Here is a 71,281-nt window from a genome sequence, read left to right as displayed (position 1 = left end):
CGCTCAAACAAGCGTCGGCGGGACTGCTTGCTCCCTCCTCCCCGCGGACGGCTGTGCTGCCGTGCAGGCCTCACCGCCCCACCGTACTCCCATCGCTAGCCTAGCCATCCCTCTACTCACCCACACCTGCTGTTATTCTCCGGCGAAGGCAGACGAACCAGTAAACCCTCGTACAGTCGTACTCCCCTCCGCGTGGGAAACAGCTGCCGAGTGTTCCCTGCCTCTGTGTCGTTTCCTTCCTAGGACTCGCGTCGTCCACCGCCCTGGTGCTCTCGGCGCGGCCTGGTCAACGTGGTCAACGGCCGACATGCATCTAAAGTGGACTGTACGTGGAGAGGCCGACAGCTAGATCCATGGTTGCACGCAAGGAAATGCCTCCTTATTACGCGCAACATAATGATTCCTCCACCTGACATCAGGGACCCACCGAAAGGGCCTCTATATTTCGGGAAAAAAACGTTACCGCCACTAACAGCTCGGACCCACCAGCTATATCTTCGCACGCAAGGAAGTGCCTCCTTATTACGCACAAAAAAATGAATACTCCCCCTGTTAGCTGGGACCTAGTATAGTGGCAGGCTGACTTGTGGGCCTACTAATTTGACGGGGACGGAGGGCTTTGTCAACTTAGTCAATATGCACGATCCTAGCTCCAGTGACCATACGATGTCCATCCAACGGCCGTAGTGCTTCTTCAACCTCTGGTCTTCTTGCTCCAGCCGCCCAAACCAGCGCCGGTCGTGCCTTGTGCTCCTGCCTCTCGTGGCCGGCTGTGATGCGGCGGAGGCCTCACCGCCCCCTACTACTCCCACCGCGGGCTAGGCCATCCCTCTACTCACCCACACCCCCTGTTATTCTGCAGCGACGGGAGCCTCACACCGCAGCGAACCAGTGAACCCTCGTACTCCTCTACGCGTGGGCATCCACTGTCGCGTCTACCCCGGCTCCACGTCGTCCCCTTCCTAGGCCTCGCCATCGTCCATCGCCCTGGTGCTCTCGGCGCGGCGTGGTCAACGTGGTCAAGGAACGGCTTCCATCGGACATGGACTGTACGTGGAGAGGCTGACAGCTGGGTCCACGGCCGCAGCAAGGAAGTGCCTCCTTATTACGTGCAAAATAATTATTCCTCCACCTGACAGCGGGGACCCACCGGATGGGCCACCGTATTTCGCGAAAAAACATTTGCCCCTGACTGCTGGGACCCACCAGCTACATCTTTGCACGCAAGGAAGTGCGTCCGGGCAAAAAACGATTCGCCCCCTGACTGCTGGGACCCACCAGCTATATCTTCGCAGGCAAGGAAGTGCCTGACAGTCGGGACCCACCTGGTCGAAGTGTACGTAGCGTTGTCATTCTGGTCGCGAACGTGTACATACATATATACTGGTGGATGTAGAGGCGTGCATGTGTCGTAGTAGAGGCGTGTATGTGTCATAGTAGAGGCGCGCAAGTAGCATGTACACGTACGTACAGCGGCCAGGGTGCAAGAAAGAAAATACGGCCACGTATGTGTACATACGGGCAGGGTCTCGAACGCCTACTCGCGCATACGTACGGCCAGGGCTCGTGCACATGGCTGGGTCAGAGCGGAGAAACAGCGTCGTTGTCGTGTTCATGGGGAGGCAACGGAATGCGTCGTGTTCATGGGGAGGCAACGGAATGCGTCGTGTTCATCGGGAGGCAACGGAACGCATGGGAGCCAACCGACTGGGTCGGAGCGGAATGCGTGGTCGTGTTCATCGGGAGGGCTTGGACGGAACAGGAGATGGAAACGAGGCCTGGCGTACCGCACAACGGAGAAAACGGACCTCCTACGTTCGGAACGGGGTCCTGTTGATCGGGAGGGGTCTGGCGTATCGCAAAATGGAGGAAATGGACCTCCTACGGTCGAAACAGGGGTCATGTTGATCGGGAGGGGTGTGGCGTACCGCAAAACGGACGAAACAGACCTCCGACGGTCGAAACGGGGGTCCTATTGATCGGGAGGGGTGTGGCGTACCACAAAACGGAGGAAACGGACTTGTGTTGGAGCGCTACGGTCGAAACGGGGTCCTGTTCATCGAGAGGGGTGTGGCATACCGCAAAACGGGACTCCACGGGATACTGTTCATCTCCATCGTCGACCTCCTCCAGCCTCCACAGGCTACCGTCGACCTCCTCCAGCCTCCACAGACTCCTGTTCATCCAGCCTCCACCGCGCGCTACTCCACCAGCTACTGTTCAACCACCCCTCCACGGGCACCCCTCCACTGTCTACTGTTCATCCAGCCCTCCACACCACGGGGTCCTTTCAACCACCCCTCCACGGGCACCCCTCCACCATCTACTGTTCATCCAGCCCTCCACCACACCATGGGGTCCTGTTCATCCAGAGGCAACGCCACCGCTCACTGTTCATCCATACCCCCCGCAACGCTCACTGTTCATCCTAGAGGCAGCATCGATCGGCTTCAGTTAGCAGCAGTAGCGAAGGAATCGCTCGATCAGGTTCAATTAAAAGCCATCAATCGATCGCTCGGGTTCAGTAACGCGTAGCCTGCAGTGCAATCGCTCGGGTTCAGTTAGAGCCCAACGCCTCGCTTGGGTTCAGTTAGAGCCAACGCCTCGCACACACGCGCATACGTGTACGAGAGAAATGCGCATCGCTCGGTCCCCGACCTTCCACCGTAACCGGGAACTCCCCGAAATTTTCCTCGCCCTCGCTTCTACCACGGTTTTTTCTGTCATGGACGGCCCAAAGAATGTCATGCAGCTTCGTCTCCGGCCCGCCCAGGACGAAAAGCCCATTTTCTGTCATGATTTTTTGTCACAGAAGTAGGAGCCCACCACATCTATGATGATACCGGGTTTTGTCACAATTATAGTCATAGAAGTGTCATATGTATGACAGGAAAAAAATTCGTTCGGCCCAAAATGTCATGGATGTGTCTTTTTTTTGTAGTGTTGGATCATTTTTCCCTATGGGGAGGTGAGTCGACCACTTCTTCATCACTCGGGTCATCACTCTCCTCGTCCTCCTCTTCATCAGAGTGCCACTCACCGCTCTCGCCTCCCCCTCCGGATCCTGCTCCTGCTCCCCGTTGGGCATCGAGTACATCTCAATAAGGGCCTGAAAGACAACAAGCGAAGCAGAAATCAGTCAGTTGACAACAAGCAGTTACATGACAAATCAAGAGAACACTCGGCAGTTCAGAGTTGGACCTTGTCTGGTTGGCGCGAGTTGTCGAATGGAGGGACTCTCCTAGACCCCCTGGGGTTATCGTTGTTGCCAGTGATACCTCTCATCCACTTCTCCACCGTGTCCTCGTCGACCTCTTCTGGGTGGATCCGAGTGGAATCATCAATGCCCGAATACATCCACATCGGATGGTCTCGAGCTTGAAGCGGCTGAATACGTCATTTAAGGAAGACCTCCAGCAGATCCATGCCAGTCACGCCGTCACAGACGAGTTGGACCACCCGCTCGACCAACACCTTCACCTGTGCCTTCTCCTTCGGGATCATTTTCAAGGCGGAGGGCTTTTCGACCCGAGCCATAGAGAAGGGTGGAAGTCCGGTCGATTGACCTGGAGTCGGCTGGTCTTTGCAATAGAACCAGGTCGACTGCCATCCTCGGACTGACTCGGGAAGGATCATGGCTGGGAAAGTTCTTTTACCTCTCATTAGAATCCCAAGACCCCCGCACATCTGGATCACGTGCGTCCTCTCATCACTCGGGTTGGCCTTCTTGACCGACTGGGAACGACACGTGAAAATATGCTTGAAAAGGCCCCAGTGTGGCCTACAACCTAAGAAGTTCTCGCACATGGACACGTAGGCAGTGAGGTACACGATGGTGTTGGGAGAAAAGTGGTGGAGTTGTGCTCCAAAGAAGTTCAAGAAGCCTCGGAAAAAAGGATGGGGAGGCAAACAAAATCCGCGGTCAACATGGGTGGCGAGGAGAACGCACTCACCCTCCCATGGATGCAGCTCGGTCTCACCCTCCGAGAGCAGCACCGATTCGTGGGGAATCAGCCCCCCCTCGACCAGATCGTCGATGACGTACTGACGAATCGTCGACCGAATCCAGTCGCCCTGGATCCAGCCGCACGGCAGGCCGAACCTCGATGAAGATCCGCCCTGGCTGGACTTCTTCCCCTTTGCCTTCGTCGTCGCCTTCTTCACGCGCTCCAAAGCCACCATCTTCTCCTTCCCCATTGCAGCGGGCGAAGCTTGAATAGAGTAGCGGCGCTGGGAGCGGAGGTGGATGTGGCGGAGAAAGCGGGGGAGAAAGAAGAAGAATGGGAACGCACTGCACAAAAAACCCCAATCCGGCACCTTATATGAGGTCGTTTCCGAGTGGCTGGACTGTGGGTCCGGACAATCCTATCAAATCCCTCAACAGTCGCGCGCGAGATACGTGGCGAAAAATGTGGCGCAGTGATCGAGGCAGCCCTGCCTAATCCCGTCCGATTACTGCGGCCTCCTCCGCCCCGCGCGCTTCCCCAAAATTCGAATCCCACAATATCCGCGAGCAGCAGAGCAACCTATCAGACGGAAGATTTTCCCATATCATTACTCGAAGCATCATAGTAAAAGTTCACTCGACAGAACCAAGAATGGATCAAGGCGACTGAAAAAGAAGTTTAAGTCATCATGATTGCTCATTTGGTCCCAATAAGACGCTCCCGAAGCGCGAAAATTGAATCGGAGGTGTTCTCAACTCCTTCTCCACTCAAACCCTGAACCATTCGGGGGCTAATATGAAGCTATGTACCTAGGGTAGGGTCATAGGCCTGACCTAGACACCCTCCCCTAGGACACCATCTTAAAACCAGAAGCATTCAAGGGATAGCATCATCCACTCGGCTACAAGGCATTCCACTCGGAAGATTCAAAGTCACTCGACCACAACAATTTTCACTCGACAGACAAAAGACCTAAAGTCACTCTGCACGACAACGGTCGGATGTTTACTTCATAGACTTAATAGGCATTTATGTCACTTAATTGCTAGTGTTACCAATAATGCCCCCCTCTTGATGTACCTTAAACCCCTTGTAACATGGGTTGGCTGGGGTCCTGGCGCACTCTATATAAGCCACCCCCTCCACTGGCACAAGGGTTCGCACCCCATGTAAACACGCATTCAAATCCAATTGACCGCCTTTGGGCACCGAGACGTAGGGATGCTACTTCCTCCGCGAAGGGCCTGAACTCGTAAAACTCGTGTGTACAACTTCGCCATAGCTAGGATCTTGCCTCCTCATACCTACCCCCCCCCCCATTCTACTGTCAGTCTTAGACCCACGACACCAACCTACTGTTGGGAGCCAATTATTCAGAGTAGCAAGTGTAAAGGAGAAAAGTTACATTAAATAATTTGTTATCCCTCTCATGGTAAGACAAAAAATAGCAAGAGAAAGCCCGCATTAGCACCAGACTCTAGAAGGGTGGCGAGCATGGACACCATCGCACTCTAGCTCGACCTCAGCAAGAAAGATCATGCAACAGCCCTAGACTTCAGCGCCTCGATCGACACCACGGCAGCTCTGCAGTGTCCCGCATGGCGTCAAGCTGAACTTTTGAATGTCAGTTGGAAGTGCAGACTTCTCTATGTCGGTATTGCAAAAAGATCTACACAAGTTGAGGTATGAAAAGCAAGAAGTTTGCAAAAAAGAAACAAAAAGAAAGAGATGCATCAGCCGAGCATATCAGGCTAAAGCTACGCGATTGCAAGAAAAGAAGACGCGACGGCGAGGCTTCTCGGCAGATCGAGGGACGGCAAACTTGTAGCATCTCCCCACACATGGATTTGGACTGCAGTGAAACGTTGTTGTTTCCTTTTCTGAACCTGAAGATGTAGTAGAAGAGCAACAGAAACAACGTGATATCTCTATCGACCTTGTGGTGTGGAGGAGGGGTGCAGGGAGACGCTGGCAGCAGTGAGGCATCACCTTGGTAGGCTTCGACGGCCGGCGCGGGCAACCTAGTAAATCAATCTAGAACTCCAGAGTTAGACGACTTGAAACAAGCTGACAAACTGTACATGTTTCTAACCCAATAGAACTCTGAACCTTCTGAAGAAAAATCATGGTTTGAACAAGACTGTATGATAACATTCAGCCCTAGAACATTTACTCAAAAGCAAACACAAATTTAAATGCTCTCCTGTGGCTTCTAACCCAATAGAACTCTCAACCTTTTGAAGAAATGCAATGGGTAGGGCGCGGGTGACAACACGGATGGGTAAAGGGTGCGACCTGCAACTCGAGGAGACCATGTCCTGTAGCTGGTTAGCACATCACCTGCTAGTGTTTTTGAACGGCGTCTCCATGGTACAGCTGAACTTCAGACATAAAAATCAGGAGCTCCTTCTGCAGATTTGGGAGCACTATTTGCTGTCGATCGGAATCAATTAGATAGAGAATTAGCACCTAGTGAGATACAAACATCAGCAAGTTGGGCATGGACACAAAGCAGAGGCATCACATAGAACAATAACACAGGCGAGAGAGTAGTTACAGTGGCACCGGAAGGATAGGAAGCAACATAGGCGAGAGAGTAGTTGCACTACCAGCTAGCTACAGAATATTTTCATGGAAAAACCAGTACACGCCCCATTACAAGAGAACAAGGAGATGTAGAACACTACAAGAATTTCACGGAAGAATAAAAAACCAGAGGACCACATCACACGTACTTGAAACTGATGGAACTAGTATTCTTGTTCGTGGAGGCATTTCAGTAAAGACAAGATATGCACCCATATAGATAATTGGACAAAGTTACTTAGCTAGTCATGGTCATTGTCGACCACGACAATACTCAACTTTCTCAATGTACACATAAACGTCAAATTGAAAATAATAGGATTGCTGGAGTGAGTTGAAAAAACAATACTAAATTTACTCAATGTATACTAAACAAAACACATACATATTCATCTGGGTGATGCACATGACAAAATTGAATTGCTAGAGCAAATTGAACTGCCCGTAAGGTGGAGGAGGAGGCACAGAGGTAGGTCTCACCTCTGCTGTCAAGCGAGCGGACAAGGAGGGACTGCACGCACGGACGAGGTGGACTGCGCGATGGATCCCAGCTGGAGTGATGCGTGGTTGCGGTGATGGCAGGGTAGGCAGCAATGTTGGGAGGCGGGAGGTGTTGCGTCGAGTACACGCGGCCGACAGCGTGCTTGGGCTCGCCGGGACGTGGATGCGGGATGCCGGATCCCACCCAGCGGCGTAGGATCTTGGGGGTGGTGGAGGCACGGATCCTGTTGGGGGTCGGCGGCGGCGCATCCGCGGGAGGAGATCGCCGGTGGGGCAATGATAGGAGGACGGCGTGCGGCCACTGGAGAAGACCGGGGGTAGGGCCACGGGAGGAGGAAGGCACGTGGCCGCAGCAAAAGGGCGGATGCAGGGCCACGGGATCAGGCCGGCGGCGGTTCCATGGAAGGTAGGCGGCGGCGGTTTCACGGGAGGAGGCCGGTGGACGGCGGCGGCGCTGCAGGACGAGGACGGTGGAATCGTGGGAGGTTAGAGAAGGTCGTGGCCGGGTTATTAGGTCGTTCGGCAACGTGCCAATGGGTTGGTCTAGTGTTGGTCTTGACCTCAGAAACATCTCATCGGGCCTATATAGGGCTGGAGTTATCATATATATATATATATATATATATATATATATATATACATAAACACTATTCTGATCACGGAATCAGAATAATATTCTGATCACAACATGAACTTCCCGAGAAACGCGTTTGACCTTCCCCGAGTACTAGGTTGAACTTCAGCTAAAAGGTGTCCAAATGGGGCTTGCGATATACCGTTGGAAAGCTATGGACATCGGTATCATGACCCAAGTTAAATTTTTGGCAAAATGTAAGCGGTTTAAGAGCAGTTTTGAAAACCGTTTTTTCTTCATACAAAAAACATGAATCGTATTTTCGATCACATTTTTAAACCGTTTATCGGAATGAGGCAAATAATATGGCGTTAGAAAGCTGCTGAAAAACTGCTCCTTCCGCATGTTGAAATTTTTCTCGAATTCCCTATGGTTAAAGAGTAATTCGGAAAATCATATAATTTCGCAAATGGAACACCCGAGTTTGTATTTTCGATGCCATTTCTAAATGGCTAATCCAATTGAGGCAAACAATATGGCGTTGGAAAGCTTATGAAAATGCGCTACTTTTTCATGTTAAAAGTTTCTTCTAATTTTGAACGGTTTAAAAGTAATTTAGAAAACGGTACAAGTTCCACCGAGTTCGTATTTTTGAGCTAATTTTTTAATCGTACGTCCAAATGCAGCAAATGATATGGCGTTGGAAAGCTTGAAGAAATGCGAAACTTTTTTGTATATATTATTTCTCCTAATTCATTACGATTTTATGTCAGATTTGAAAATGGCTAAAAACATATTTTTGCCGTAATTTCTACAAACTTTATCGGAATGGGGCAAATAATATACCGCTGAAAAGCTACGGAAAATTCGAAACTTTTTCATGTTGATGGTTTTCTGTGATTCCTTGCTGTTTTCAAATAATTTCGAAAATGGCGAGATCGTTCGTTCTGCCTTTATCGCGAAACAGATTCTTCGAAAATGCACCGCGTGAAGAACTTGAACTTCTCGGCATGTCTACTTGAACTTCACTCTGTTTTCACGTGCTTTTTTTGCCCGTAGCTCTCCATCCACTCCTCGTAGCTCTCCATCCACTCACCGGAATTGAGCAAGTGATATACCGATGGAAAGCTATTGTAAACACACAACTTTCCCGTGTTGATCGTTTTTTCATACTCGCGAAAATTTTAAAAGTTTTTCATCTCAAATTCATTCACTATAGCAGTCGAACTTCGTGCTATTTTCACATTGAACTTCTGTGACGTATTTTCGTTTTTAATTTTCCCATCCATTTCGTCAGTATTACACAAATGATATTCTCTTTGTAACAAACCTCTCTCGCATTATATTTTTTAACTTTCTCCGACCGGAGACTTGAACTTATAACAACAAAAATTTTAGCCTTTGCTTTTTTATTCTTTTTTAATACAAAATGCACACCGTGTAGTATATGAACTTCTGGCAGTTATCAACCAGAACTTCTCTCGGTTACGTGAAAATATTTTGAGTTTTTTTATGAATTTTTAATCTGATTTTCATAATTTTTTTATGAAATTTTGAAGCGCTCTATTTTTAATAGTTGAACTTCTTGTTATTTTATTTTTCAACTTCTTGTTTCCATTCTTTAATAACGAGGAAAATATGAGTTTTCTATAATCATCGAACTTCTCCATCTTTTTAATATGGACTTCCTGGTTTATTTCTTAATCTTTTTTATGCGCTCTATTTTTAAAAAAATTGAACTTCTTGTTATTTTATTTTTGAACTTCTTGTTTCCATTGTTTAATAACGAGGAAAATCTGAGTTTTCTATAATCATCGAACTTCTCCATCTTTTTAATATGGACTTCCTGGTTTTATTTCTTAATCTTTTTTATGCGCTCTATTCCTAAAAGTTGAACTTCTTGTTATTTTATTTTTGAACTTCTTATTTCCATTCTTTAATAACGAGGAAAACCATCGAACTTCTCCATCTATTTAATATGGACTTCCTAGTTTTATTTCTTAATCTTTTATGATATGTTGAAGCGATCTAGTTTTAAAAGTTGAACTTCTTGTTATTTTCTTTTTGAACTTCTTGTTTTCATTCTTTAATAACGAAGAAAATCTGAGTTTTCTATAATCATCGAACTTCTCCATCTTTTTAATATGGACTTCCTGGTTTTTTTTTCTTAGTCTTTTTTATGAATAAAAATATTTAAGACACCAAAACAACATTTTTGTGTGTGCCTTTGCATTGGTTTGCACATCAAACCGTGTCATCTTCTGAAATTGAACTTCTCATTTTCTTTTTGTTTTCTTACAATATTGTTTAACACGTCGAACCGGGTCATCTTTAGAAATTGAACTTCTCCTTTCTTTTTGTCCTAGCAGCAGTAGTTGAACTCCCTCCATTGTTAGATTACACTTCCGCAAACATTACCCAAATGGGGCTTGCGATATACCGTTGGAAAGCTATGGACACGAGTAGCATGACCCAAGTTAAATTTTCGGCAAAACCTAAGTGGTTTAAGAGTAGTTTTCAAAACGTTCTTTTCTTCATACCGAAAACGTGAATCGTATTTTCGATAGCATTTCTAAACCGTTTATCGGAATGAGATAAATAATATGGCATTGAAAAGATGCTGCAAATCCGCTCCTTCCACTTTATTATTATTATTTAGAAACCCAAGCAAAGTTTTTTATTTAGAAATGGTGAAAATCCTTTATACTTTACTTGAACTTCATAATTTACTTTTTCGAGAAACGAGAAGAACTGATTTTTTTTGTATACGTCTGACCCTCTATTTTTTAAAGTGAACTTCTTGGCTTTATTATTTGGTAACAAGGTATTTTTGTAAATAAACATTGAACCACTTCATTTTATAAATTTTGAACTTCCAGGTCTTTCCTAGAAACGGAAAAAAATCTGTTTTTAGCAACTATTTTTGAACTGCTCTGTTATTTTAATTTGACCTTCTTATGGTTATTTAAAACTATGAAAAACTATTTTCTATTACAAATATTGAACAACTTTGTTATTTTAATTTGAACTTTTTGGTTATTCTTTTTTAATAGTGGGAATATCCATGGAAATTATTTTAGTACAGTGATAACGTTTTCTTCGAACTCTCTATTTTATCAAATTTGAAATTCTCAACTTAACACTTTTATAGTTGAAGCTTTGTTTTTCTTCATGGTAAATAACCATCGAACTTCCGTGTTATCTTAATTTAAACTTCTTTGTTTTTATTTTCTTTAGGAACTGGAGAAATCTAAGTTTTCTTTATAAACACTGAATCGCTCCGTTATTTTTAATTTGAACGTGTGGGTGTTTTAGAAATGGGATTTTTTTTAAAAACATTTTAAACCACACTATATTTTTAGTTTCACCTTTCCAACTTCTTGGTTATTTAAATTTGAACTTCATGTTTTCTTATTTAGAAGCACGGAATCCCTTTTTTATGAAGTTTTGTTTTCATAAAACTTTTTTTGATTGACCGGTTAATCTTACTCAAAAAATATAATGTTGGGTTATTCTCCGAACTTGCTATGTTTCATGCGGTGAACCTTTTTTGATTTTGCACTTCCAAAGCTAACATTTTCTAGGTGAGGCATGTTTTCTTGTTGGTATATAAACATCAAATTGCTTTGTTATTTTAATTCGAACTTCTTGATTCTATTCACTTCAATTTTTTAATTCAAACTTTATGGTTTTAATTCAAAAAACATTGTGGGAATTCCGTCTGGGTTTTGTCAAAAATACAAAAGAACTTTTTATAATGATGCTTTAGTGTTCTTTTTTGAGCTTCGCAACCCTCGACTACGAACTTTTTGCAACGTCTCTCTCTCTCTCTCTCTCGCGCGTGCGCGTCTTAGTTCACACCACATTTGTCCCTTTCTTTTTCTTGAGGAATTTTTTATCATGGTCTCTTTATTGTTTTTCGGATGTAACTTCTTTTCCTCTGCACTTATTTTATCTGGCTTATTGTTTTCAAACTTACCAACTTCTAAAACTTGAACTTCACACGTTCATTTGAACCCTTTTTCCCGTGTACTCATGAAACTTTTCTCCATGTGTTTTTACTTGTTTTTGTTTCTCCATTTTTCCATGATTTTTTTACCGACGAACTTCTCAGGTTGCAGTCTGAATATTTTCCAAAAAATTATAGGCGTTCTAGTATAGACCGATCATACAAAAAATGAGACATTATAACGCTATACGTCAGTGCTATATCATTGTTGACCAAGAAGTATCACCCTGTAACAAATACAATGATCACATGGGCATTTGCACGAACATGTTCCATGCAACCAAATGGGGGAAGGAGCATATGAGTTGTACATCTCTACGGCCTCGACATGGGCAGGTCCCATCCTACTGGAGTGCAGGTCATCTCCATCAGCATGCCAAGTCCAAGTCACTGCAAGAAGCTGAAGCTACACTGCGCAAGCAGAGGGAGAGATGAAGTGCAAGCTGTGGCAGTACGTGTTGAGCGCATGCGGCCGTGGGAGGTGCAAGCTTGGCCGCCACCCGGAGCTGAACAGGGTCAGGTGAGGAAGTAGGAAGGTCTATTCTAACAGTATTAGCAGCCTATATATACAGCTGGTCTATTCTAACAATATTAGCAGAATAACTATTCTGACAACACTTCTGCACTGCACGCTCAACGCAAGTGCAAATCATTGTTTGAACTAAGTGTGCTGCAGTACTCATGCGAGTGAACTTCCCGTCGCAAAAAAACTGCACGCCGTGTTTTTCGGTACTGTTTTCGCCTCTAGTTTTTTAACCGTTTATCGGAACAAGGCATATAATATACCGTGGGAAAGCTATGGATTAGGCTCAACTTCTCCATGTTGAACACTTTTTGAGATTCCACACAGTTTAAGAGCAGTTTTGAAAATGGTGTGTCCCATGACGAGTGGCAGTGAGCGTTTTTTCACCATTTTTCTAAACCGCTCGTCGGAATGAAGCAAATGATACACCATTGGAAAGATATCGTCGAGGCGCATATTTTTCATATCTATTATTTTCTCTAATTCGTTACTGTTTGAGAGTAGTTTCAAATTTACTAAATCGTGGAATTCTATTTTTCAATTTTTTTGAAATTTTTGGTACTGTTTTCACTCCATTTTGCTAACTGTTTGTCGAAACGAGACGTATGATACGCCGTTGGAAAGCTACGAACAAGGTGCAACTTTTATATGTTGAAATGTTTTCGAGATTCCTTACGGTTTTTAGTTAATTTTCAAAATCGTGCGGCTGATGTCGAGAGGCAGCGGCCGTTTTTCACGAATTTTTTACAAATCGCTGGTCAAAATGATTCAAATTATACGCCGTTGGAAAGATATCGATGAGGCGCATCTTTTCCATATAGAACACTCTCTCCGATTCCTTACGGTTTAGGAGCATTTTTTATTTTAACAAAATGCGGACACTTTGTTTTTCGCGACATCAAAATCGTCGTATGTACTACATCAGACAGAAAACCGCACTTCTTTAGAGTAAAAACTGCACTTCATCAGACAAACAAGTGCACTGCATGATTTCTTTTTTATGGGACGTAAATTTTCCTAAACGAGGTGGAGTGCACTTCATGTCAAGTGTTGGTGAACTGCAAGACTATGAAAAGTGAACCTCGAGACTACCGTAAACGGGCCGCACTGCATCAGACAGAAAACCGCACTTATTTAGACTAAAACACGCACTTCATTGGACAGACAAGTGCACTGCATGATTTCTTTTTTGTGGGATGTAAATTTACCAAACGAGGTGGAGTGCACTTCTTTAGACTAAAAACCGCACTTCATCAGACTGACAAGTGCACTGCATGATTTTTTTTATGGGACGTAAATTTTCCCATACGAGTTTTTTTGTCTTTTTTCAACTTTCTTTTATGAACGAGAGCGGACCGTAGAGACGGGGGCAAGTGAACCGCGACATATATCTAAGTGAACCTCATTACTATCTTTGTTGTTGCGCTAAATTTTTAGCACTTTCATTTTTTAGGCACAAGTGAACAACATCACTCTTAAAAGTGAACCGCATCTGAGGACCAAATGCACCGCGGGTGTTGATATAGTCGGCTGATTTTTCAAACACAAAGAAATCGCACTTCATACAAAGGGGTAATGAGCTGCTACACAAATTGGAGTGAGCTACTTTTTTGTATTCTTCAAACAAATTTTGTTAAAGACATGGGTACTGCAGATGGGAGACTATCGAACTGCACAACACACCAGAATATTTTCTCGTGGCCTGCCCAACTGGCCGGCGCGGCACCAGAGGAGCACCCAATCCCACCATGTCGCTTGAACAAAAATATCGCTAGACTGCATCGGAAGGGCACTGTAGTGCATGTGTGTGCACATCATATACTGCACACACTCACTGAATAACCAAAACTGGAGCCGAACTGCACTGCACACACACACATACTGTTGTCCACTATACCAAATCCAAATTTAGCAACTTTTTGCACTCGAGAGAATTCAGTCAAACTGCACTTCACTACAATTCTGAAGACACAAAAAACTCCAAAGTGCACTGCCCGAGGGCGATGGTAAACTCGGCGACGGGGAAAGCATAGGGAGGTGTCGCCGGATATGAGGATTTCGTCAGCCGGACCCTGGAAAAAAAGTGAATCTTTGTCGTCAACGCGTACTACATAGGACCGTGGCCAAAGCTGCACGCCAATGTTGGCCGAACCCACATAGTGGACTGTGGAGGGGAGGGCCGGCGTGCTGCGTGCACCCACGTAGTGGACTGCACGGGCGCCCTTGGATCCACCCCGCCGACGACTTGCTGCGGACGCCCACCGCGCGAACTGCAGCGACAGACAAGGACGGCCAGGGGAGGGTGTGTTGATGTCATTGTCGCATCCTACAAGGTCGGGGGATGCCAGGATCCGGCGATGGCAGAGCCCCTGATGCGGGTGATGATGGGGAGCGGAGTTTGCTTCTCGTCCAGCACAGGTGAGCCACACCAACGCCGGTGACCGTAGCTCCAGGAGCGAGTTGCTCGTCGGGGCCACCCAACCGGAGAGGGAGAGGATGACCCGGGACCCGGCGACGCCATGGTGGAAGGTGGCGGGGCGATGGGTGCATCTAGCGCGAGGAAGGGGGTGGATCTGGTGGCGGCCGGTGCCGGCACCGAAGGGATGTGGTGGGGAGGGTGGATCCGGTGGCGAACGCAACACGCGGGAGGGGGAGGGGTCAGCAGTGCTCGATCATGTCGCCTGGTGGTGCGGCAGGGCCGGCTCCGCCCGGATCCACCGCCAGGTAGGTGCGGGGGAGGAGATCCGTGCCAGTTGCCGGGGGTAGCGGGAGGAAGGTAGGTTGTGCCGTTTGGCGTGAATTCGGCGCGAATCTGGCGACCATCGAGGCGGGATCCGGCGTATGGGTGGGGACGGCGATGGGTTGGGGTGAGGGAGGTGTGGCGAAGTGGTGGTGGTGTGCGAGGCTGGGGGAAGGTGGTGGTGGGATGGGGCGCTGGCTCTGGTCGGGGGGCATGGGAGGAGTGGTGGGTTTCGTTTCTGTGTTTATTCGGGTGTGTGCAGAATAAGAAACTGATGTGTAGAATAAGACTCTTAAGGGTGTTGTTAGAATAGACCCACCATATATACATAAACACTATTCTGATCGCGGGATCAGAATAATATTCTGATCACAACCTGAACTGCCTGAGTAACGTGCCTGAACTTCCCTCTGTACGTACCCGACCTTCGGGCTATCTTCGCAACCGTGGCTTCCCCCGTGAATTTTTCTGGTTAGTCATGGTCTGTATGATGTTAGTGTAATCTAGAAACATTTTAGCAACTAAATACCGGTTTTAAATAGGAATCTCGCTCGTTGGCGGATTTTGCTCTCGGGTCATGATGAAATTGTGTTTTTTTCAATTTTACTGCCTGAGTTGTTTGACCTGAACTTCCCCCTATGCTAGCTTGAACTTCCGCCAACATTGTCCAAATGTTGCTTGCGATACACCGTTGGAAAGCTATGGACACCAGTATCATGACCCAAGTCAAACTTTTGGCAAAATGTAAGCAGTTTAAGAACAGTTTCGAAAACCGTTTTTTCTACATACAAAAAACGTGAATCGTATTTTTGATCGCATTTCTAAGCCGTTTATCAGAATGAGGCAAATAATATGGCATCGGAAAGCTGCTGAAAAACCGCGCCTTCCACATGTTTAAAGTTTTCTCTAATTCCCTACGAATAAACAGTAATTTCGAAAATCATAAAATTTCGCACACCGAACAGCCAAGTTCGTATTTTCGATGTCATTTTTAAACGGCTAATCCAATTGAGGCATTGATATGGCGTTGGAAAGCTCATGAAAATGCGCTAATTTTTCATGTTAAAATTCTTTTCTAATTTTGAACGGTTTAAAAGTAATTTAGAAAATGGTACAAGTTTTATCGAGTTCGTATTTTGGAGCTAAGTTTTTAACCGTAAGTCCGAATGCAGCAAATTATATGGGATTGGAAATCTTGAGGAAATGCGAAACTTTTTGCTATATATTGTTTCTCCAAATTCCTTACTATTTTAAGTCAATTTTGAAAATGTCTAAAAAAGTATTTTCTCTATAATGTCTACATACTTTATCGGAATGGGGCAAATAATATACTGCTGAAAAGCTACAGAAAATGCGAAACTTTTTCATGTTGATGGTTTTCTCTGATTCCTAGCTGGTTTCAAGTAATTTCGAAAACAGCGAGATCATTCGTCCTGCCTTTATCGCGAAACAGATTATTCAAAAATGCACCGCATGAAGACTTGAACTTCTCGGCATGTCTACTTGAACTTCACTCTGTTTTTTCACGTGCTTTTTTTATCCTAGCTCTCCATCCACTCACCGATTGAGCAAGTGATATACCGATAAAAAGCTGATGTAAACACGCAACTTTCCCATGTTGATCATTTTTTCATACTCGCGACGGTTTTAAAAGTTTTTCATCTAAAATTCTTTCACTGTAGTAGTTTAACTTCCTGTTGTTTTCATGTTGAACTTCTATGACGTATTTTCGTTTGTAATTTTCTCATTCATTCGTCTGTGTTACACAAATAATATTCCTTTTGTACAAAGCTCTCTCACAATAAAAATTTTAACTTTCTCCGACAAAGGACTTGAACTTATAACAACAAAACTTTTAGCCTTTGTTTTTATTCTTTTTCATACAAAATGCACACCGTGTAGTACGTGAACTTCTGGCAGTTATCAATCTGAACTTCTGTCGGTTATGTGAAAATATCTGAGTTTTTATTAATATTAATCTGAATTTCATAATCCTTTTTTTATGAATTTTGAAGCGCTCTATTTTTAAAAGTTGAACTTCTTGTTATTTTATTTTCGAACTTCTTGTTTCCATTCTTTAATAACGAGGGAAATCTGAGTTTTCTATAATCATCGAACTTCTTCATCTTTTTAATATGGACTTCCTGGTTTTCCTTAATCTTTTTTATGAAATTTTGAAGCGCTCTATTTTTAGAAGTTGAACTTCTTGTTATTTAATTTTTGAACTTCTTATTTCCATTCTTTAATAACGAGTAAAATCTGAGTTTTCTATAATCATCGAACTTCTCCATCTTTTTAATTTGGACTTCCTGGTTTTATTTCTTTTAGTAACGAAAAAAATCCTACTTTTTGATAGACATCGAGCCGCTCCATTTTTAATTTTTAACTTCTAGGTTTATTTTAAGAGAGAAAATATTTGTTATAAAATTTGTTTGAGATGCTTTTCTTAATGACCTTATTTGGGTTTGTAACAAGCATTGAACCAGTTGCGCCGAACCAATGACATTAAAACTCAGATTTTACTGAAGATTTTAAAAGTTTTTCATCTGAATTTCATTCAGAGTAGTAGTTGAACTTCATGCTGTTTTCATGTTGAATTTCTGTGACGTATTGTCATTTGCAATTTTCTCATCCATTCGTCAGTGCTACATAATTGATATTCCTTTTATACAAACCTCCCTCTGGATATTTTTTTTAACTTTCTTCGACCGAGGCCTTGAACTTATAACAAAAAAATTGGACCTTGCCTTTTAATTCATTTTTCTCATATTAAACACATACCATGTAGTACATGAACCTTTTCCATATTTATAATATGAATTTATTTTATTTTTGAAATCAAATTGCTCCCAAATAATAATTGAACTTTCTCGGGACGAGCACTTGAACTTCTAGCAATATTCTTTTTAGCATTTGCCTTTTCATTCTTTTTTAATACAAAATGCACACCGTGTAGTACATGAACTTCTCGCAGTTATCAATCCGAACTTCTCTCGGTTACATGAAAATATTTGAGTTTATTTATAGACATTGAACCACTCTACCTTTTTTATTTGAACTTCATTGTGTATTTTTATAATTGTGAAAACTAGAGTTTTTTTAGAAACATCAGACTTCTTTGTTATTTCGAATTGAACTTATTGGTTTTTATTCTTTAGTAACTGAAAAATCCGAGTTTGTTAAATAAATATCAAACTGCTCCGCTTTTTCCAATTGAACTTCTTGCTTGTATTCATTAGTAAAGAGAAAACCTGGATTTTTTTATATATATTGAACTTCTCAGTTTTTCAAAATTGAACTTCTTGGTTTTTATCTTTTAGTATTGGGGAAATCTTAGTTTTATTATAAATATCAAATAGCATCATATTTTTAATTAGGACTTCCTGGTGTTATTCATTAGTAACAAGAAAAGTCCTACTTATGTAATAAATATCGAACCGCTCAATTATTTCAATTTCAACCTATAGGTCTTTTTGAAAAGAGGCAAAATCAGATTTTATAAACTTTTTGAATGGCTCATTTTTTTAATTTGACCCTCTTGGTATTGTAAATATTTGTAATTCTCCGTTATTTAAATTTGAACATCTAGGTTTTTATGTAGAAACAGGGAAAATCTTTTTTCTCTACAAATCTTGAGCTGCTCTATTTCTCTAAATTGAACTAGTTCGTCTGGTCTTTAGTAATGAGGAAAATCCTAAATTTGGAATAAACGTCGAACCTCTTCATTATTTAAATTTGAAGTTCTTTTTTCAAATGAGAAATCTATTTGAACTTCATTATTTATTATTCTGTAGTAGCGGTTAAAAATCTAAGTTTTTAGTAAACATTGAACCGCTCCGTTATATTAATTTGAACTTCTAGATTTTTTGGAAATGCGAAAAATTCATTATTTTTATTGACTTTTTGAATTCGTATGTTAATTTAATTCAAACTTGTTGGTTTTTATCGGTTTATAAAAATCTGAGTTTTTTATAAATGTTGAACTTCTCCAATATTTTAATTTGAACTTCTTAGTTTTATTCTTAGAGAAAAATATGGTTTATAAGCCGATTGTGATACTGGAACATTTTATCGTTCATGGAAGGAATGATTTTGTCATGGCATTTTATTAGGAAACCCACATGGAAGGAATTATTTTGTCATGGCATTTTATTGGTTTAAGGTCCTGACTTCTTTTGGTTTTATCATGTTAACTTTTTCGATTAGTTTCCTTTCAACTTCCACAACACAAACAGTTTGTTAATTGAAATTTCATATTTTTTTCATGAAGTTTGGTAATTGAACTTCCGTATTTTTTACCTTTCCTTTTTTCATATTGTATAATTATATATTGAATGAAGTTTGGTAATTGAACTTCTTCTATTTTTTATGTGAATTCCAGAGATTTAACATTTCTTTTTCAAGAGAGAATCCGTGAACATTTTCTAATGGATGATTTAACATTTCCCACTCCACACCTTTTTGCCATAGAATGTGTAATTTTTTCAAGATTGAACTATTGTACAGATCAAACAAGGGGCAAAGGATTTTGTTTGGTACATACCACATGATAAACAACACAACTGTTTTTAATACAAAGAAGATGCATTCACATATACACAAAACAAAGTATCGATCGATAGACACATGATCCATCCACAATTAACCCGTGCAAAATTTCATCAGTACAAGCAGTGGCAGGTGACGAAAACAAATTAAGGTAGGGAGCACTTTGATGAAAAACCACAGTCCATCCACATTAACATGAAAATGCCACCAAAATCACTGTATTTTCCACACGCCGTCGGCTGGACCTGTGGCTCACTAGCCTGCAACATCGGCCACATCGACTAGCTGCTGCTCTGGCCTGCCTGCGCTCATCTCGCTCCATATGCGCGGGGTCGAGCAGTCGGTGGACGCGCCGCTGGTTTGACCTGTGGCTGTGGGCATTGACCGCTGATGTCTGTGACCCCGCGCCCCGCTCCTGCTGGGTGCTAGCCACCGCTAGCGGCAATCGTGAGTCGTGACTTGGTGTTGTCCGTGTGGACGAATGAACAAAGCTATTGACTCGAGCGTGCCCGAGATCCTCCGGCTGGCTGGCTTTGTGTGTTGGATCGATCTTCTTGTGATGCTCACGAGTCACGACCCAACAATACAGCACTCCTCGCCCCAAAAACAAAAAGTAGTGATCAATTTGTACATAACTACGATGCATATACGTGTACCTAAGAAGTTTTATCAGGAAATCAAGGTAGGGCGGGCGCCCACCCTCGCCCTACCGGGAGCTCCGCCTATGAGTACAAGAGCAGCATGGGCAGTGTCCGACAATGTGAGGATTCGCCAATCTGAATAGGAATAATAAGCAGTGTTGAAAATCTCTCACATTGTCCTTCACCTAAATCTTTTTCCTGAACTCAAATACCTGTTGAAACTCAAATACCTGCAGAATTATGAGCACGGAAGATGGACCTGGGCCTCGTCCGGGCACTGCAGCAGTGGGAACCAGGTGGCTGAGCCAAACTTCTTGGGGTTGCGAAGTTGAATGGCAGGAGTTGGCAGCGGCGAAACGCGCTGAGTGCTGCGGAGATGCGGCGCAACTAGGAGGAGGCGACGTGGTGGAAGGGGACTCTGGTGGCTGGAGGCAGGGCAGGGGCGCAGGGCACGGCGGGGTCGAACTGACGCAGCTAGCCAGGCCGAACTTCACAGACGCCTACCTCCATGGAGGAGGGAGGAGGCCACCATAGATGCGCCATGCTCAGTGGACGGGGATGAAGGAGGAACAAGAGGGAGTAGGTTGTTGTTTGCGTCGCGCTTGGGGACGGAGGCTCGCCGGAGCAACACCGTCATGAGAAATCGCCAAATCCAGCGGCTAGCGCTCAGATCCGTGGCCGTCGACGATTAATTAGTAGGTGGCCGAGGGCGATGGCGTGGGTCTGGCAGCGACATGTAGACGTCGGTGTTGGGAGCATCCTAGGGCAAAGAAGATCAGGTTCGCTGTGGGCAGGTGGCCTCGCAGCGGAGGAGATGGGGGCGACACCGCGACGGTGGAGGAGGGGTGGCCTTGCACCGGGGGAGGCGGGGGGAGCGGCGCGCCAGAGGAGGAGGGATTGGCCTCGCGCCAGAGGAGGCGGGAGCGGGGGCGCGCCGGAGGTGGAGGGGGTGGCCTCGCGCAAGAGGAGGCGGCGGCGGCGCGCCAGAGGTGGAGGGGGGTGGCGGCGCGCGGGGTGGGGCGTCGGCGGCAACTGGTGGAAAGGTGCGGGTCGAGGCAGGTGGGACGTGAGGTGCTGAGGTGCGTGGGTTTCTTTTTTCTTTTTTTCTCAATGGTTCGACGCTTGTTTTTAGTTCGGGGACATCTTCGGACCCTATATAGGGCGCGCCGTGATCCAAATAACTATTCTGATCCTGAGATCAGAATAGTGTTACTATATATATTCCTAAATATATACAACCGGTCTATTCTGCTAATATTAGCAGAATAGTTATTTTGACAACACTTCCGCACTGCACGCTCAACGCGAGAGCACTGCATTTTCTATAGCAAGAGCATCGCAATACAGACTAGTGAACTTCGTGTCGGAAAAAACTGCACGCGGTGTTTTTTTGGTACTGTTTTCGCTTTAATTTTTTAACTGTTTATCGGAACGTGGCATATAATATACCGTTGGAAAGCTATGGATTATGCGCAATTTCTCCATGTTGAACACTTTTCAAAATTCCTTGCGGTTTAAGAGCAGTTTCAAAAAGGGTGCGGCGGATGACGAGTGGCAGCGAGCGTATTTTCTTGATTTTTTCTAAACCGCTCATCGAAATAAAGCAAATGATACGTCGTTGGAAAGATATCGTCGAGGCATCTTTCTCATATCTATTATTTGCTCTAATTCATTACAGTTTAAGAGCAGTTTCAAATTTACTAAATCACGAAATTATGTTTTTTTGAAATTTTTGCAATTTTTGATACTGTTTTCGCTCTAGTTTTTGAACCGTTTGTTGAAACGAGGTGTGTAATACGTCTTTGGAAAGTTGTGGACAAGGCGCATCTTTCATATGTAGGAATGGTTTTGAGATTCCTTACAGTTTTAAGTTAATTTTGAAAATAGTGCGGCAGACGACGAGTGGCAGCATTCGTTTTTCGCGAAATTTTTACAAACCTCTGGTTGGAATGATTCAAATTATACGCCGTTGGAAAGATATCGACGAGGCGCAACTTTTTCATGTAGAACACTCTCTCTAATTCTTTACGATTTAAGAGGAATTTCGAATTTACTGAAATGCGGACACTCTGTTTTTCGCGACACCCAAATCGATGTGGGTACTTCATCCGACTGAAAACCGCACTGCATCAGACGAAAAACCGCACTACATCAAACGGGTAAGAGAACTGCATGGTTTCTTATATTCAAACGTAATTTTTTTCAAGGACGAGAAAGTAGAGTGCACTTCACATCGGGTGTAAATGAACCACAACACTATCAAGAAGTGAACCGCATTACTTTTTTCGCTTCCGTAACAATTTTTTTGCACTTACGGGATGAACAATGTCATACGGCTGACCGCACTGCTTCAGAATGAAAAACCACACTGCATCAGAAAGTCAAGCGAACTTCATGATTTCTTTTTAAGTTGTTATTTTGTGTATTTTTATTTTCACTTCGGACATCAAATGGTCACTTATAAGATGAACAACATCAGACACCCGACCGCACTGCTTCAGTTAGAAAACCGCACTGCATCAAATGGTCAAGTGAACATCATTATTTTTTTGTCGTTTCTCTACCATTTTTCATTTAACACATCTTTGCACTTCATTTCCTTCTTTCTTTTTTTCTGTTTGGAGTTTTGGGTTTCCACATTGGCGAGGCGAACCGCATGGTCAAGGGAAATGAGCCGCAACACAGTTCAAAATGAACTTCCTTTGTAAACAATTTTCAAATGAGTCCATATAACTTTTATACATAAATAAAATCATCAAACACGGAAAAACACCATTCTGCACTGCATGTCCACATGGCCCAAACTGCATGCTGAACTCTAAACATCACCATGTTTCATCGCATACTGCAATCAAACGAGTTCCTGTAATTTTTATACATAAAATCCTCAAACACAAAAAGCACGGTCTGCACTGCATGTGCAGATACTCCAAACTGCATTTGCTGAACACATGTCTAGGCGTGAATTGCATTCAAATGAGTTCGTATTTTTTATACACAAAACGCAACATTTTTGCATTGCATGTTCCCATGCTCCAAACTGCATGCGCGATATGAACCACACCATGTATCGCCCCGAACAACATGGCAGCGGTGCCGCACTGCAACCTGGCGTCCTGGCCGATGCCAGAACAACCCCATGGATGAACCTGAAAGTGAAGATGCATTTTGTCGAATGTGGCCATCCCATGCGTGAGAACGGATCCAGCAAAATATAAGAAAGCAAGCAGCTGTCTCACCATGGATCTTGACCAGGGGAGGAAGGAGGAGAGGCTGGCCCAGCCACTGCCGCTAGCCATGTATCTAGGCCGAAAGGGGTCACCGTTGATGGCCGGGCTCGATCTGGCCCATCCCCACCAGGAGCCGCACCACCTGAATGGGCGAGGTCTCACCGGATCTGGGGGATACATCGAGATGAACAGCATGGGGTTGGGAGGAGGCATGTGGAGGAGGAGCTCGGATCCATCACCGGTTGGGCGCGGGATGGCGGGGGCTGCTCGGATCCGTCGTGGTGGCCGGGGCGGGCAGCGCGAGGGAGGGAGCTCCCGGTGCGGCGCGGTGGTGGGAGGTGGGCGGCGGCGTGGGGGGAGGTGGTGGTGCGGCGCGGTGGTGGGAGGTGGTGCGACAGTGCGAGGGAGGATAGTGGTGCGGCGCGGTGGTGGGAGGTGGTGCGACGGCGCGGGGGAGGGTAGTGGTGGTGCGGCGCGATGGAGGGAGGTGGGGCGGCGCCGCGGGGGAGGATGGTGGTGGTGCGGCGCCGTGGAGGGAGGTGGGGCGGCGCCGCGAGGGGGAGGTGGGGCGGGATGGGGGTGGGCGCGGCCCCGGCTGAAGGAAGGAGGTGGAGGGAGTGGGTGGAGGGGAGAGTTCGTGGGTGGAGGAAGGAGGTCGAGGTCGTGGGCCGGGGTTGACCTGCTCTTTTTGTTTCGTGGGTCGGGGCTGTGGTTTAGGGTGTGTGAAGAATAAGAATTGTGCGTGCAGAATAAGGTCTTAAGGGATGTTGTTAGAATAGACCTATCATATATATATATATGTTTTCTACCACCCAGTAGTAGTTACCACCACTTACGTTTTATATGTTGTATGTAGTATCTATCAAATCGAAGAGTATGTACGTGTATTACATAGTATATAAAAATGTTTAGGTAGTATATATACTACTTTTTTGGTACTATACTATATATATTGTATTTTGAGTATGCTCCTTTTTACGTACAAATATATATGTATTTCATAAATATAATAAAAAATATGGTGAACTTGCAATTTTTTCATATAACTCGATTTGAAGTATCTTATATATAGTATATAAACATATTATATATAGGCATGTTAAACTAAGCCTGAGCGCATTATAAGTAATCGTACGCTCCAGCCACTTTGAAGCGCGCCGCTAACCAACTCTGCCTATAATTCAACCCAACCATCAACACGGTAAATCAATTGTACTAACAAAAGAACAAATATAGTAATGCCATTACTACCTACCTCATAACGGTAACAAAAGGAGAAATGTAGTAATGTCATTACTTTACCTACCTCATATCACTAAATTGATTGTAAGAAAGGAAAAATGTAGTAATGCCATTACTACCTTTCTAGCAGCAGCTAATAGCAACCGACTTGAACTGTACGGAGTAGTAACAAAGTTACTACCTAGTATGCTTTCTACTAGAAAAAATACCATCCAATTTTTGAATCTTACCTATGTGCCACATGATTTGCATTGACTCTTCACAAGTAGTTGCTAGTAACAAAATTATCACCTATCTAAAGTGCACCTAATAACCATCAACTCTATGAAGCCAAATTATAATTACCATTTAGTATATTTTCTATTAAAATAATCTTAGTTTCCCCCTTAATTTCATTACCATCTTTTGCATGACTTTTACCATAATTAGTGTTAGAAGAAGCCTAGTGGAATACTTCAACCAGTAATAATGTTAATTTCATTACTTCCTTTGTCTAGGTGTATAAGTCACCTTACGAAAACCAAATAATCCCAAAACACTTAGGCGCGATGCATTAACTCCTACCTCATTTCTAGTTTCTTGACATAACAACCAATAAGAGATGTGGGGCGTACATGCTTTCAATGACTTGAGACTATCAAACACGACATGCAGTGGTTAGTTCATTGCCTGCAATGCTATTAATTAGCAAATAAACATTAAGTTCTCTCGTTTTTCCCTCTACCTTGGTCGCGATGGACAACGTAAGATGACTTATACACCTAGACGGAGGAAGTACTATATTTTGCATTACTATTACCTTACTTAGAGATATCGAGCTTTTCGTTATTGGATATGTCCCACCATGAAGTGTGTTAAGACACAGGTAAAAAAGTTTAGTCTATTAATAATATTAGTCTAAGTACATACTAGTAGTGACTTTAAGACTAAGCGTGAAGTACTTCATTCTAGTAATTGGTATAGTAATTCTAGTGATTGTTCTAGAGAATTCTAGTAAAGGTTTTGTTAAACGCATGCATTAGCAACTTATGTAGTAATATGTTTACCACCTCTTTTGCGAATAGTAATATGTTTACCATTGCATGTAAGGATTTTACTATCTACCTAGTAGGACGTTGCAGCAATAATTTTACCTTAGTTTTCATTATATGTATGTTCCATGTAGTAATTGGCCACTAAATATTTTACGACCGACTTGGTCGTGGGGAAGTGATTAACAAAGCAAGAAGTTAGTTGGTAGTAATTCTCTTTCATCATTTATTATATTTCCTAAGAATTTTGTGTGTTTGTTAGAATGGCGCTTGTGGCATACCTCTGAAAAGCTATGGATTAGGCGAAAAAAATTCATGTCGAACACTTTTCGAGATTCCTTGTAGTTTAAGAGTCGTTTCGAAAACACTGCAACACTCGGCGAGTGACAGCATGCGTATTTTCATGAAAAAATTCAAACAGCTTATTGGAATGATACAAATGATATGCCGTTGGGAAGATATCGATGAGGCACAACTTTTTCAAGTAGAATAGTCTCTTTAATCTCTTAAGGTTTAAGAGCAAATTTGGATTTACCAAAACATGGAAACTTTGTTTTTCACGGACCCCAAAATCGACGAAGTGAACTGCATCAGACAGGAAATCGCACTGCAATGACGACTGAGAGAACTGCACATGGTTTTTTCGATATTGTTTTTGTTATAATTTTTGACCATTTGTCGAAATGAGGCGTGTGATACACCGCTAGAAAGCTATGCAAAAGGCGGAATTTTTTCCATGTAGAACACCTTTTGAGATTCCTTACCATTTTACATGAATTTTGGAAATGGTGTGGTGCGCATCAAGTAGCAGCAGCGTATTTTCGTGGAATTTTTCAAACCGCTCGTCGGAATGATGCAAATGATACGCCATTGGAAAATTAACAACGTGAGATAACTTTCTCGTCTAGAACACCCTCTCAATCCTTACAATTTAAGAGCACTTTTGGAATTACAAAAAAGCGGACATCGTTTTCTCGTGCGGAACCAGAATCAAACTACTAAACTACATCAGATAGAACCAGTTGAATGGAGTTCACTAAACTAAAAAAGAACTTTCCAAACATGAACAAGTGTACCGCATGTAAATTTTCTCACACGAGGAAGTGGATTGCGCTTCACATTAGGTAAGTGAACCGCAACAACCGTCAAAAAGTGAACCACATTTTTTTTGTTTCCCTAACATTTTTGCACTTCACATTGAATGTAAGTGAACCAGAACACTGTCAAAAGTGAACCGCATTAACTTTTTCTGTTTTCCTAATATTTTTGCACTCCCCATTGGATATAAGTGAGCCGCAACGTTCTTGAAAATGAACTGCATTTTATATCGTTGCACTAGCATGGTTAGGTGGACAGTGGTATCACGGCCTATCAGGGTTCAAGTCCTGGTGCTCGCATTTATTATGAATTTATTTCAGAATTTCCGACGATATGCATTCAGTAGGACGGTTTACCATATCTCTAGAGCCAATAATTTTCTACGAGGAACTACTGAACTCAATCACTTGCTGCCGTTATGATAGAGGCAAAGGTGTCCCGATGTTTCGATGAGATGGTGGCTATCGTTTTCTATGGGAGTCGACCTTGACGATCCGACTACGAACGTGCGAGACATCGCGCCTTAGCAATCGCTCAACCAACTTCCGAGGGTTATTGACCACGCCGGAGCACGATCAACCTGACCACGAGGGTCTGTTTCCTGCAAGCAAACGAAGAACAAGCAAGAAACTGAGATTGCAATCTGGATATTGCGAATATAAGATGAAAGCTTTATCGATCAAGGTGGGGTTCTGTGACGCCTTGGTCTGGTCGTTGAACACAAACGAAGTACGCGAAGTTGCAGCTATGGCGAACTTTTAATCTAAACAAAACCCAAAGCCTAAATGATGCCCTAAGGGCTGTATATATGGAGGAGAGAGGGGGAATTTCGTGGCCCTTGGTGGAGGGGTCCGAAACCAACCCTAACTCTTGTTTCCCCACACATACGGACTCTAAAAACAGCCTATACTTAAGTACTTCGAAAATACATGGGCCTGGCCCAATAATAAGGTGATGCAACACCTAAAATAGCCTCTGGACAAAATTTATGAAGTGGCATCTTGTATATTTCGTCCCATGCTTCATGCACTAATTATGGTGGCTTCAGAGTCCTAGAATCATCACTTGTAACTCAGTTCTTGTTCCCCTTGCGCATGCCATCATCTCCATGCTTGAACTTGCTCCAAGGTTCATCTTTCTTGTCCAAGCTAGGCCCTTCATTTGTAAGCAAAACAAATGTATCCAATTTAGGCAGCATCATATTCTCATGAACATTAGAATCGTTACCAAGAAACGAAAGTACCTGATAATTCAATTGGCGTGCGCGAGCTCTAGTAATCGGTCCAGTATGTATAGCAGCAGGGGCTGTGGGTGTAACAATGGTACTGATGTCCTCATCATCCTCCCCTTCTTGAAATGAAGTCGTCCTCGATGAAAGTTCATCATCCTCACCCAAATAAGGCTTCAAATCTGCAATGTTAAAAATGGGACTAACCCCAAAATCTGCAGGCAGCTCAAGTTTATATGCATTATCATTTATTCTCTCTAACACCTTAAGAGGACCACCAGCACGTGGCATTAGCTTTGATTTTGCGCAAATTAGGAAATCTATCCTTACGCAAATGTAACCAAACAAGATCTCCGGGTGCAAACACAACATGTTTTCTACCCTTATCTCCAGCAAGTTTATATTTAACATTCATACGCTCAATGTTTTCCTTAGTTAACTCATGCATTTTTAAAATCAATTCAGCACGTTCTTTAGCATCAAAATTAACCTTCTCCGAAGATGGAAGAGGCAACAAATCAATAGGTGCACGAGGTAGGAAACCATACACAATTTCAAAAGGGCACATCTTAGTAGTAGAATGCAATGAACGATTATAAGCAAATTCAATATGAGGCAAGCATTCTTCCCACATTTTCTTGTTATTCTTCAAAACAGCCCTAAGCATAGTAGACAATGTTCTATTGACTACTTCAGTTTGTCCATCAGTTTGGGGGTGACAAGTAGTACTAAAAAGCAGTTTAGTCCCCAACTTAGCCCATAAACATCTCCAAAAGTGGCTAAGAAATTTAGTATCACGATCTGAAACAATAGTATTTGGCACACCATGCAAGCGAATAATTTCATGAAAGAACAAATCAGCAACATTAACAACATCATCGCTTTTATGACATGGTATAAAGTGTGCCATTTTCGAGAACCTATCCACGACAACAAATATGCTATCCCTCCCCTTCTTTGTTCGAGGTAAACCTAAAACAAAGTACATAGATATATCCTCCCATGGAACACTAGGTACAGGCAAAGGCATATATAAACCATGAGGATTGAGTCATGACTTAGCTTTTTGACATGTAGTGCAGCGAGCAACAAAACACTCAACATCCCGTCTCATCTTTGGCCAAAAGAAATGTGTAGCAAGTATATCCTCCGTCTTCTTGACGCCAAAGTGTCCCATTAATCCTCCTCCATGCGCCTCCTGCAACAACAAAAGACGAACGGAGCTAGCTGGAATGCATAGCTTGTTAGCACGAAACACAAATCCATCGTTAAGAACGAACTTGTTCCAAGTTCTCCCTTCCTTACAATTCTGCAATACATCTTTAAATTCAGCATCATGAACATATTGATCTTTGATGGTCTCCAAACCAAATATTTTAAAGTCAAGTTGTGAAAGCATAGTATAACGACGAGACAATGCATCAGCAATAACATTTTCTTTACCCTTCTTGTGTTTAATGACATAAGGGAAAGTCTCAATGAATTCAACCCATTTAGCATGTCTACGTTCAGTTTTGCTTGACATTTAATGTGTTTCAAAGATTCATGATCAGAATGTATAACAAATTCCTTGGGCCATAAATAATGTTGCCATGTTTCTAAGGTCCGAACAAGAGCATATAATTCTTTATCATAAGTAGAATAGTTCAGACTAGGCCCACTCAATTTTTCAGAAAAGTATGCAACAGGTTTGCCATCTTGTAATAACACACCTCCTAATCCAATTCCACTAGCATCACATTCAAGCTCAAAAGTCTTATTGAAATTAGGAAGTTGGAGTAAAGGAGCATGTGTCAACTTATCTTTCAATACCGTGAAGGCTTCTTCCTGTGCGGTATCCCAAACAAAAGGCACATCCTTCTTTGTAAGCTCGTTGAGAGGTGCAGCAATGGTGCTGAAATCTCTCACAAAACGCCTATAGAAACCAGCGAGGCCAAGGAAACTCCTCGCTTGTGTGACCGTTTTGGGCTGCGGTCAACTCTCAATAGCTTCAATCTTGGCTTTATCAACTTCAATTCCCTGTGGAGTAACAACATAGCCAAGAAAAGATACTCGGTCGGTGCAAAAGGTGCACTTTCCAAGGTTACCAAACAAACGTGCATCACGTAGAGCAATAAAAACAGCACGTAAATGTTCCAAATGTTCCTCCAAGATTTGCTATAAATCAATATGTCATCAAAGTAAACTACCACAAATCGTCCAATGAAAGCACGTAAAACTTCGTTCATTAACCTCATGAAAGTACTAGGTGCATTAGTTAACCCAAAAGGCATGACTAACCACTCATATAATCCAAACTTAGTTTTAAATGCTGTTTTCCATTCATCTCCCAATTTCATACGAATTTGATGGTATCCACTATGCAAATCAACTTTGGAGAATATTGTAGAGCCACTCAATTCATCAAGCATATCATCTAGCCTAGGAATAGGATGACGATAACGAATAGTAATATTATTAATGCCTCTACAATCAACGCACATACGCGACGTACCATCCTTTTTCGGCACTAAAATGATAGGAACAGCACAAGGACTAAGGGATTCGCGTATATAACCTTTGTCGAGCAGTTCTTGTACTTGACGCATAATCTCTTTCGTCTCCTCTGGATTGGTACGGTATGGTGCACGGTTGGGTAATGATGCACCAGGAATTAAGTCAATTTGATGCTCAATCCCTCGAATAGGTGGTAATCCCGGTGGCACGTCTTGTGAAAAGACGTCAGCGAACTCCTGCAAAATGTTAGTGACAGCAGGAGGCAAAGAGGAAGGCACGTCCTCGAATGAAAATAATGCCTCTTTGCACACAAAAGCATAGCAAACAGATTTGCTAAAATCTAGATCATCAATATCAGATTTGGTGGCAAGTAAACATGCACTTTTCAATTTAATTTCAGAAGCAACACTAGATTGTTTATTATTAGGCTTCATTAGTTGCTCAAATTCTTTTGCCACAATCTGATTTTCACTCTTATTGTTCTCCTGTTTTGCTTTATTAGCTCTATTAATATCATCTTTCAAAATAGAATTAGGAGTCATAGGAAGCAAAGTAATATTTTTATCCTTATGAACAAGAGTATACTGATTGTTTCTACCATGGTGTACAAAATTTTTATCAAATTGCCATGGTCTACCAAGTAATAAGGAACATGCTTGCATAGGTACCACATCACAATCAACATAATCAGCATATGTAGAGATACTAAAATGCACACGAACAGTACGTGTTACCTTAACCTTGCCGCTGTTGTTGAACCATTGGATGTAGTAAGGATGTGGATGTGGTCTTGCGGTGAGAGATAGCTTCTCCACCATCTCCATGCTAGCCAAGTTATTGCAGCTCCCTCCATCTATGATGACGCGAACAGAACGTTCCTTCACAACTCCCTTTGTATGGAACAAATTATGCCTCTGATTTTGCTCAGCTTGTGTAACCTGCACACTCAAAACACATTGAGCAACTAAACATTCATACCTGTCAGCATCTTCAGCAGCCATGTATTGCGTCTCATGATCAGAATCATCTCCACCGTGTTCTTCACGTGTAATAAGAGCCAAAGTCTCCTCATCATAGTCACTAGCGGACTCATACCCACCATCCTCAGTAGCAATCATCACACGACGACAAATAATATCACTTGTGTGCCCTGTTGATGCCATGGAAGAAGAAGAGCTCTGCGCAGGTCCAGCAGGTGTGCTCTTGGCAGATAGTGGTGGTTGTGCCTGCTTTCTTGTATCACGGCTGGAGGTGGCACCTGATGGAGGTGCTGGTGGAGTGGAAGTAGAGGATGCACGTGGTGTCCATGATGAAGATCGACCTGCAGAAAAGTTAGTTCGCGCCAAAGCCTGTCGATCCTGCACTTCACGTTCAGCTTTACAAGCAAGATGGAATAAACGAGTGATATTATTATACTCCTTATACTCTAGGATGGTCTGAATCTCTCTATTTAATCCACCCATAAAACGTGCAAGCATAGCTTCATTCTCCTCAACAATACCACATCTAATCATGCCAGTTTGTAATTCCTGATAATATTCTTCTACAAAAAAATTTCCTTGTCTTAAACGCTGCAATTTTTGAAGTAATTCACATTGATAATATGGTGGAACCCAACGAGTATGCATAGCAGTTTTCAAAGCAGCCCAAGTAGCTGGAATAGGATATAATCTACAATGCTCAGATCACCAAACACATGCAAAACTAGTGAATGCACAAACAGCAGCAAGAACACGTCTCTCCTCGGGATATTGTAAACATGTAAATCGTTGTTCAGTTTCTAACTCCCAAGTAAGATATATATCAGGAACATATCTACCCTCAAATGGTGGAATATTCAATTTTAGTTTAGGGAGATGGTCATGATCTCGTATCTGAGGGTGATCCCTACCATTGCCATTATTTGCATGTGGACGACCTGGTGGTTGCTGTGCTGGTGGTGGCACGTAGTTCTGATTTTGATCAACCTCATCCTCGTAATCTCCGGCAAAATCATCCTCCTCCGCATCAGCAGCAGGAGCCACAGAAGTATCAACAGCAGCACCAACAGTTTGGCCAGGTGTAAGAGGGAGACGGCTCGCTCGGCGGAGGGCTGTTTCACGATGTGTAGGTAGTCGTTGTTGTTGTTGTTGTAGAGGTGCGGTAGGTGCAGCCGGTGGTGGTGGTGGAAGACGCGCGAGCAACTCATTAAACCTGTTATCGAGCTTTGTTTTGAACGTCTTCTCCATGCCATCTATCTTCTCCATGGCCTCTTCAAATCTGTTTAGCACATCTTGCACCTGTCCACTCATCATTTGCTGAAATTTATCATGCAACTCCTTATTCGTCATGTTCTCCCAGTCAGTCTCGTCGGCTTGTGATCCTGCCATGGTTAGCAACAATAGAAACACACAAGAATATGATCCTATAGACTACTAACAAGACGTGGTGGTGGTGTCACAAATCCGTCAAGCAAATCTCAAATTCTTACCAGTTCTTACCCAGCAGCAGGCGGTGATCGGCAACCGTCGTAGTCAAAACTCTCAAAGCTTGGATAGAGCGATTACCAGGGAGAGTCAAACGCACGACGTAGATGTATGTGAAGCTGGGAAGGCTTATGATATGGTAGCAAAAAGGGTCAGCAATAATCAATTCAGAGATGCAAAGTTGAATAAACGCTCAACGACGGTACTGTGCTGGTCCTAGGCTAGACCGTGCTAGAGACGCGAGCCTAGAACACTAACAAAATCACGGCGCTGCACGTAAACAATGGAGGAGCACACTCTGATTTTTTTTCCTTTTTTCACTTTTTTTTGCACTTTTTTTCCTCTTTTCTTTTTGCTCCGCAACAAATTTTTTTTTGAAAAAGTCTACAAATGGTCTAAAAACTGCCTAGCCAAAATTTTCCAGACTTAGTTTTTTTTGAGTTTGGAAATATTTTTCTTCTGCGGGTAGCACGGAATCTCGGGAGTCCTACTCTGTCACGACTCGGAGTATGGTGTGTCTGGAACTCGAAAACAATGCAACAATTACTGGAGTCGAACTAGGACGGGTGGCGGAGATGAATCTGGTGGAATCTCGGACTGGTGGCGGCGATGAATCTGGTGGAAATTAGACTGGTGGCGGATATATGTTGCGGGTGAACTCAGATTGGCGTGATGGCAGCGAATATGTGGTGGCGTATATGGACTCGGATTGGTGGTGAATATGGCAGCGACGATGAAGTTGGTGTGGTGGTGGTATATGGCAGCAGCGATGATGATGATGCGGTGGTGATATATGGCAGCGGCGATGTGACAACCTGTGAACAGAACTCGAAACTCTAAAGGACTAGACGCTAAGACCAGCAACTTGACACGATGATGCAACCGCAAATTCAACAAAGCAAATACAGAAAAGATTATGCAAAGGCTCAGATTGGTTCGGATAGGATGAACTAACCCTTTTTTTGGCTTTTTCGTGGACTATAGGTACGAAGAATAGACTTGATTTAAACTACGAAAAACTGTAAAATCTCACCAAGCAACCTGAAAATCTGATACCACTTGATAGAGGCAAAGGTGTCCCGATGTTTTGATGAGATGGTGGCTATCGTTTTCTGTGGGAGTCGACCTTGACGATCCGACTACGAACGTGCGAGACGTCGCGCCTTAGCAATCGCTCAACCAACTTTCGAGGGTTATTGACCACGCCGGAGCACGATCAACCTGACCATGAGGGTCTGTTTCCTGCAAGCAAACGAAAAACAAGCAAGAAACTGAGATTGCAATCTGGATATTGCGAATATAAGATGAAAGCTTTATCGATCAAGGTGGGGTTCTGTGACGCCTTGGTCTAGACGTTGAACACAAACGAAGTACGCGAAGTTGCAGCTATGGCGAACTTTTAATCTAAACAAAACCCAAAGCCTAAACGATGCCCTAAGGGTTGTATATATGGAGGAGAGAGGGGGAATTTCGTGGCCCTTGGTGGAGGGGTCCGAAACCAACCCTAACTCTTGTTTCCCCACACATACGGACTCTAAAAACAGCCTATACTTAAGTACTTCGAAAATACATGGGCCTGGCCCAATAATAAGGTGACGCAGCACCTAAAATAGCCTCTGGACGAAATTTATGAAGTGGCATATTGTATATTTCGTCCCATGCTTCATTCACTAATTATGGTGGCTTCAGAGTCCTGGAATCATCACTTATAATTCCGTTCTTGTTTCCCTTGCGCATGCCATCATCTCCATTGTCGGGTGGTAGGTGCGATATATGCCAACGGGTGGCTTATCATTGTGGGAGCCAATAAAACATCGCCGGTGCCTGGAAACGGGATAAGGCGAAGGCATGCACGCCGGCGAATCTTACCCAGCTTCGGGGCTCTCCGTGGAGATAACACCCCTACTGCTGCTCTGCGGGGTCTCCGCATGGTAACTAAATGAACAAGTGGCTACACAATGCTCCTTGAGCTGTTCCGGTGGGAGGAGGAGGAAGAAGGGCACGGCTAGCCTGCTTCTCCCCTTCGTATGGTGTCTAGAACTAGTTAAAAGCTGAACCCTTTGCATGGGTGCACCGTGGGGTTTATATAGGCCTACCCCCGGGGGTACAATGGTAATCCGACTGGGCGCGGGGCCCAGCTGTCTGTGACCATGCCCGCCGGCTTCTGCGCCGGCTATTGGGGCCCGCCGACTGGTGGGTCCCGCCGGCTGCCGGCCCCTGGCCGACAGGCAGGCCCCACTGGTCAGGGTCGTGTCGGCGGCTGGTTACTGTTGCTTCATCTTGGTGACACGGGCTTTGTCGGGGTAAGCGTGGCTACAGTGCCGCCGCCTGGCGGGCGATCACTGTAGCCTCACCTCGTCTTGTCCCCTTAATGGGGCGCCTCCTTCGAGGCCAGGGGCCAGCCGGCTGCGGGGAGCCGGCCCTCTCTTGGGCCGACTAGCAGTGGCATGGCCGCCTTCGGGCGTCTCTCTGCCTGAAAGGGCCCACCGCCTTGGGGGCCATGCTGGTGGCCCGTCGTGGATGGCGTCAGAGTCGACATAGCAACAGTGCCGCGCCGGACGGGTCATGGCCACCCGTACGGCACACTGTGCCGGTCGTGCTCCGGGATTCAGGGGCGGCTAGCTTCACTGTAGCCACGCCCCGTCTCTCTGCCACTAGGCAGATGCGAGTTTCGAGGGTACGGTCTTGATCTCTTTATGAGAGCCGACTTCTTAGAGTCGGCCTTCTCATGGCCGGCTTCGTGAAGTCGGCCCCCCCATGGCCTTCTTCAAAAGGGCTAAAGCCGGGGCCCCTTCCGAAAGCCGGCCAAGGCGATGGCCGACTAGGGGAAGGTGGCCCCGCATCTTGGGTTTCTCGAGAGCCGGATGGGCTCGTAATTTCTTCAGAAGGGCCAGGGGAAGCCGGCTAGGCTACCCATGGCTATTTACTCCGACAGTAGTCCCCGAAGCTGAGCGAGCTTCGAGGCGGTCAAGGAGGCAAGAAGCTTGGTCAGCTTCTTACCCCAAGGAGCCGGCGCTTGTTGTCGTAGGCCGATCTTCATAGAGCTTTCTTGGTTGACCCGCGTGCTGACCGCGGGCCCCTTGGTGGCCACCTGGCGACGAGGGCCTGCCCGCGCACGCGCGCAACGGGACGCCGCCGCGGGCCTGGGCCCGCCACTCCCTGGCCTCGGCCCGAGCACGGATCTTCTGTGGCCCAGGGGGACTGCTCGCCTTCCCGTGGCCGTTTCAGCTTGCCTTTAGTGCGCAATAATCGCGGGGCGTGGGGGGAGTGGGCACGATCGATCCCCACGATCCCCCACGCGGCGCCTCCTCGGCTCCGGCGCACGAGCCTATAAGTAGGGGAGGAGGGGGAGAGGCAGAGGTTCGCACGCTCCCCCGCTCCCCGTCCCTCTTCGTCTTCTTGCTCTCTCTTCTTCTTCCTCTCGCACTCCACGCAGCCTCCCGTCGCAGCGCCCCATATCACCATGTCCATGGCGCTGTCAAGCTCATGGGACGGCTCCAACGTCCATGAGGACCACATAGAGTTCCTCCGCCAGACCCGGCGCCTGCCCGACGCCCGCCTCATGCAGGTCCGTCTGGCGCCGGAGAAGGAAATATCGCCAGCGCCGGAGGAAGACGAGCGGGTTGTCTTCCGCACGCATTATCTGCGTGGTTTCGGCCTTCCAGCGAGCGGCTTCATGCGCTCGTTCCTCGACTTCTACCATCTCCAGCCGCACCAGCTCACACCCAACGCGGTGGTGCTGCTGTCAGCTTTCGTCTCCCTCTGCGAGGGCTTCCTGGGAGTGTTGCCCACGCTGGAGCTCTGGGCGGAGCTCTTCCAGAACAAGCTCGGCACCGTCACCGCCGGCGTGCCTGCCCCTTGCGGAGCCTTCATCGCCATGAAGAGGTCAGGCGACAGCAACCCCTTCCCGCACATCCCTCTCATTCAATCGGTGAAGCTGTGGCAAAAATCATACTTCTACGTGAAGAACATCGCCCCACAAGGAGACCACGTCAATCTGCCGGCTTACGTAGCCGGCCCGCCGGCTGGGAGGCAGCCGTCTTGGGGCTACCGGTCCAAGTCCTTGTCTCCGGCTGGAAACACCGCCATCGCCCGGCTTCGGGTAATGATCCAGTCGGAAGGCCTGCGCGGAGCCGACCTGGTGGCCGCCTTTGTGGAGTGCCGGGTTCTCCCTCTCCAGAGCCGGCCCCACATGCTATGCCAGATGAGCGGCCGCTTCGACCCATGCCGGCTGAGCACATGGGAGATGCCCCATGCTGAGGTGGCGCTCATGGTTAACTACGTCGCCAACCTCAAGCTCGCCGACGACTGGCGCTACGGCAAGGCGCCGTACTCCCGCGCCAATCCTCCGCCCGTGGTAAGTTTTTCTCTTTGTTTTCTTTTTGTCATCAGCCGGCTTTAGGACGGCCGGCTTCTGACCAGTCGAATTCTCCTTAGCAGAACCCCCTCCTTGCGCCGTCGGCTGGGGCGGCAGGGGCCGAACGCCAGTATGCCCCCGACCGCGTGGTGGATGACATCGACGACCCGGACCTGGGGGCGGCCGCCATGGAAGACGCCGCCACGGGGGACGTCGCCGAGCCCGTGGGCACCGGGCTTTCTGCCAGTTTCGCCGACTGGCCGGATGACGCCGAGGTCGAGGAAGTCCCGCGCCGCCAGCCGCCAGCCGACCGTCATGGCGCGAGTTCGTCCGCCGCGCCGGCTACCGGTGGCGGTGTACAAAAACGCCGGGCCGCGCATCCCCTCTTCGGCAGCCGGCCGAAGAAGTCGAAGGCCTCCGCCGCGGCGACGAAGAGAGACGAGGCGGCCGCGAAGGCGGCCCGCTTCCGGAAGCCGGTGAAGCAGCCCCAGTCGGTCTCAGCGTAAGTACTTAGTTGCTTGTGTGCCTGTCTTTTCTTTGTTGTCTTCTTTTGTTCTCACCCTTCTCCACTTTCTGAGCAGGGCGCCGCTTTCCCTCGAGCGGGGCCCGGGCGGCTCTGTGGTCGGGCCGACCGTCGGATCTTCAGGCTCCCGCCGCGTGGACCCCCGCGCCGACCTCATGGAAGCCACGGAGCGAAATGCTCGCGAGGCGCGGGACGAGAGGGAGGCGGCGGAGTGGGAGGCCGCTCGAGCGGTGAAGGAGCGCGCGGACGCGGCGGCCAAGGCCCAGGCGGAGCGGGCGACCGCGGAGACGGAGACGGAGGGCACGCGTAGCCAGCCTCCGCTGCTCGCCATCCCCCTCCGCACTGTGGCCCCGGACACCCCGCTGCCCTTGGCGGAGGAGATCATCCAAGATCAGCCGCCGACGCAAAGGGAGGGGCTCTTCGAGGCCTTCACCGGGAAGACGCCGCCAGCAGCGCCAGCCGGAGCAGGCCAAGGCGGTCAGTCGGCGGCGGTGCCAGAAGAGCCGGCCCGGGGCGCACCTGAGGCCGGAGCCGGCCTTGAGATTCAGCCGGCAGCGTGCCAACACGCAGGTGGAGACTCCGTCCCGCCGGAAACGCGCCAAGCCGCGGGCGCCGGCCAGTCGGCGGAAGCCTTGGAGGCGGCCAGCTCCGCCACGTCCGGGTGGACTCCCAGCGGAGGGACCGGCAAGCTGAACGTGGCGGCCCAAGGGGTTCGGAGCCGGCTGCAGGCTCAGGCCACCCTCCTGCAGCAATTGACTCAGGAGTTTTTGCTGACGCGAGCCGCCATCCGGGTAAGTTCTTCATTTTCTTTTTTGACCGCTCTGGTCTTCTGCTTTCTTCCGTGGGGGCGCGTCAGCGCACCCACTGGGTGTAGTCCTTGAGATTTGGGCCGACTGCTGAGCAGTCGGGTCGGATCTTTCTCGACGACCTTCTTAATTCTGTTTTCTGTCCGATCTTCAGGATTACCACAACTCTCGTGCTGCCGCCTTCAACTCCCAGGCCCAGGAGCTGGGCCGGAGGACCGATGACTTGGCCAACAGCCGAAGTAAGTACTTGTTCTTGCCTTTTTCCTGTGGGGGCGCGTCAGCGCACCCACTGGGTGTAGTCCCCGAGATTCGGGCCGACTACTGAGCAGTCGGGTCGGATCTTTCTCGACGACCTTTCTCTTACTGGTTTCTTTCTTTTTGTCTTTTGCTCTTGCAGGAGCCAATGCCGACTTGAGGAAGGAGCTCAGCGAGGCGCAAGCCGCCGTCCGCGCCAAGGACGTGCAGTACGCCGCCTTAGTCCAAGAGCGCGACCTCCTGGCCAAGAAATTGGCCGACCAGGAGGAGAGCCACAAGGCGGCTCTGCGGAAGGCGCAGGACGCCGAGGCCGCCATGAAGGCGGAGCTTGAAATCGAGGCGACGAGCTGGGCTGAGACGCGTCGGGCGCTGGAAGACGGCTACGGCCGCATTGAAGATCTGATCGATGGTAAGCCGCCTTTCCGCCTTTCCCGCCCTTCGTACGCCTGCTGGCCGCCTGGAGCTCTGTTCTGACTTTTGCTGCCTGTTTTTCTTGTGCAGACTACTTTCCCGGCTACTCCGTCCTCGCCGCCCAAGCCATCGAGGCTCATCGCGAAGTGCGTCGTCAGGCGGGAGTTAGGATTGCGCCGGATGCAAACCGGACACTGGAGGAGCAACTTATTGCCGTCCAAGCGTGGCTGCAGCCGGCCCACCGGATGCTCCGCCATCTTCAACGTGCCGGAGCGCAGGTGCTGGCCGCCCTCTGGCCCGGCGAAGCGATCCCCCGCACCCCAAGCTGGACCGCCGACTGGTTGGAAGTCGCAGTCGGCCGCTTCGAGGCTTGGAAGGCGTCGGCGGCCCGTCTTGGAGCTGGGAGGGCGCTGGAGTTTGTTCGCGCTTGGTACCCAGGGCTGAGCCTGGACCAACTGCGCACTTGGCGGCTGGAGGCCGACGCGGAGCTTGAAGAAGTGCGGCCAGCCATCGCCCAACGTGCCTCGACCATCGCCGAGTGCACTGACACCAGCGTCTTCGCGCCCGAACTCAATGATGATGGCGTCGCCCAGCCGGAGGAGTGGTTCGGGCTGAACCCGGCGGTGGGCGAGGACTCGGCCGAGGAAATCGCCTCCAGCGACGAGGGCGAGGATGACGAGGAGATGGAAGGTGAAGACGTCGAGCCGGCTAGTGGGACGACCGGCCGACCTCAAGCTGACCGTGCCTCCAGCAACGAGCCGCGCGGAAGCGCGCCCTCTGCAGGAGGCAGTGATCAGGCCGAAGTTCGCCAGCCGGCTGCTCCTTCAGCCGGCGCAACCGTCTCCACCGACCAGCCTAGCTCGTCAGCTGCCCCGCCGGGTTGATCTGTCGTCCTTATTGTTCCTACTTTTGTCTTTCGAACAACTTTAAGTTTTCGCAATTCCACCCACTGGGGGTGTGTCGAACTATGTTGGATGCTGGCCTCTCTGGAGGTCTTTTATGTAAATATTATTGCGTGCATGTTCAGTTTCCATTCGATTGCACTTCTTATCCTTAGGCTTTTTTCCTTTGCCGCCTTCCCTTGCTGGGGAGGCAAGTACTTGAGCTTTCTTGGATTTGAAGTGAAGTGAATGAAAACCGGCCTGCCGGCTACTCTGGTAGTCGGTCGGCGGGTAGACGGCAAACCGGCTTTTGTTATATAAGTCCGTTGGTCCCTAGCCCTTTTTCGTGTGCGCATCCTTTCCGGCTTGTGACTCTTGCCAGCCGGACAGTCGGTTCTTCGAACTGCGACTTTGGCAAGAGCCAGGCCTAGGTGCCAACACACTACTTGTCTGATCGCGGGTAGGACTCCTAATATAACTCTAGTCGGCCAGTCCCCGGGCCGACTCGTCGGACCCGGTGCCGGACGGAATAAATGAATGAAAAGACAAGATCATACGCATGATAGTTTTTATTCATAGATAAAAGATGGCAGTCCCCGAGCCGTCCTCGGGGGGCCTGTTGTCTCGAACTTAGTACAAAAGTTAGCGCGATACATACTGCATTTCAACTGTAAAATCTTCGAAGGAGGTTGGCGTTCCATGGTTGTTCCGACTCCTTGCCGGAGTCATCTCTCTTGCGTGCCTTGGGCTTCTGCGCGTCGATGAGGTAGTAGGAATCGTTGCCTAGAGCTCGGCTGATGACGAAGGGGCCCTCCCAAGGGGCCGCGAGCTTGTGCTGGCCGGCTGTTCGCTGGATCAGCCGGAGCACAAGGTCGCCCTCTTGGAAGGATCTTGGCCTGACCTTCCGATTGTGGTAGCGGCGCAGACCCTGCTGGTAGATGGCAGACCGGATGAGGGCTAATAGTCGGCCCTCTTCCAGCAGGTCGACGCCGTCTTCTCGCGCTTCCTTGGCCTCCGCCTCCGTGTACATGGTTACCCGAGGCGAGTCGAATTCGATGTCGGTTGGGATGACCGCCTCGGCACCGTACACGAGGAAGAAAGGGGTGAAGCCGGTTGACTTGTTTGGGGTAGTGCGTAGACTCCAGAGTACAGCCGGCAGCTCATCGAGCCAGCAGCCAGCTGAACGCTCCAGTGGTACGACCAGGCGGGGTTTGATGCCGGAGAGGATGAGGCCGTTAGCTCGCTCGACCTGGCCGTTTGACTGTGGGTGGGCGACGGACGCAAGGTCCAGCCAGATGCCTTGTGCCGCGCAGAATCGTGCCAAGGCTCCCTTGGCAAAATTCGTGCCATTGTCGGTGATGATGTTGTGCGGCATGCCGTACCGAGTTGTTATGTGTGCGATGAAAGTTACCGCAGTCGGCCCATTCAGCTTCTTGATCGGCTTTGCCTCAATCCACTTGGTGAATTTATCCACGGCGACGAGCAAATGCGTCATGCCGCCGCGCGCCGTCTTGAATGGGCCCACCATATCCAGTCCCTACACGGCGAAGGGCCAGGTGAGGGGAATGGTCTTGAGTGCCGAAGCCGGCATGTGTTGTTTGGAGCCGAAAAGTTGGCAGCCTTTGCAACGTTTGACTAATTCTTTAGCGTCGTCCAAAGCAGTCGGCCAGAAAAAACTATGGCGGAAAGCTTTGGCGACGAGCGATCTTGAAGCCGCGTGGTGGCCACATTCTCCTTGGTGAATATCTCTGAGGATTGCAACGCCTTTCTCTTGCTCGACGCACCGCTGGAGGACTCCGGTGACACTGTGCTTGACAAGTTCTCTGTTGATGATTGTGTATGCTCCGGCTCGACGTTGGACTTGTCTCGCCTCTGTTTCGTCAGCCGGCAAGTCTTGGTTTACTAGAAAATTGAGGATGGTTTGAGCCCATGACGGAGCTGCAACTTCGCTTACTGCCAAAGTGGCTACCGCCACCAGGGTGGGCGGGCTGGGTGATGAAGTGCTGGAGTCGGCCGCCGGCTGGTGTGTTGGTGCAGTCCCCGGGCCGGCTACCGCAGTCCCCGGGTCGACTACTGAAGTCCCCGGGCCGGCTACCGCAGTCCCCGGGCCGGCTACCGCAGTCCCCGGGCCGGCTACCGCAGTCCCCGGGCCGGCTACTGAAGTCCCCGGGCCAACTGCGTGGTTCTTCGAGCCGGATCCGGCCGTATCGGGGTCAGCCGGCACGAAGATGGAGTCGGACTCTAGAGATGGCTTGATAGACGGCTTGAGGATGCGTTGTAGAGCGACGCCGGTTGGTATTGCTTGCCGAGTGGAGCCTATTCGAGCCAGGGCATCGGCTGGCTCATTGTCGGCTCGCGGTACGTGGAGGAACTCGCATCCTTCAAAGTATCCGTTGAGTTGCTGCACCAGGAAGCGGTAGCTTGCCATGTTTGCGTCCTTGGCGTCCCAGTCACCAGATGATTGCTGGACCACCAAGTCCGAGTCTCCGTAACACAGGATCCGGCGGATGCCAAGTTCCTTGGCAAGCCGGAGCCCGTGTATGAGTGCCTCGTACTCGGCTACGTTGTTGGAGGCGGCGAAGTGGATCTGCAGCGTGTATCTGAGCTTGTCACCCTTTGGAGAGGTAAGGACGACGCCGGCCCCCAAGCCGGTGCGCATCTTGGATCCATCAAAGTGCATGCGCCAATGGGTGGAGTCGGGAGCCGGCGGCAGGTACTGGGTCTTGGCCCAGTCAACGAGGAAGTCGGCCAATGCTTGGAATTTGATGGCGGTGCGGGGCTGGTAGAAGATCGTGTAGGGGGCCAGCTCGATGGCCCACTTCGCCACCCGGCCGGATGCATCCCGGCTGCCTATGATCTCGGCCAGCGGGGCGGTGCATACGACCGTGATGGGATGCTCTTGGAAGTAGGGCTTCAGCTTCTTGGCGGTGAAGTACACGCCGTAGCACATCTTCTGGTAGTGCGGGTAGTTCTGCTTTGAGGCGGACAGCACCTCGCTCAAATAGTACACCGGCCTCTGGACCGGCTGGGCCCGGCCGTCTTCCGGGCGTTGGACTACAATGACGGTGCTGACCACCCGGCTGGTTGTGGCGATGTAAAGGAGCATGGGCTCTTTTTCAGTCGGCGCCGCCAGGACAGGCGGCGTGGCCAGCATCTTCTTCAGCTCGTGAAAGGCCTGGTCGGCATGGTCGTTCCATTCGAAGTGAGTGCTTTTCTTCATGAGGCGGTAGAGGGGGAGAGCTTTCTCTCCAAGCCGGCTGATGAAGCGGTTCAAGGACGCCAAGCATCCGGTGAACTTCTGGATTTCTCGCAGTTTGGTGGGGATCGCCATTCTCTCAATGGCCTTGATCTTTACTGGGTTGCATTCAATGCCGCGTTCGGAGACCAGGAAAGCTAGGAGTTGGCCGGCTGGCACTCCGAACACGCATTTCTCGGGGTTGAGCTTGATTTGGAAGCGGCGTAGGTTCTCAAATGTTTCCTTGAGATCTTCCAGCAAGGTGCCGCGCCTCTCCGTCTTCACCACGATGTCGTCTACGTAGACGTGGGCATTTCTGCCGAGTTGCTTGAGGAGGCACTTCTGCATGCAACGCTGAAAAGTGGCACCGACATTTCTCAAGCCGAATGTCATAGTCAGGTAGCAGAAGGCTCCGAACGGCGTGATGAAGGCGGTCTTCAGGCGGTCGGCCGGGTCTAGCTTTATCTGGTGATATCCGGAATAAGCATCCAAAAAACTCAACAGCTCGCATCCGGCTGTGGAGTCTATCACTTGGTCAATCCTTGGCAGGGCGAAAGGATCTTTGGGGCAAGCTTTGTTGAGGCTAGTGTAATCTATACACATGCGCCACTTGTTATTCTTCTTCAGCACGAGGACCGGGTTGGCAAGCCACTCTGGAAAGAAAACTTCCATGATGAAGCCGGCTGCCAGAAGCCGGGCTATCTCTTCCCCCACAATCCTTCTCTTTTCTTCGGACAGTCGGCGGAGCGGCTGCTTCACCGGCTTTGCATCTTCTCGGACGTGTAGTTTGTGCTCGGCGAAATCCTTCGGTACACCCGGCATGTCCTTGGGGGACCATGCAAAGATGTCCCGATTCTCACGGAGGAAATCGGCGAGCTCGCCTTCCTATTTGCTGTCTAGGCTTGCCCCAATGACGGCAAACCTCTCGGGGTGTTCGGGGTCAAGGGGTATCTTCTTGGTCTCCTTGGCCGGCTGAAAAGATCCTTGGGCATCATACTCCTTGGAGTCGGGGGGCAGGGTCGGCTGCTTGCCGGCCATGGCCACGACTCGGTTCAGCACCTTCTTCTCTTCGGCGATCACAAGGGAGTCGGCCAGCCGGCTGCTGGCGGCGGCGCATTCGGACGATTTCTTGTAATCGCCGGCTATGGTGATGACGCCCTTGGAACTTGGTATCTTCATCTTGAGGTATGCATAGTGGGGAACCGCCATGAACTTGGCCAAGGCGGGTCGGCCAAGCAATGCGTGGTAGGGGCTCTCTAGATCCACCACTTCAAACCAGATCGCTTCCCGGCGGAAGTGCTCCTTGTCTCCAAAGAGTACATCAATCTTGATCTTGCCAATGGGGGCGTAGGACAGGCCAGGGACGATGCCATGGAAAACCGTCCGAGTCGGCGCGAGCTGCTTTGTCTTGACGTTTAGCTTCTCCAGGGTATCGCGGTACAAGATGTTGATGCTGCTCCCGCCGTCTATCAGAACGCGGGAGAAGCGCGCGGCGCGTCTGTCCGTCGCAAGAGTGGCCTCCAGGACCAAAGCATAAGATCCGGGAGACGGCATCACCTCTGGGTGGTCGGCCCGGCTCCAGCTAATGGGTTTCTCGGACCAATGCATGTGTCCGGCTGGACTAGCAGCGACTACGCTGACTTCTTGGTGCTCTCGGCGCTTGCCGCGCCGGTCTTCAGGCTGGCTGGTGAAGACGATGTAAGTTGCTTGCTCGTCGGGGAACTCGTCGTGCACGGCTCCGACTGCGGGCCGAGCGGCCGAAGGCGGCGGAGCCGGAGGCGGCGGGCCGCCAGGAGGAGGCGGCGCGAGCCCTTCGCCCTTGGCGATTCGGTTGAGCCAATTGCACTTCCGGGTTGTGTGGTTGGACGGCTTCGCGCCGCTATGGAACTTGCACGGGGCATCAAGGGTTTGCTCGTAGGAGAAGGCCGGCTGCCAAGCCGGCCGGCCGCCCTTGGGCTTCTTGGGCGCAGGCCGCTCTTCAAGCGGCGTGTCTTCAACCGTGGCCACCTGCCAACTGTCGGGAGGTGGCGCAGGGCCTTTGCGCTTGTGATCGTTTGGGTGTGGGCGTCGGCCGGAGTCCCCAGCCGGCGTCTTGGGCGCCGGATTGAGCACTTTCCCGGACGCATCTACCCGGAGCTCGGTCTTCATAGAAGAGTCGGCCGTGGCGTACTTGTCGGCTATGTCCAGAAGCTCGTCGAGGGTAGTCGGTTGGGCCCTGTACGCACAGGGAGAGCTGCCTGGGCTTCGGAGCCCGCTTGTAAGTGCTGGTGAAGTTGCGAACGAAGGCTTCGGTGAAATCTAGCCAGCTGTTGATGCTGAGAGGCTTGAGGCTGTTGAGCCAGGTCCGCGCCGTGCCCTGCAGCATGAGGGGCACATATTTCACGGCAACGCGCCGGTTGCCGTTGGCTATGCTGACTGCCGTAGAGTAGTCGATCAGCCAATCTTCCGGCTTCACGGAGCCGTTATACTTGGGTGTGTCTCTTGGGAGCGAGAACCCTTTGGGAAAAGGCTCGTCGCGGATGCGGGGGCCGAAACAGGGCGGGCCGACATCATCTTCCTCTTCTAGCGCCAGGGATCGCGCTAGGCGGTCGATCCAATGGCGCGCGTCGCTCTCGCCGACTCCTTCGCGGCGACCTAGTCGGCCGCTGAGAGTCGGGTGCGCCACTGGCGGTGGGGTGGGATATCTCTCTCCGCGAGGTCGAGGCGGAGGCGGATTGCCTCGCCACTCCATGGCTCGGGGGTGGCCGTCCGCGTCTCGCTCGATGGAGATTCGGGTCCGGCTTCGGCTAGCCGCCGGCTCTTTCTCGCGCCGCGCGCGGGTGTTGCTCGTAGTCGGCGTCCGGGACGTCGCACCGTGATCTCGGCGCGGGGGAGGGCTTCCCGCACGGGCATCGGCCTCGTGCCGCTGCGCGGCCGCGTCGATCAACTGCTGGATGCGCCGGGTCATGTGGGGGAGGTCTTCGGCCTCCAAGCCGTCCAACTCGTCTACGGCCGCCTGGGCGGTGCGCAGGTTCTCGAGCGGGGTGGCATAGACTGGGCGATCGACACCCAGCGTGTCGGCGATGATGGCGCCGCGTTGCCTGACGACGCCGGCCCGGCTAGGCCCAGCCGGAGCCGGCGTGCCGAAGGCGGCGCTGTCAGCTTCGCGCTGGTAAGCCTCGGAGAGGCGTCTCATAGAAGCCAGCCTCCGGCCCTCCGCGATGAGGGCGAGGCGGCGTGCCTCCAGAGCTTCGTCGTCAGCATCCGCCGGGAGGGGGACGGATAAGTCGTGGGCCGCCGCGTGCGGGGCATCGTGGGCGCTCTCGTTGGCCGGGCTACCATGGCCGACAACCATCACCTCGGTGGTGACAGTATCGCGGCCGCCGTCCTGAGGGAGCGGGTCGTTGTAGATCGCGACGTTGGTGGGGAAGGTGTCGTAGGAAGCCGTGTCGGAGTTGACAGGCATCGGGTCGGTGGAGCCAGCCGACTCCAAATCCGCAGCGGGCTCGCCGGAGATGTGGAGCTGGCCGAGGAGGCAGGCGAGGCGGTCGGTGCCCGCATCGGAGGCGAGCTCGTCGGAGATGCGAGTTTCGTCGAGAAGATCGGCGAGGTCGCTCGCCGCGCAGATGCTGGTGACGCCTTGCAGCGCGTCGTGGCAAGCGCCATCGGGCGTGCCGGGCTGGCTACGCTCGCGAGGAAGAAAGAGGGTTCCCGTCTAGAACAGGTCTCCGGACGACGGTGCACTTGGCCCCACGGTGGGCGCCAAATGTCGGGTGGTAGGTGCGACATATGCCAACGGGTGGCTTATCATTGTGGGAGCCAATGAAACATCGTCGGTGCCTGGAAACGGGATAAGGCGAAGGCATGCACGCCGGCGAATCTTACCCAGTTTCGGGGCTCTCCGTGGAGATAACACCCCTACTGCTGCTCTGCGGGGTCTCCGCATGGTAACTAAATGAACAAGTGGCTACACAATGCTCCTTGAGCTGTTCCGGTGGGAGGAGGAGGAAGAAGGGCACGGCTAGCCTGCTTCTCCCCTTCGTATGGTGTCTAGAACTAGTTAAAAGCTGAACCCTTTGCATGGGTGCACCGGGGGGTTTATATAGGCCTACCCCCCGGGGGTACAATGGTAATCCGACTGGGCGCGGGGCCCAGCTGTCTGTGACCGTGCTCGCCGGCTTCTGCACCGGCTATTGGGGCCTGCCGACTGGTGGGTCCCGCCGGCTGCCGGCCCCTGGCCGACAGGCAGGCCTCACTGGTCAGGGTCGTGTCGGCGGCTGGTTACTGTTGCTTCATCTTGGTGACACGGGCTTTGTCGGGGTAAGCGTGGCTACAGTGCCGCCGCCTGGCGGGCGATCACTGTAGCCTCACTTCGTCTTGTCCCCTTAATGGGGCGCCTCCTTCGAGGCCGGGGGCCAGCCGGCTGCGGGGAGCCGGCCCTCTCTTGGGCCGACTAGCAGTGGCATGGCCGCCTTCGGGCGTCTCTCTGCCCGAAAGAGCCCACCGCCTTGGGGGCCACGCTGGTGGCCCGTCGTGGATGGCGTCAGAGTCGACATAGCAACAGTGTCGCGCCGGACGGGTCATGGCCACCCGTACGGCGCACTGTGCCGGTCGTGCTCCGGGATTCGGGGGCGGCTAGCTTCACTGTAGCCACGCCCCGTCTCTCTGCCACTAGGCAGACACGAGTTTCGAGGGTACGGTCTTGATCTCTTTATGAGAGCCGGCTTCTTGGAGTCGGCCTTCTCATGGCCGGCTTCATGAAGTCGCCCCCCCCCCATGGCCTTCTTCACAAGGGCTAAAGCCGGGGCCCCTTCCGAAAGCCGGCCAAGGCGATGGCCGACTAGGGGAAGGCGGCCCCGCATCTTGGGTTTCTCGAGAGCCGGATGGGCTCGTAATTTCTTCAGAAGGGCCAGGGGAAGCCGGCTAGGCTACCCATGACTATTTACTCCGACATCCATGCTTGAACTTGCTCCAAGATTCATCTTTCTTGTCCAAGCTAGGCCCTTCATTTGTAAGCAAAACAAATGTATTCAATTTAGACAGCATCATATTCTCATGAACATTAGAATCGTTACCAAGAAACGAAAGTACCTGATAATTCAATTGGCGTGCGCGAGCTCTAGTAATCGGTCCAGTATGTATAGCAGCATGGGCTGTGGGTGTAACAATGGTATTCATGTCCTCATCACGTTACTCAATAGTTTTCTGTTAAGGTCTATCCTGTAGAGGTAGTCAAATTGGATCAGTGATCGATTTCTAGGTTTCGTCGTAAACCTAATTGGTTACTTCCAATTACGTAAATCAATAGTTCAAACCGCACTCAAGGATAGGGCATTTCCCATTGATATAGGAACTTTTGTACCAGAAACAATAGTATCTCCAATTATAGCCCCTCTGGGATGTAAAATATAATTCTCGTCAACTACGAGACGACTAAAAAATACTTCACCTGCCAAAAACGACGCGGCAAGGCACGTGTCAACCGCTAGTACAATACAATGGATAAGGGACGAATGCACTAGAAGGGGACAAGTGGTGGCGATGCTTGGGCTTCGTAGGGTGGCCGGGCTCCGTCCGGACGCAAGAGTCTCGATCTCATCTGTTGCGCGCGTCCTTCTCAGGAGGATCCGCACGGCACCATTGCAGCGCACGAGCTGGTTAGGTGACGAGCATTATTTGCTTTCAGGAAATGGAGCAATCAGGAATAGACCTTAGTCGCCGGCATCAATGTAGACGACAACGACGTCCATGTATCAAATCAGAAAGTACAGCGAACCGCATGCGCTGCATGCGTTGAACGTATAGTATGAGAGAGCTAGCACTTGCAAATTTAGATCTTGTCTCAGTAACCAATTTGAAATACGTACGATGCGTAGTAGTAGTAAGTGGTAATTTAATCACGTGGTTTGCCGCCCGAGAGGAGGGAGTCGGCGACCAGCTTCTCGAGATTGGCGCGCGAGCGCCCGCCGGGCCGCGTTGCGCGGACGCCGGCCTCCCTCCACTCCTCGGCCCGGCGGCGCATCTCCTTCCCCTTCTCGCCGGACATCGCCTCCCGTATCTTGGCCTCCACCGCCTCCCGCCGCACGTCGTGGCCGATCTCCATGGCCACGCCCCACTCCACGCAGCTGTACCGGCTGTTGGTCTGCTGCTCCGCGAAGAAGGGCCAGCACAGCGTCGGCACCCCGCCGCACAGGCTCTCCACCGTCGAGTTCCACCCGGAGTGCGTCAGGAACACGCCCACCGCCTCGTGTCGCAGCACCGCCTCCTGCGGGCACCAGCTCGCCAGCACGCCGCGCCCCTCGATGGACTCCAGGAACTCCGGCGGCAGCACGGCGGCGTCGCCCTTGACGAGGTCCGGCCTGATGATCCACAGGAAGGGCTGGCCGCTGTTGGCTAGCCCCCACGCGAACTCGAGGAGCTCCTCGTTGCTCATCACCGTTATGCTGCCGTAGTTCACGTACACGACCGACCGGGGCTCCTTGCCGTCCAGAAAGTCGAAGCAGGAGACGTCCTCCTTCCACAGGTTTGACCCCAGTGCGTCCAACGTGCCGCCCTGTGGCACGATCTCCTCGGCGAGTAAGGGGAGATAGCCGATGGTGTAGACGGGCACGGTGGGCGGGAGCATGGCGCGCACCGCGTCCAGCGCCGCCGGCTCGAGCTCTTCCAAGGTGTTGAAGATGGCGGCGTCCGCCTCCGCCAGCCGCACCGTCACGTGGAGGGCGAAGTGGGCCATGTACTCGTCGGGGTCCGTCGACCAGATGAAGTTCGGGAAGTCTTTGAGCCGCATGTGCTTGCTCATCCCCGCCGTGCAGTCCACCGGCGTGTCAAGATACCCATTAGTCAGCTGCTCCACGTCTGCATGCTCACAGTATGTGCGCAATTAATTCATCCGCAAAAATTCCATTCATGGCACTGAGGCACGCAGTGTTGTTGAAAACTTGTAGGATAGGATTAATTACCTTTGAGTGGGAAGATGCCCTTGTCGTACAAGGTGCGGTAATGGCGGTAGCCCAAGTAGCCGCATACGCTGGCAGTCCAGAACAGCGCACACGGCACCCCAATGTCCCGTGCGGCGTCGACGGTGAAGCTCATGGCGTTGTCGCCGACGACGCACGTGACCGGTGGCGACTCGGTGGATGCGTTGAGCTCGGCAAGGAGGCTCTTGAAGTGCGGGAGGCAGGTCTCCCTGGTGGAGCGGCAGAGGGACGGTACGTCCTGCGTGGCATCGGCGTCGGACGGCGGGAGGCCGTCCGGTATGGTGGCGAAGCGGAACCCCTCGACGCCGTCGAGTGCGGCAGCGCCGCGGGAGCGGAGGAGCCGCCGGTGGTTGAACTCGGAGTTGACGAAGGTGACATGGAAGCCCCTGCAGTGGAGGATCTTGGCGAGCTTCAGCATCGGCGTGACGTGCCCCTGCGCCGGCAGCGGCACGCACACGGCGTGCGGCTTGACGTCGGCATCGACCTGCGCGGAACCCATGCCGTTACGTTGGTGGCTGCACAAAGTCACAAAAACTGTACTTGAAGTCCAAGTTGCGATGGTTGTGTTGAGCTGACCTCTGAGGAACAGAACTCGGTATTTATAGGGGACTGGCCAGAGTAATGCTAGACCCACGTAGGTAGGTGTCAGTCTACTGGAAAACAAATTTGGTTAGTACATTTGTTTTGAACCGTCCGATGCAAAATGAATGGCTAGATCGCCTTCTTCCACTTTCTGCCGTCCTGATCATCTTCGTCCCCAAAGCATCACATGTGCCACCCGCTATTGGCGGCCCTCCCGTGTCAGCCTTGCCGCACCGCCCTCCTCACTACCGCCGCCCACCGCCGTGCCGGCATCGTCCCGACCATCCCTTTAAACCAGCGACCACTAGAATTTTTTTTCCCCGGCAAGCCTGCACCCGCACCCGTCAACCTTTGAACTCGCCTATACCAGCTCGCTGCTGGCTATAGCTCCTTCCTGTCCAAGGTCTTGCCGGCACCCCGGGCCTTGCTTCGCTTGCCTCGCCGCCGCCGTCTATGGCCTCGTGCTCCACGCAGCTGTTGCTTTCTTTCCAAAATATCGACTAACCAGAATTTAAAATTCAACCGACTCGCGTGAAGCTAAACTGTATTATAGAGCTAGTGTATGAAGAGCGACTCCAACCCATCTGCAAAAAAAGTTATCAACAAATATTCATTTTATTTTTAAAAATGACACTTTCAATAATTACTAGAAGTTGTCGCCCTCTTTCTGATGATGTCTATTTTTAGAGGTATTGGCGCACGGAAGAGAGAAAAGGCCGGCCGTGCAACGGACCCATCCCTTGGTAGCCCTCCCTCAAACTCACTGCAACAAAAAATGACAAAGACCGGCGTCTCCCTCTTTCACACATGTGTCGATCACATAGGTAACTAACCACACCTCAACAATGCAAGTCGTACCAGCACCGACACGCGAGAACAAAGAGTCGCACGTACCGCACGTACCTACATAAGTGACCCACTTACCGTCAAACTCTAAGCGCTATCTCTAAGCTCCATTTAATTCATCCCTACTTTCCAATAGGTCTTGGGGACAACCCTTGTATACACGGCAGCCACAAGCCCACAATACTGTATATTGATGTGTGCCGGCCGGCCCGCTGCCTTGGCGCTCGTTATTTTTGTTAAAAATAATTCTGTAATTAGGGGAAAATCTTCCCTTGCTCAAACCGTCGTTGCGGTTTGTCTCGCAACCGACGCCTCTCTTCGATCTTCTGGAACCGACGCCTTCTCGAGGGATCGTCGTGTCTCTCCGGGTCGTATAAAAGGGGCCTGTAACCATCGATCAAGTATTCAATCACTTTCGATTCAAAACACGTTATCACGCACGTAGAACAGCCAGCGAGAGCGAAAGGCAACAGAGAAAAGAGAAGAGAGGAAGCACTCACCGCCAGTGAGATGACAGGCCTCGTCTCCTTCCTCCGTCTGATCCGCGAGGACGGTCGCCGCTACCGCCTCATTGCCCTTCGCCGCCATAGAGTTGGTGGCCACCGCCGTTTCCGTCGCCGGATGCAAGCCATCCGTCGATTCGGCCGCAGCGCCGCTGGACGTTGCGCTCCTGGCCGCCACCGCGCCGCTGGACGCGCCCCCGGCGGTGCTCCCCTCGCTCCTAGACGCAACCACGATGGTGCTCCCTGGGCCCGTGGCCAGGCGCCCATGGGGTTCGACCCCTGGCTAGTGGCCGGCCCGAGCGCCTCCATGGTGCACAGGGCTGCAGCCGCGCCTGCACCGCCCCTGGATCTCCGCTTCCACCACCTCCTCCGCCGGCCGCGTGGCTCGCGCCGTCGACGCTAACACCCGCCTCCGAGGCCGCTGGCCCGCCCGGATACTGCCCTGTGCCGATGCGCGCCGTCGTGAACGAGGAGGAGGCGCTCGCCTTCGTCTCCGCGCTGACCGGTGCCTCCGGAGTAGTCCGTCTTGGAGTCGGCATGGAGGGCGCCGCCGCCGGCGGCGGCACGCCTCAACAAGAGACTGCCGCGGGCTCAAGCAGCCGCGCAGAGCGGCGCTTCGGCCGCCTCTTCGGGCGCGCCGTCGCAGCCCTCGACTGCCGCCCGGGCCGTCGCCCAGGCTCATGGGCTCCGGCGAACCTCGGCTTCACTGCTACTCCACTGCGCCAGGCCTCCACCGTTATCGTCTCCTCTTCAGATGAAGAGGCCTCGTCGGTGTCGCATCGCTGACACTGAAGATGCGAGGGGAGGCGCCGGCGCTCGCCCCGGTCGCCGGCGACCGGGCTCCCTGCTCCTTGCGAGCGCAGAGGTGGTGGTGGGGATCGAGCGTGGTGCGGGTCCTTATCCGTAACCGCCCCACCTCTCGCCTCCTCTTATACGGTGTGGGTGGCTACAGGCTGGCTTCGGTCGGCGGTGGCAGGCCCAGGCCCAGGTGATCGACCTGCTATCTTCAAGTTTTTTTTAATCTCTGTTTTTATTAGTCTAGTACTAATTAGTGTATATGGTGCAGTTTTAGACTCTGTTTAGTAATGTTTAGTGCCTAGTTTGACTGCTACTTACATACTAGTCCAGTTCTAGATTAAATCTGACTAGGACTTGTGTAATTATTAGTGTGTTTATATTATGTAATGGATTGATAATATAAATAAAGTACCGGATTTCATCTGGGAAGAATGACATGTTCCATGTGTTTACCACATCTCATTTTTATCGAACATGTCTTTTCGATTGAGGTCTTCTCTCGCATATTAAACTTGCAAATTTTTGGATGTTTCTCCCTCATCTTATTTGGAATCACAAGGTAATGCGTTGTGATCTACTGCTCATTTGCAGAATATCCTCTCTTACTGTGAGGTCTACACTTTGTCATTCTCGACAAACGATTACCTCCAACGTGTATTCCTTATATCTGAATTGTAGCATACACAAGGTAATGGCGATGTAGCCTATTACTGTGAGATCTATGTGATCTTCAAAGTGTTATGTTCACACAATTGGGGTTGAGAATTTTTCAAGTTTAGACTTGAGTATCAATTTTTGCATTCTTATTACACAACCATGATGGTTTTTAATTTACCACCCGTAAATTAATTATCTCTGGTTTCCCATGTAGGAAAAGATGATTGCCAAAGAGTTTGAGGAGCTTGCCCTCAATGGCCACAACTACCCTACATGGGCTATGGACATCAAGATCAGTCTTGCGTCCCGTGGGATAGCGCGTGCAATACAACCCCCGGAGACTCCTCTCCCGGATGGGGCCACGCCGCTGACAGAACAGCAGAACTATGCTGCCTTATTCATCATAAGGCACCATATTCATCCAGATCTCCAGTCTGAGTATTTACAGGAGGAATCTCCTAGTACTCTGTTTCTGGCCCTCAAAACGAGGTATGAACAGCAAAAGGCGGTAGTCCTGCCCGAAGCACTCCATGATTGGACTCATCTTCGTCTTCAGGATTTCAAGTCCATCGGTGAGTACAATCATGTTGTTCATAAGATATGTTCCAAACTGCGCTTTTGTGAGAAGGAACCTACTAAGGGGGAGAAGATAGAGAAAACTTTGTCTACTATGCTCCCTTCAGATAGGATCCTCCAACAGCAATACTGTGCTCGTAACTACACTGTCTATTCCAAGCTTATTCACATGTTACTTCAGGCTGAAAAGCATGATGAGCTACTCGCTAAGAATGGCTCTCAGCGCCCAGTTGGGGCACAACCTTTACCTGAAGTTCATCTGAATGTTGCAAATAGACAAAAGTTTAATGGTACCTCTCGAGGTAAACAATCCAATTCCGAGCATAAGCGAAAGCGCAATGGGAACAGGAGATCTAGATACCCAGGCAAGGGAAAAGGCACTTCAAAGCCCAGGTTTGATAAATCTAAGTTTTGCAACAAAGTGTGGATGCTCCACGCATTCTACTGAAAAGTGCACAATGCCCAAGCATCTGGTTATGATGTACCAGCAATCTCAGGGACGCAAAGCACCTCAAGGGAAAAGGTTTGAAGCCAACTTCAACCTTCATCCGGATAGCGTAAAAGGAGTTGGTGGTTCGCACGATGTTCCTCCTGGACCAAGCAATGTCGTGGTTCCTTATCTGCCTGAGGCTACTGCTGAAATGGAGAACACGTTGATTGAGTACACTGCAAACAACGTGTTTGGCGACTTCGACTAGTCCCTCAATCTCCTTAGTGATCTACTTAATTATGTCCATTTGTGATGATTGTAATAAGAACATAAGTTTGTTGTTGTCTTTATATTGTATTGTATCAGCACATTTGATATAATAAAGATTGTATTCTATATATTACTATGAGGTTTTCTTATTGAAAATTCTTTGTTTTATATAGTTTTTTACGGGGACAATCCGATGGAAGAGGAATTATGCCTTGTGGACAGTGGTGCCACAAACTCCATACTGAGGGAGATGAAATATTTCCAAACTCTGAAAAAGACAAATGAAGATATTCTAACTATCGTTGGACGTGATACTGTGATTGTTGGTACTAGACGTGCCATATTCACCCTCCCAAGTGGTACATATGTGACAATTGAGGATGCTTTACTGTATCCCGATTCTGCACGTACCCTGATCAGTTATCGAGATATCCGTAAAAATGGTTTTCATATTGAAACCCATGAAGACAACAAAGAGGAGTATCTACTTTTTACTAAAGATGACGGATATGGCAAAAAGGTACATGAGAAAATTCCTTCTCTATTGTCTGGTTTGTACTATACGTACATCAAACCCGTGGAACATGTTGCATACAAAGTAATTTTTCAGAATGTTAACGCATTCCAAACCTGGCATGATCGTTTAGGCCATCCTGGAATAGGGATGATGAGAAAAATTACTAGCAATTCCATTGGTCATAATTTGCTTGAGTCAAAATTTCCTCAATCTTCTGATTTTGTGTGCACATCTTGTGCCACGGGAAAGCTAATTTTGAGGCCCTCACACCTCAAAATACAAGCTGAACCATTTCAGTTCCTTGAACGTATTCAAGGAGACATTTGTGGTCCCATTCAGCCATTATCTGGACCTTTCCGGTATTTCATGGTTCTGATTGACGCATCTACACGATGGTCACATGTGTGTCTTCTATCCACACGAAACTATGCATTTGCCAAGATAATGAGGCAAGTCATTAAGTTGCAAGACCATTATCCTGAAAGTCGAATTAAATCAATTCGGATGGACAATGCTACAGAATTCTCCTCACGTGCTTTCAATGATTATTGCATGGCTTTGGGGATTGAAGTTCAGCACTATGTTCCATATGTCCATACAAAAAATGGTTTGACTGAAGCATTGATTAAGAGGATCAAACTCATTGCAAGACCTTTGTTGACGAATTGCAACTTGCCAACCTCTTGTTGGGGTCACGCTGTTTTACACGCTGCTGACTTGATACAATTGAGGCCAACTGCAATATCACAGTTCTTCCCCTCTGGAATTGGTACGTGGAAATCCTCCAAGCATTTCCCATCTGCGTAAGTTCGGATGTGCTACATACATCCCGATCTCACCACCACAGCGGACATCTATGGGCCCACACAGAAAGTTGGGGATCTATGTGGGGTACAAATCACCGTCGATTATCAAGTACCTGGAACCCCTGACTGGGGATTTGTTCACAACCCGTCACGCTGATTGCATATTTAATGAGGAACATTTTCCGGCATTAGGGGGAGATTTCAAGTACCAGAAAGAATGCCCGTAAATTGATTGGAATGCTCATGCCATTTCATCCTCTGATCCACGTACCCAAGAGATCGAACTTCAAGTTCGGAAGATCATTAATTTGCAACATCTTGCAAATAATCTGCCAGATTCATTTACTGGTTTGAAAGGTGTTACAAAATCCTTAAACCCGGCCAGAAACGCGCCAGAAAGAGTGGAGGTACCAATAAAAACCACTCAACTCTCTATTCTTAAAAAGAGGGGGAGTAGTACGGCCTTTGACCCGGAGCATGCTTCTAGCAAGCAGCAAAGGAAATCGAGGAGAAAAACCTCGGAGTCAGTAAATGCAGGACAACTCAACGTTGACAAACACCTGATGGGTAGTATACACCCAGTGGAAGGGCAACCTCCACAACCCAGTTCCAGTGTGCACAAACTGACTGGGACATTGGAACACCCAGACTCGATCGTATTGGGAAATCACGAAGAGTCACTAGGGGTGCAGGAAATTTCCATCAACTATGTTGATTCTGGAGAATCATTTGATCGTAAGACTACGACTGTCGACATATATTTTGCTGAAAAGATTGCAGATACCCTTCTCACTGATCATGATCCAAGGTCTATCGTTGAGTGCCAAAAGCGCTCCGACTGGTCTAAATGGAAGGATGCAATCCAAGCTGAAATTGCCTCGCTTAACAAAAGAAAGGTATTCACTAAAGCAATACCTACACCTCCCAGTGTTTTCCCTATGGGATTCAAATGGGTTTTTCTCCGGAAACGGAATGAGAACAATGAGGTGGTGAGATATAAAGCAAGGCTCGTAGCACAAGGTTTCACGTAGAAACCCGACATTGATTTCACTGAAACATATTCTCCAGTAATGAGTGCAACCACTTTCCGATATCTTATATCTTTGGCAGTGCAAAATCGTCTATCTATCCAGTTGATGGACGTCGTGACCGCATATCTTTACGGGTCACTAGATTCGGACATATATATGAAGGTTCCTGATGGAATCTCTGTCCCGAATAAAAATGCAAAACGCAACATGTATTGTGTAAAGATGAATAAGTCACTATATGGCTTAAGGCAGTCGGGACGGATGTGGTACAACCGACTCAGTGAGTTCCTTCTTTGGAAAGGTTACTCCAATAGTGTTGATTGCCCATGTGTCTTCATCAAGAAGTCCTCTACAGGATTTTGCATCATTTCTGTGTATGTTGATGATCTCAACATCATCGGCAGCACACCAGACATTGATGAAGCACGCAATCATCTAAAGATGGAATTTGAGATGAAGGATTTGGGTAAAACCAAATTTTGCTTAGGTATTCAACTTGAGCATCTTCTCTCAGGAATCATGGTACACCAATCTGCCTATATCCAGAAAATATTGGAGAAATTCAGTATGGACAAATCATATCCATCTAAAACTCCCATGGTGGTTCGATCTCTAGACGTAGAGAAAAATCCGTTAAGACCAAAGGATGATGGAGAAGAGGTGTTGGGACCTGAAGTTCCATACCTTAGTACTATTGGAGCGCTTATATATCTTGCAAATTGCACAAGACCTGATATTGCATTTGCAGTGAATCTACTTGCTAGACATAGCGCAGCTCCCACCAAACGTCATTGGTCTGGAGTGAAGAATATCTTTCGATATCTCCAAGGCACAAAGGATCTTGACCTATTTTTCCAGTTCCTGAAAAATCAGGACTCTGATGTGATTGGATATGCAGATGCCGGCTATTTGTTTGATCCCCATAATGCCAGATCTCAGACCGGCTTCGTGTTCCTACATGGTGGCACTGCTATATCATGGAAGTCTTCGAAACAGACTCTGATGGCAACATCTACCAATCATTCTGAAATAATTTCATTATTTGAAGCACCATGCGAATGTGTATGGTTTCGCAGAATGATAAACCACATACAACAGTCATGTGGAATGGGTTCGATAAAATCACCTACCATTATCTATGAAGATAATGCGGCCTGTGTTGCGCAGATGCAAACAGGATACATCAAGAGTAATATCACCAAGCATATTTCTCCTAAATGGTTTTTCCCTCATAATCTTCAGAAAAGCGGGGAAATAAGCATTCTGCAAGTCAAATCATGCGACAACCTTGCTGATTTATTTACCAAGTCTCTACCAAATTCTACATTCCAGAAATGTGTTCATGGAATTGGTATGCGAAGACTTAGGGACTTGCAGGTGTCAGGGGGAGTCTCTTCTTGAGATATCCTCATTTTAATGACATCACATTATGCTATCTTTCTTTATGAGTATATGTTTCAGGATCTTATCAAAAAAAATTATGAAGAACTTTTGAAGGAGAAATTTTTGAGATGATAGAGCTTCCCGAACAATCGTGAAGATGATCTACATGGTCAAGCGTAGATTAGGGGGAGTGTTAAAAATAATTCTGTAATTAGGGGAAAATCTCCCCTTGCCCAAACCATCGTTGCGGTTTGTCCCGCAACCGACGCCTCCCTTCGATCTCCTGGAACCGACGCCCCCTCGAGGGATCGTCGTGTCTCTTCGGATCGTATAAAAGGGAGCCTGTAACCATCGATCAAGTATTCAATCACTTTCGATTCAGAACAATTTTCAACACTTGTCGACCGGCCAATGCAAAGATCATGTCACTACTCACTAGGCACTGGGTTACTTCGGATATTATTACCTCAGCCTCAAATTAGGTTGTTTAGATTTGTGTAGACACGGATGTATCGAATCGTGGCCATCCTGGACAAGGTAAGTCATAATATTACTTCACCGTATAGTATCACTAAGTATAGTAGTTAACCTCAATGCATGACTCGCGTTGCACTTATTCAAATACATAGCTGATTGGCGCAAGTACACGGATGATCTGGCTAGATGCATGAACATATTATATCCTGGATCTGCACAACTGTTAATCAATCAACAAACGATCACATTTTGGTCCACTCGCCCCATGTGAGCTGCCTGCACGGAGAGCATTGAAGCACCAGCGATGACCACGCAGGCCACGCGGCTCTGAAATTTAAGCTGCGAGACCACGAGTGGGAGGTTCCATAATGCACGGGAGATGCCATCTGCACCAATCTGGATGGAGAGGAGTTCAGTCAAGCCAGTCCAAGCAATATGTAGGGCCCGCTTAATTGGCTTTGGGCCTGCGATTTTTGGAACAAAGAGCAAATAATTTTGCTGACAGGGAAAAGAATCCAGAACAGAAAGGACCAGAGTGTTTGTAGTATATACAGTATATGTTATCACTTGGGATCTCAGAGCCAAGAATTGTATCCCGTGATCGTGACTGGGACGCAAACTCGAGGCTAGACTTCCTTTACGATCTCCAGCCACCAATCATCCTAAGTCGACGATAATGTACAAGATACAAGCTACAGGCTGCCGAAACAGGCAAGAAAATCCCATGACGGGTCCTACCAAAACATCTTATATTTAGGTACTATATACATACCACTTATCATCTACTCCCTCCGTCCCATAACATAAGATGGGACGGATGGAGTACTTCCTCACTATAATAAAGGAAAAACATCTTTTTTTCCTCTGATAATACTACAAAGCGACTCCCCATAAAAAAAACACAAAGCAACTCCTCTGAATCTTCACCGGGTTAAGCTAATAAAGACACCAAATATAAATCTGGCTGTTCCCAGATGGAAAGATTAAAAGTAGGGCAATACTTACTGGACCAGCTAAACGGTAGTTACCTCCATTGCATATTTCCATAACACTAACTGAAAAAAAAATGTAGGTGACTAACCGAATGCCACTCTTTCTTAGAATACTTGCCTAGCAAGTGTTGTTCTTGGCAATGGCTCATAAAATAGTGGCTACAACTGTAGCATGAAGGATGCAACTGTGTCAACATGTGCCGACTGATTGTATACCAAGACAACTACAGGCAAACAGTTGAAAAGAAACAGGCCACAATAATGTGCTTGTTGTGTAGCATTCAGAGATCCAGAAACGTGCCAACAAAGACGCCCGATTGGTAGCGTATGTTAGCAAGGAGGGTAGCGTATGTTAGCAAGGAAGCAACAAAAGTTATGTCATACTATTTGGCAAGATCAAGAAACAATACGACTATGATACTATCATCTAATATCACAGGTCAAGCAAAACACTCCTTGAATGCTCCTAGGCCCACAAGTCATTGACATAGAGTGACCCACATGTCACAGGCACACGGGATGGTTTTTCAACTTTGTAGGGCCATAAAAGGATTTAGCCCTTATCTCTTGCAAACATGCAGCAAAAGAGTGGGTTAATGGAATTTGGGTCACAGGCACACGGCATTTACTAGCAATGATAACTAGGCCTCCTGTTGAAGATGCTCAGAGCATGGTATCTGTCATCTGATGGCCATGGCAGAAGCATCACCTCTGTTCAATCTATCAAGGCGAAATGATTCTTCATCTCCTATCAAAGGAGGGATATTCCATGTGCCATACGCATGGCCTGATATTTTTCCACCTACAAGAAGATGACACAAATGACCGCATTTATGCTTTAGCACTCCAGGAATTTTTTTAAAAAGATCAACCAAATCAGATGAAGATACTAATTATCAGTATATCTTCAAACCAAAGAAAGAAGGCATACCTTCCTTTGTAGCCTCCTCACATCTTCTCCAGTAACTTCTTGAGATGCTAGGGTCCAATTTCTTTGAGAAGCTCTCATATTTTTCCTCAGCTTCACCGATGCACTTGGCCTATACGTACAGCAGCCATTCGCAGAACCAATTACCATTAGACTTATAAAAAGATAAAAGCTAAGATCTAGTAAAGCTTATCTGCAAATATGTAATTTAAACATATAATAGAGCAATTTCCATAAGCCAGAGCTATTACAATGTAAATAATTCAAAATCATAAGATTTTGCACCTACTTTCAACTACCAAGTTTATCATTAGATTTGCGAATATCTCAAGAATTCACATGAGGCTAACCAGATGCTCTCCATGCCACACATAAACACTTCTCCCAGTGCAATAACTCGTGCATTGAGGTTAATAGTTTTAGTTTGTACAAGGTTAGTACTTACGTAAATAAAAAAACATCAGTAAACTAAGTGTGAGATACTTGGAATTAAAGAAACTCGCATTTTATAAGCGTTGACTGAGAATAGAGAGCACCAGAAAAATTAGGAATACATCAGTGACATTATATCAAATAATATGCCATGAAGTAAAAGGCACAGATAATTTCTTACGCACCAACATCTTTGGTGCATCTAAAGGTCCATATATCGCAGCAAACATGCGGAGGATGTTAAAAGTATTGTTAACCACATCATCCTGCAACACATAATTTAACTAGTTAATGGTTAGATATGAAGAAATGCGCGCATGATTTTTTTAGTGACAATGTAGTTAGCAACACGTACCTCATAATCATACCTGCAATATAGCTAAAACAAGTCAGTGGTGAAACAACTGTTTTCACTGATGCTGTACAGAGAAGGAACTTCTCTAAATATCAAGAAGGTGACTCATAACTTTATTGTAATTGGATTTCCATTTAGTTAGGTCATTACATTAGATTGCACCACAACTTCGTAACCAAAGTCAAAAGTTCATTCATGAAAAGACTTTATTTTCAAGTCCAACATATAGCACATCATTTTCAAGACAGTTACAGGTTTTGCACAGTTCTTCTTACACACATACACTACCTCCCTAGAGCATTCAATCAAGCAGATCAGATGTGCTAGATATTCTTTAAGGACATGAACTGCACCATTCTATGTAAAAACTAGAGACTACACCATTGCACTTGTGCATGGAAGACTATGATTTAGAGTATACTCACAGGTCATCACATATCTCAACTAAAAATTCTGAGACAGACAAGAACTCCATGTGCAAGTCATTGACCTAGAAATAATCAAAGAAAAGGTCTGGTTGACAATAGCTGGCAATCGATAAGGCAACAAAGACAAAGATGTATATACCTGCTGACCAGTAAGCCGATACATCATCAGATTAAGAACTCGATAGTCAAAAGATTTGAGATGGATTGCTTCCATAACATCTTCGATAGATATCTATAGAGAAAATTTTGTAGGAACTATTTTCAGTTCGACAAGATATATGTTATCTGCGGCAGAAATGTTTGGTTGCAAAAAATATTTTTGATGTTTAAGCATTTGTCACTTCACATTTTTGTGCACAAGCTGGGACGCTCTTATATGGCTATATCTATTCCCATTAGAGCGTAATACTTAACATCTGGCCTTTGCTCTTTCATGTTTCAATATTACATACTTCAGTGTATCCATAGATCAGCAAATATGATTGAATATAACATATGATCTAAGAAGCAGCTCTAGTTACCTTATCCTTTCTTGATAATGCTTGACAAAGCTTCCTCTCTAGAGACCAATACTGGATGCCAGATTTGAGTTCATTTCGCAATCTAAAACATGGGAAATATAGGGCTAATTCAATCAGGTATGGAGAATATTTTACATGTTTACAAGGGCATCGAGCAGAAAGTTCCCAACTGATCTGTCATTAACCCCTGGCATTGAAGAAGATTATCAAGGGGGTCAAGCATGTCAGACAAGGACATCTGACTAGAACCTTGTATTTTCCTTTCCAATACCTGCATTGGTAATAAATGGAAAATAAGAATAAAAAAATAACAGTAAATAACTAAATGAGAAAGTCAATGTACACATAATAATCTAAGATTTAAGTTGATCATGTCACGTATCATGTTCCGCAAGATAACTAAATCAAAAGTCCAAATCTTACTGTTGAAGAAGAGTTGTTCTCTGGAACTAATAGCAAACTGTCTTCATTTGAAGCATCTAACTGCAACAAGAAAGATTTTAGTTTGCCTAATGAAAAAAAAACATATGGAGAACTGTGAAGCACATTTCAGCAAAAACCTGGTATATGTAGCTCTCTGTAAAAGAAAGGAAAGGAAGAAACTTGAAAACAGAGTGTGGTCTGTTAACATCCAAACCATGAAATATGAAGTATGACCTGCACTGCCATTTCAAGAAAAATAAAGTCAAGAATATGAGCATTCTATGTAACATCTATAAGGACATTTTCATAAGAAACAAAAGTATAAAAACGTGCTTGCATGAGAACAACCAAAGGTGTAGACATCTCACTGATATAGTTTCTGAGTGAAATTCTTAAACAGTGTGATTAAAGAATAAGCAAAATGTACTCCATGTCAAATTGTCTTATTTTGATATGAAACCTAATGTCCATAAGTGAGTTCAATGTTTTTCTTCCACAAGTAAAATCATGAGAACGTTGAAAAAAGAAGGCAATAGGAGCAGAGTCTTAGAGAAGCACAGGGCAACTAAGGTTGTCACAAGTATCAAAGAGTACGCACAAAATCTTCAAGCGTGGAATTGGCTCTCATCATTGCATCGAATCCAATCATAGGCGCATCCTGAATGGTTAATTTCTCGCCATCCGTCTTGAACTTCTTAGTTGGCTGGCTCGATAAGATATATCTTGATCAGATCATTAAAGGACATAATCTCTACAGAGTGCCAGTGCCAGTTAACAACAAATTTGCTTAGTTCACTTACAAGGTAAAATGGGAATAATACTTACTTCATCTTCCCTATTATTAGTACCTTCCAGACTGGCTAGACGTTGCACTTCTTTGAGAGTATCAGAATTAACCTTGAAACAATTATCAATATCAATTCAGTATGGCAAACATTTGAAAATAAGCAATTCAACATGTAGCAATGGGTCACTAAGATTACCTCTCTCAAAAGCTCAGAGATTAATACGACCTTCTTCTCAATGGCAAGTGAATCAAACGGCTGCGCCTACATGCACAAAATGAAGAGGACCCAAATCATGAACACTGAAATGCATTCAGTCTGCTATAATTCAACTATCACAGGAACCTTTCAAATGTCAGCAAGAGATAGTGAATTTAACACAGAGATAGGAAAAGGCAAGGCATGCAAATCAATTGAAAACATATTTTAATGATCATGATCATAAAAGGAATGAAGCCTACAAGGGATCTCTTGCTTATCTAGCAAAAAAAAACTTATAAAAGGGATCTCTCCCCGATTTATTAATGAAACCTAGAGGTTCAGAACATAAGCGATACCGAAATAGGCTTTCGCCCTGCTTTATAGATAAAGCAAACTGCCAAACAACCAGTTCAACACAACGACAGGATACAACACACACACACACCAAGTCTCAAACATAAACGATACCCAAACCAGGTTTGACAGAAAATGAAGAAAGGAAATCGTGCTACAGGCCTGCCAGACCTAGCAAACTGCAGATCTAAACATCACAAAAGACAGCAATAGAACCATTCGATGTGCAAGAGTCATGTTTTCCCTAGTTGTAGGATCCCACTCCACCTCACATATTTGAAGCTACAGTCATTGCTTCTGATCCAACAAGCACATGTAAGCATCATACTGACCGAGAATTAGACCAATGGCGAGTAGATAAGAGCTGTTGAAAGTTGGATGGCCTTTAGTCATATATATCTCTACTCTCTACTCTTATAAAAAACAGAGTTGGTGATGATGGTGTGCCTGCCATCCTGCAATATAGGCCGTCCGATTTATATCTGACGGATAGGAAGGAAACTATGGCAATTTTGCAAAAAGATACCCACACCCCTCTCCACATTTGCAAATAAGGTCTTTCCTCGTTCATCATTTTCTCCCACAAGATAAACTACTCATACAAATGCATCTTGATGTTCCGTGCAACGCATGGGCATCTTGCTAGTTAAATAATAAGTCTTGGATAAATCTCGAAGGCCCATTTGTGCTTTCATGACATGGTGGGAAGTTTAGTCCGACCACAGGAGTGGAGGAGAGTTGGGACGGAACTCTCTTCCACGTCTCACTGGAGCATGAGAAAAGGAGTGTTACATGCGCGCTCGGCGCTCCTCCTCCACCACCCACCTCGCCCCGCTCGCGACGTGTTTCGTGAACGAGTCGAGCTCAGACCTATGTCATGTGTGCACTTTATCTTTGCCTGTTGGAAAAGGATAATTAATTGCTAAGTAATTACGAGTCATTAGGTTTTAGGGAGGTGGTTTGTTCATCCCGCTTTTACTACTTATAGTATGTTCATAAATATGTCTGTTCTATGTCTGGTACGCACTCGCGTGATTAGCTTACAATATGAGATTAATACTGTTAGCACTGTCGTCATATAATTTACTTATGGATTAAATTAATCAGAAAATTGCTACTATACCCGACAAGGAGAAATTGGATCTTCAGTTCACCCGAAAATGCAGTCAATCAAGCGCACACATAACTTACGGATCTGAAGTGACTGGATTCGTGAACACGGCGGAAGAGAAAGGGGCGAAGTGCCTAGGCAAACGATACCAGGAAGAGGAGGAAGTGGGCGAGGAAGCGGTCCCCGCCGCCGCTGCCGTCGGAGTCGGAGAGGCCGCGGGAGCCCATGAGGGAGAGCACTCTCTGCACCTTCTCTAGCTCCAGCAGCGCCTCCATTGCTTGGTGCCGTGCTTCCGCTCGATCTTGGTTTGGTTTCAGTTTCGATTTCAGGGTTGTGCGAGTGAATTCACTGGAACTTTTTTTTTTTTTTTGAGGGGAAGAATTCACTGGAACTGAAAGGAGGAAAAGATGGAAACGAGAAGGCTCGGCCCTGACTGGAAATAAGCTGGTCCAGATGGGCTGGGCCAGTTCTATCCGGCCGGCAGGCTTTAAGCACCAGGGAGGGAAAACCGGCGCTCACGCGCACCACTCGTGGGCCGCCCATTATGGAGCAGCACCGGTTTTCCATGGTGTTCTCTGGTCGCGGTTGACAGGCCGGTTGGGGTTAACCGGTCAATTCTTGACCGGTTGACCACTGACAATTGACTTTTGTGAAAATTGTATGACTTTTTTTTAAAAAAAAGACAAAAAATGGTTCCGCAAATTCGAGAAATTTCACAGGTTCAAAAAAGTTAACGAATTTAAAAAAAAGCATCTGTTTTAAAAAATAGGAAAAATATTATCAATTTTAAAAAAAACTTCACAAAAACTAAAAAACGATTTTGAAAAAAATCCCAAATTTGGAAAAAATATTGAGTTTAAAAATCACAAGTTTGAAAAAATATCAATTTTGGAAAAAATATCAATTTTGGAAATATTTCATACATTTTATAAAAATATAAAAGAAAACAAAAAATAAAAATAAGAAAACAAAAGGAAAAAACAAACAAAACCGGTCCCAGAAAAATATGGCTGGGAAGCTTCCCAAATTCAGAAAGAGCTCTCTCCCGTTGCACCCCTTAGATGGGTCGGCCCGACCGGAACGCCTTCAACACCGGTTAGCTGACATAGAAGGTGCCAAATAGGATTCAAGAGTGCTATTGTAGCTAATGCAGAATGATGTGTCTGGTTGTTGGTTGACGCCAAGGTTGTATGTCACTCCTACTTGATTCCTAATATGAATCGCCTACTAGCAACAATAGCGAGTCGGCCCATTTTAGCATGGGTGCTCGCTGTGGCCGTAGGTTTGCTTTGTTCTGGCTTATAGCGGTCACTCTAGGGTTCACTCACTTTGGGTTTTTTGTTTTTTCTTTGCTTTTTCTCACTGGTTTCATCGATTCTTACCTTGGTTTCTTTGTTTTCTCAATGGCTTTTTTTTGGTTTTCTTCCTTTGTTCGCTATACTTTGGCTTTCTTTGTTTCCTTTTTGGTTTTCTTCATTTTCTTCACTTTTCCTTGCTTTTCTTTCAGTTTCTTTGTCGCTTTATTTGGTTCCTTTTTCAAAGCATGTCTATTTTTTTTCTTAGTACATAATGTACATTTTTAGAGCACACATGATATATTTTTTTGATAGACGCCTGGACATTTCTTATAACATTCTCCTCACCTAATTCCTGTCCTGGTGGTGTTTCTAGCGTCATCGGCGGACATGTGGAGGTTTGTCTCCGGTGGATCCCGTTTGATTCGATCGGTGTTTGTCTTCGATGGATCCACGTGGATCTGGTCTTTGTTCGTGTGTTTACAGGTTAGATCATTCCGATCTAAACTTCTCTTCAACGGTGGCGGTTGTTGTTTTGGTGCGCTGGTCCTATAGGGCCTTAGCATGATGACTTTCCGACTGTCTACTATAACAAATTTTGCATGGCTCCTGGGAGGGAGGGCCGATGAATGCGGCGTGCCTTCGGCTCGCTTCAGTGATTGTAATCGTCGCTAGGTGGCCTACGGATTTGGGTGTAATTTTTATTATTTCTGGTTTCATTGTACTATCATGATTGATGATGAATAGATTGAAAGTTTTCTTGCAAAAAAAGAATGAACCAAACTCCAAGTGATGGTTACTTTTATATGCTAGAGTCCACGTCACATGAGGAACTCTAAGACAAGAATTTCGGGACGGAGGAGTATATTGTAGCATCTAGATCTTCTTTTCACCTTGTGTAGTTTCATCCTTCAAAAAAGAGAGGCTCAAATTATGAAGCTCACAATCTAGCTAGGTTTGCTTCTTCTTCTTTCCTTTGTGAGGGAGGATTGCTTCTTCTTTAGATAAGGGTACACACATGATGCAGAAAACTCTCTCTAGAAAAAACTAGTGCGGAAAATATACTCCTCCTACTACTACCACCGAGCTGAAAAACTTGAGAACAGACTTAAGAATTTTTTTAAGAAAATTATTATTATTAACAAATTTGGAAAATGTATGCCTGAATTCGTAAATTTAGAAGTATGACCCCGTCGGCCTCACTAAAGATGAAAAGTCATTCTACGGTCTCGCTTAAACTAAAAAGGCACTCTTGGTCTCGCTTAGGCCGAAGAGTAGCACAACTGGGCTACCAGGCCGAAGTTACATGGCCGTCGGCTTAAACCAGGCCGAAGTGCACTATTCGGCTTTCCCGTGACCGAAGAGTCCTTTTCTTCTTCCCACCCTTAAACAATTTAGCGTTTCCGCTCTTTTGAAAACATTTACATATTTTTTAAATATTTAGTTTGCTAATTTTATTAAATAAACATGCAAAAAATGCATCTTACATAACAAATATTCACGTATATACACAAACATGTTCATCATGTATTTGAAAATTTTCACCGCATAGCCAAAAAAGTTTCATCACGTATTCAGAAAAAAAATGTTCATTGCATATCCAAAAATTGTTCACCGTATCATAAGGAATGGTTGTCGCATATTTGAAAAATATTGATCACGTATTTGGTAAAATGCTTGTCATATACTCACAAAATGCTCATCATATGCAAAAAAAGTGTTCATTATAATAAAAAAAAGTGTTCATCATGTATTTATGGAATGTTAGCCGCATATTAAAAAATGTTCATCATGTACTAAAAATGTTCATCATGTACTAAGAAAAAGGTTCAACCTGTATTAAAAGAATGCCATCGAACACTAAAAATATATCATCGTGTATTTGATAAAATGTTAATCTTGTAACCTGAAAATGTCCATCGTGTTTTAAGAAAATGTTTAACCTGTATTCAGAAAACATTATCGTGTATAAAAAATATACTCATCGTGTATTTCAAAAATATATAATCATGTACTAAAAAATATTCATCTTGTATTAAGAAATATTTCAAACCGTATTAAAAAATGTCATTGTACATTAAAATAATATTAATCAAATGGAGGGAGAACAAACAACGCGATGTCACACAAGAATAATATTACTACTGAACGAGCAAACTAAATATTTAAAAATACAAAAAAAGCAGGAGCACTAGATTGGTTGACTGCGGGAAGATAGGTGGACGAAGGGGAAAAAAGACTCTTCAATCATGTAAAAGCCGAAGAGTGCACTTCGGACTAGTTTAGGCTGACGGACATGCAACTTCGGCCCAACAAAAAATGAAGAGTTATTCGGCCTAGTTCTGCCACTCTTTCAGTCTAAGCGAAATCAAAGAGTGCCTTTTCGGCCTAAGCGATAGTGCCTTTTCGGCTTGAGTGAGGCCGACGGGGTCATACTTTTCAAATTTACGGACTAGGGCACACATTTTCCGAATTTGTTAAAAAAATAATATTATTTTATAAAAAAAAAACCAGACTTAAACTCTGACTAGTTCTCTCGACGACAAGTACTGCTTCCCCGTGCACAGGTTTCTAGGAACGATAATGTACTCGGAAACAAACGAACACACGATTGGTATGTATGCGAAGAATCTTCCAGGGTCTGACGTCCGGTTGGGGCTGGCCAAGTCCAACACCTGAAGTAGGAGCACGCCATGCGCGTGCGTGAGACCGGACACTGCCGAACCATCTACTACAGTCTACAGGTTTCTGAAACGACCGTGCGCGTATGATTGGTAGCTTCCGTGCTGTCGACACCGGAAGTTTCAGCTGCCAAGTGCCAACATGGCTCACCTCACCGTCTACTCGATGCATGGTGATCTGATGAGTTGTGTGTTGACGAGTTCTGGGTCTTTATGCGTGTGTTGCCTTTCAATCATGCCAACACCATCATTTACGGTGATCGCAGGCTGACCAACATGATAGGAGAAATTATCATAGCAAGGCGAGTTGTCTGACAAGTTCTGATCGAAAATCTGAGGCCTATTTTTCTCGAGAAGGAAGGACAGGCTCAACATGACATGAGATAGACCATGTTCTAGAGATTGCCATGTTTGAGCAAACTCCGATCCTCGATGGATCTATTTAAGTGGGTCTACTTCTGACACTGACACCTAAATTGTTGGCTTGTGGTTCCGAGAATCACATGGATGCTCTTTTATTTTCCACTCGCGGGTCAACTGACCCTCATGCCCTCATCTGACATGTAGTATAACCGTTGTGAAAATGAAACGTTCAGGTCGACCGAACCCAGGACTTCCGCTGCCGTGGATCCTGAAATTTCAACGCGTCGAGCACCATCGCATGCGCATGCACATGCACATGTTTTTGGCCAAGGTTTCACTGGCAATGTCAAAAGTGGAAAGACGTAAACGACATACTACTATACTTGTATGTTAATTAAGGTCCGGCTACAAGTAGTACGTGGTTATGCACTGATAACTGCTCACACTATGACATGCCGATTTGGTTATGATCCGATCCCTTGCCCTTAACGAGGAGGAGGGTTCCACCTGTGATCAATTTTTCCATCATGGTTGACGCTGTGCCGGCAAATTAACCCTTGTCCACTCCACACCTAGAAAGAGGAGCGAGTCACGACTTTCCCGTTCAGCGCTACGGTTGGAATCGCCCTACCCGGAGCTTCACGTACGTCGTCGGTCGTTGGTGGCCTCGAGATCCATCCACAGTTTTACTCTAGCTCGGGTCGAATCTGTCCAAAGTCTACAATTTCACGGCTTCTCACACTAGTGCTACTCTAGATTAGAGCCATCACGTCAGATTGTTGGGGCATTGATCTTGAGATGACATAGCATGTCATCCACTCCACCGTCCACCGCCACTGCACTAGAAAAGCGACGTCTGCGGTTGGAGTGGGGTATCGCGTCGGAGATGCTGTAATAACACCGGAGCGGCCTGAGAGAGAATGGTCGTACGCCGATCCATGGAGTCGCCGCAGCACAAGGGCCAGCGTGCCAAGGTTGACCCACCAAATCCCAGCACCGGAGCAAACATTGTACGCGGCTCTTGCCATACGCGAGACCAGAATTTTCCGACGGCCCCCACCGAATCAACCCAGTCATTCAGTCAGCGGCAGAAACTTTCGAGTCAGAACTCAGAACCCGAACAAACCGCACCCATGCACGACGCTTGGCGCAACAATCCCCACTACTCCACGCGCCGGTCGGCACGCACCCGGGCATGCCACTGTCACCGATCCGATCAATTCAAACCCAGCCAAAACCCCCACCAATGAGGC

The 71,281-nt window shown here is 47.4% G+C and overlaps 2 protein-coding genes, 1 long non-coding RNA gene and 1 pseudogene across 6 annotated transcripts; 1 reads left to right on the top strand and 3 right to left on the bottom strand.

The window, feature by feature from the left end:
- Positions 1–22,881: 22,881 nt before the first annotated feature.
- Positions 22,882–24,041, bottom strand: LOC147985747 (uncharacterized). The gene is made up of 2 exons (XR_015616859.1): positions 23,309–24,041; positions 22,882–23,218 (listed from the first exon to the last, which is right to left on the bottom strand). It is a non-coding gene; the product is annotated as an uncharacterized LOC147985747 (long non-coding RNA).
- Positions 24,042–49,011: 24,970 nt separating this feature from the next.
- Positions 49,012–50,914, bottom strand: LOC147985746 (7-deoxyloganetin glucosyltransferase-like). Of its 2 annotated transcripts, XM_087544263.1 has the most exons (3): positions 50,266–50,914; positions 49,174–50,161; positions 49,012–49,090 (listed from the first exon to the last, which is right to left on the bottom strand). In XM_087544263.1, the coding sequence occupies exons 1-2, from the start codon at positions 50,780–50,782 to the stop codon at positions 49,200–49,202; spliced, it is 1,479 nt and encodes a 492-aa protein (XP_087400389.1). In that variant the 5' UTR covers positions 50,783–50,914; the 3' UTR covers positions 49,012–49,090; positions 49,174–49,199. The 2 variants fall into 2 exon arrangements, with proteins under 2 accessions (XP_087400389.1, XP_087400388.1); XM_087544262.1 differs by having other exon boundaries at positions 49,012–50,161; positions 50,266–50,912.
- A 2,975-nt stretch (positions 50,915–53,889) lies between these two features.
- Positions 53,890–54,943, top strand: LOC147985745 (uncharacterized; annotated as a pseudogene).
- Positions 54,944–60,535: 5,592 nt separating this feature from the next.
- LOC125528043 (ATP synthase subunit B) lies at positions 60,536–66,103 on the bottom strand. Of its 3 annotated transcripts, none has more exons than XM_048692559.2 (14): positions 65,839–66,101; positions 64,222–64,287; positions 64,064–64,135; positions 63,837–63,941; positions 63,376–63,477; positions 63,239–63,298; positions 62,986–63,086; positions 62,816–62,897; positions 62,434–62,526; positions 62,292–62,356; positions 61,867–61,879; positions 61,697–61,777; positions 61,083–61,191; positions 60,536–60,953 (listed from the first exon to the last, which is right to left on the bottom strand). In XM_048692559.2, the coding sequence occupies exons 1-14, from the start codon at positions 65,962–65,964 to the stop codon at positions 60,832–60,834; spliced, it is 1,197 nt and encodes a 398-aa protein (XP_048548516.2). In that variant the 5' UTR covers positions 65,965–66,101; the 3' UTR covers positions 60,536–60,831. The 3 variants fall into 3 exon arrangements, 2 of the variants coding, with proteins under 2 accessions (XP_048548516.2, XP_087400387.1); XR_015616858.1 differs by having other exon boundaries at positions 60,860–60,953; positions 61,867–61,890; positions 65,839–66,103; XM_087544261.1 differs by lacking the exon at positions 62,292–62,356 and having other exon boundaries at positions 61,867–61,890.
- Between the last annotated feature and the right edge of the window lie 5,178 nt (positions 66,104–71,281).

This window comes from Triticum urartu, chromosome 2A, assembly GCF_056163025.1.
Source record: "Triticum urartu cultivar PI428250 chromosome 2A, HENAU_Tu73, whole genome shotgun sequence".
Taxonomy (NCBI): Eukaryota; Viridiplantae; Streptophyta; class Magnoliopsida; order Poales; family Poaceae; genus Triticum; species Triticum urartu.
The sequence above is the reverse complement of the archived record's forward strand: the minus strand, read 5'-3'. Positions and strand labels throughout refer to the sequence as shown.

What these genes read in the sequence shown, in the direction of transcription:
- LOC125528043 (XM_048692559.2), bottom strand. Translation starts at nt 65,964, where the DNA reads ATGGAGGCGCTGCTGGAGCTAGAGAAGGTGCAGAGAGTGCTCTCCCTC. An exon ending in AGAACAACTCTTCTTCAACA is followed by an intron (nt 63,087 to 63,238) that starts GTAAGATTTGGA and finishes TTACCAATGCAG; the next exon opens with GTATTGGAAAGGAAAATACA. An exon ending in ATCGGCTTACTGGTCAGCAG is followed by an intron (nt 62,357 to 62,433) that starts GTATATACATCT and finishes GATTATTTCTAG; the next exon opens with GTCAATGACTTGCACATGGA.
- LOC147985746 (XM_087544263.1), bottom strand. Translation starts at nt 50,782, where the DNA reads ATGGGTTCCGCGCAGGTCGATGCCGACGTCAAGCCGCACGCCGTGTGC. An exon ending in GGGCATCTTCCCACTCAAAG is followed by an intron (nt 50,162 to 50,265) that starts GTAATTAATCCT and finishes GTGAGCATGCAG; the next exon opens with ACGTGGAGCAGCTGACTAAT.